The 72,089-nt window shown below is 35.3% G+C and overlaps 3 protein-coding genes, 1 long non-coding RNA gene, 1 other non-coding gene and 1 pseudogene across 9 annotated transcripts; 5 read left to right on the top strand and 1 right to left on the bottom strand.

Moving 5' to 3' along the window:
* Positions 1 to 3,762: 3,762 nt before the first annotated feature.
* LOC140872600 (heavy metal-associated isoprenylated plant protein 9) lies at positions 3,763 to 5,442 on the bottom strand. The gene is made up of 5 exons (XM_073275492.1): positions 5,304 to 5,442; positions 4,954 to 5,119; positions 4,686 to 4,849; positions 4,436 to 4,526; positions 3,763 to 4,307 (listed from the first exon to the last, which is right to left on the bottom strand). Exons 1-5 carry the CDS (start codon positions 5,322 to 5,324, stop codon positions 3,838 to 3,840), a joined length of 912 nt encoding a protein of 303 aa, XP_073131593.1. The 5' UTR covers positions 5,325 to 5,442; the 3' UTR covers positions 3,763 to 3,837.
* A 4,998-nt stretch (positions 5,443 to 10,440) lies between these two features.
* On the top strand, positions 10,441 to 10,525 carry TRNAM-CAU (transfer RNA methionine (anticodon CAU)). Its single transcript is given in 2 exon segments — positions 10,441 to 10,478; positions 10,490 to 10,525. It is a non-coding gene; the product is annotated as a tRNA-Met (tRNA).
* A 26,898-nt stretch (positions 10,526 to 37,423) lies between these two features.
* LOC140872619 (uncharacterized) lies at positions 37,424 to 39,631 on the top strand. The gene is made up of 7 exons (XM_073275508.1): positions 37,424 to 37,434; positions 37,546 to 37,560; positions 37,649 to 37,701; positions 37,837 to 37,884; positions 37,977 to 38,219; positions 38,942 to 39,008; positions 39,112 to 39,631. Exons 1-7 carry the CDS (start codon positions 37,424 to 37,426, stop codon positions 39,629 to 39,631), a joined length of 957 nt encoding a protein of 318 aa, XP_073131609.1.
* Positions 39,632 to 43,375: 3,744 nt separating this feature from the next.
* On the top strand, positions 43,376 to 47,095 carry LOC140872568 (uncharacterized; annotated as a pseudogene).
* Positions 47,096 to 60,564: 13,469 nt separating this feature from the next.
* Positions 60,565 to 61,410, top strand: LOC140872618 (secreted RxLR effector protein 161-like). The gene is made up of 2 exons (XM_073275507.1): positions 60,565 to 61,138; positions 61,331 to 61,410. Exons 1-2 carry the CDS (start codon positions 60,565 to 60,567, stop codon positions 61,408 to 61,410), a joined length of 654 nt encoding a protein of 217 aa, XP_073131608.1.
* Positions 61,411 to 65,170: 3,760 nt separating this feature from the next.
* Positions 65,171 to 68,439, top strand: LOC140872463 (uncharacterized). 5 transcript variants are annotated; one of them, XR_012147828.1, is made up of 4 exons: positions 65,171 to 65,599; positions 65,747 to 65,855; positions 66,618 to 66,698; positions 67,284 to 68,439. It is a non-coding gene; the product is annotated as an uncharacterized lncRNA (long non-coding RNA). The 5 variants fall into 5 exon arrangements; XR_012147831.1 differs by having other exon boundaries at positions 65,747 to 66,698; positions 67,284 to 67,677; positions 68,008 to 68,439; XR_012147829.1 differs by having other exon boundaries at positions 65,747 to 66,698; positions 67,284 to 68,056; positions 68,168 to 68,439.
* Positions 68,440 to 72,089: the final 3,650 nt, after the last annotated feature.

Below are 72,089 nucleotides of genomic sequence, written 5' to 3'. Positions count from 1 at the left end.
TAAGCTGCAAAATACTCAGCCTTATATTGTTCATATAGCATCCCTATCGGAATGTATATGGAGAAAGGACTTGTTGTCATTTTTTAAAGGGATTACTAAATGGCCTCGCCATTTTTAACAGACTGTATTGAACTCAGTAATCCGATTAAGACTATTTACCTTTAGTTTCCCTAAGGCCTTAGAAGGTAGAGTATGGTTACTCCTTTCTACTTCTTCAATGCGTTCTAGTAAATCATGTTCATGACTTACTAATTTCAACTGTTGCTTCTTCCTCTGTCTGTGAACAGAGTTCTCGAATCTGATTAAGGGATTGTCCCTTATCCAATTCTCTTGGTTTTTCATTTCGTAGAATTCTTATTGAATTCTCCAAGTCTTTTCTTTTGCCATGAACTCTATTCCTTTTTCAAGGCGTTTCCATGGTTTATGGTCCTCCAGGAATTCTAGACCAAGAATGAGTTGATCTATTTCTTTTCCTGGAATTCCCCAGATTTGAACTTCCAATTCTCCAATATTTATCACTCCTTGGTAAGTTCCTTTTTCCTGTTGTTCCAAATAGTAAATCGAGTTACAAGGGAACAAGTTCCGATGACTTGTAATTTCGAATACTATTTTCACTTCTTTCCATCCTTATGGAGATCTAAATTTTCCTATTATAGAAAACTCTTTTTCTTCTGGTGGAATTTCTTGAATAGGAGATTTGTCTCATCTCCTGCTTGTCATTCTGTCTCCTTGGAAAGATAACCTTCGGGGTTCTATTTTAAGGTCTCTGTATAGAACCGGTCTCTCTTGAATTTGAATGTTTGTTTCCTAAATTAAAGGAAACTCGATTCTTTCCGGATATATTGCTTGAGCAACTTTCCCAAAGATCTCTGAAATTTCAATGAACTCATTTCTAATAAATAATTTAGAATGGTGAATATTAGAAAGAGCATATGAAATTTGATACGTAATAGAATATGGCCTATTACCTTCCTTCATTAGTCTTTTTTCCTTGAAGTTTTGATGCAAAGTCAAGGCTCGACTAAAATCTCTATCAGCTAAATTATAGGCTATTCTTGGATAAATAACTCCCACAATTTTTCCTGCACATAAATTTCCCGAGATAGTTCCTAGAACCGCATCTTGTATATTCCCCATTCTTTTATCGCATACTACGATATCTATGGGTGAATCTATTTCCTCTTTAAAAGTAGCCTTGATCATAATCTGGATTGCTCCAATATGAATCCAAGACATTGTCTTTGCTACTTCTGCTTTTAATTTCTGTAATTCTTCTCGAATTTCTTCAAAGGGAATTAACTGCATTTCAATTTGATTACTGGTTAGTTCCATAGGGATCGCCATTTCCCTTCTGGATACCTTATAAATCAAATTATGTCTTCTTTGTCTTAGCTCTAGGTTTCCTAAGACTCTTTTAACTTGTCCTGCCGAAAATCCTTGGTACTTCTGTAATGTTGAATTTTTTCTCATAATCCTTTGGACCATATTAGAGATATCGTGGTTTGACTAAAGAACCCAGCCAAACTTTCATGTGTTTCATGGCGAAACACTTCCTCTTTACTCTGATTCTGATTCTGATTCATCTTCAGAAACTTCTCGACTAAACAATATCTCTTCTTCGTATATGCTTTCATCTGAGGGGATATCCTCAAATTGATATACTTGGACTAGATCTTGAAAGAAGACCGCATCATCCATATCTGGAGTTTCTTCAAAAAGTTTAACTCCTTTTTTATCGTTTTCTGGACAATTTGTAGATATATGTCCCCTTGCTCCACATGTCCAGCAGTTGCAATCCTTGAAACTTTCACTTGCTCTTGTATGAGTTCTTCTGAAAGTTCTTCTTGATGGTGTTCTTTCCCTGCTTTGTGATGAACCTGTTGCTGGGGATGTTCTTGTAGGTCCACTTCTTCTACCTGATCTATAGGATCTGGCCTTTTGTTTGGACCAAAATGTTCTTGGTTTCCAAGAACTTTTCATTCTTTTATTATAGGGATTATTTCTGAATTTCTTCCTTTTAAATCCCTGTGATCTGTTTCCAATGATCGTTGGAAGATCATTTTCTCTACAACACAAAGGTGTACGCTTATCTATACCCCTTATTTTCTTATAGTTCTTCTGTAATGCTGCCATATGGCACCATTCTGCTAATTTTCCTTTCAAAAAGGAGGCACGTCTTGCCAATGTATCAAGATTGCCTGGAACATATTCTTTAATCAGCATTTCTCTTCAGGGACTTGACATTTTTGCAAAAAATAGCTGAATAGCTATATTTTCCTCGACTCCCGAATTCCATCTGTATTTAGTGAATAACATAATGTATTCATCAACTAAGCAGATATCATGTAACTCGAGGCTATAAAGAGCTTGAGTATATCTTCTCTTTTTCTCTGTATCTTGATTATTGAAATAGTCTACCCCTATGAATTGTGCTTTAAATAGGGTGGCCATTCTTTCTCCAATCTCGCTGAGGGATTCTCCTGCTAAGATTGATTCCTTAGTTTCTGGCATAGTCATCTCCCATGCAATCTTAACAGATCCCATTAGACTCATTTCTAGAAGTTTAATGAATCCTTCTTTATTGAGATCTAATGTCCCTGCTGCTATTCTCATAGCTGACGTCCAATCATCTATAAGATCTTCTCTGTTTTTGAAGTCCAAAACATCAAGGTTTAACATAACCCCGTAAGGATGTATTGGATCTAAAACAGTTTTTCCGTAAGGAGTTTGATGGAGTGGGATTTTACTCCTTCTTGATCTGGTTCCTGCTGGATGTGAATTTTCTCCAACCTGGAACTCACTATGTGGTTCTTCTGTTTTAACCACATATCTTGGGGGATTCCCTATGGGTTGTTCACCCTCAGGAGAATTCATTTTTAGATCTACTATTTTGACGCAAAAGAATCCGCAAGATCTTGTAGATCCTCTAGATTTAATCTTTCTAAAGTAGTCATCAGATAGTGTTTTTCTCTGATACTGCTTTTATAAGATTAATCATCATTTCATAATTGGTTAAAGATTTTTGGACCATTTTGGTTTTACCTTTCTGATGTAACAAAGGTTCAGTACCAAATGAGAGTGGTAACATTCCTCCTGTATTTCCTTTTCTAGAACCCGAAGTGTGTTCTAGATTTATGATTTTATTTTGAAGATCTTTTAGGTTTCCAAGAATTTCTTCTTGTTTCTTAAGGATTTCTTCAATTTGCCGAGGTATTTCATACAGCTGATTGCTGTAATATTGTACCGTCTTTTGAATTTTTCTAAGATCTCCGGAGAGTTTAGAGGAATCTGGGATAATCTCTAAAAATTGAGAGTTAGAAATCATTTTTCTTTATCTCTTCAAAATTAAGAGCATTAATCACAACATGTTGTAAGTAATCTATTGTGAATAGATTAACTTGTTTATAGGATTTCATATGAATAAAATCCTCTTGATTCAAACCTTCGTTTGAAGTCATCTTTTTTTTTTAAAAAAAATCTTCTCCTCAACAAAGAAAAACATGAATTATCGAATAATATTATGTCTGAATAATTAACCTAAGGCTTTGATACCATTTTTACGGATAATTCTTTGTATCATGACTAAACACAAAATCTTCAGATTTTAGCATAAAGTCTTTAGATTTTAAGCATAAAAAAGCATAAATCCAGTACAAGAATTAAACAATTAAATATTCAAGTTTTGTGGTCCTAGGGAACTATTGCAAAAAATCTTATGGATAGGGAGTTAGGGCAAAGTCAAGTTTGGGTTTGGGAATTTATCTCCAATTTGCTCTTATATAATTCATTAATGCTGATAAAATATGAAAAATAAAAGTATAATGATTATCTTCCTTATTATACAATGCAGCATGCATTTGGATTCTCATCCGAAAAGAGCTGAGGAGCCGGAATTCTTTCAATCACATAAGATGGTTGGTAATTATAATAATACATCATTCTATGCATGGATTGCTCCTCCACATTACTAGTTTGGATATCTTCTCCGCCTTGCTCCGCCCCCACGCCGTCGTCCTTCTTCTCCTCTTGCGGCGGCTGGTCCTTATTCTCTCCGGGCTTCGGCGCTTCCCCATCAGCAGTGGCAGCTGGTTTCTCTTTCCCTTCCTCTTTTTTCTCCTCTTCTGGCTTCGATTTCTCCTCGTCCGGCTTCGGTTTCTCTTCCGGCGGCTTCTCCGGTTCCGGCTGGGGAACAATCTTGGCTTGCTTCTTGGTGTGCCGGTAGACGTAGTCGACGAGCCGATCGGCATCCATGGTGCCCGTTACCGTGACTTTGCTCGAGCTCAACTCTGTCTCAGCTGTTCTCACACCTATTTTTGACAAGTCAAACATATATATTTATTTCATGACCAAATTATACGAAATAAATTAAATTGCTGCGTTACTCATCACATTATAATGTAAAAAGATTATATTAGAATTATAATATATTGAGCACCTTTCATTTTGAGAATCCTTTTCTTGAGCTGCTCTGAACAGGCTTGGCAATGCATGTTCACAGTCAGTTCCACAGTATTCACTCCCGCAACCTATTATAATTTCATAGGAAAAAAAGTTAATACAACATTAGAATATTCGGCTCTTTAACAAAAAGTTATCAGCTACAATATCGTCGATGCTAACGACGTTACCCTTAAGTAATATGAATAGTGCAAGAAACTTAATTGAGACAACAATATAATTAATACCTGTGGAGCAACAACTTCTGGTACAGGTTCGCCTTCAGCGGGCGACAAAACTTTGGCCCTTCTCTTCGTTCTCTGGGAGAGCATGTTGCACACAGCTTGAGCCTCCACAACTCCCTTTATAGTTACTTCATTTTTAGCCATCTCAATCGTCACTTCCTCCACTCCTGAAAAACAAAAACAAAAAAAAAAAATCAATTCTGTTTTTAATTAAAAAATATATATTCTGAAGAAACCAAGAAAGGATGACGCAGGAGAGAAACTAGGAGACCTTTGATTTTCGAAATGTACCGCTGGATTTTCTTCGCGCATCCCTCGCAATGCAAATCGACGAACAAAACAACAGGGGATTGATCAGGTTTCGGCTCTTCCTTCTTCTCCTCTTTCTTCTCTTCCCCTGTTTTCTCTTCTTTCTTCTCCTCTGGACTAGTTTGTTCCTGCAAATCAAAAAAAGCTTTTTTTTTTTTAAAAAAAAAAAATGGACACAACACCACCCATTTGAAATCATATCATAAAATCCACATTCATCAGACTAATCACGTGGTATATATTAATACAGCTAAATTTACAGAAACTTTATTTCTGTAAAGCTAAGCAAGCATAATTATATCATGCAAAGACCTTTTTTTCTTCTTCGCCCATAGTTAATTTCCAACTATAAATTTAACCAACGAAGTGAGTTTTTACAAGAACTATGAAGATTTATGGGTAGAAAATGTGGAGGTGGGGGAGGTTTAATGGAGAGAATCAGCGAGCTTTTATATGGGCAAAATGTGTGAGATCATAAAGAATGGACGGCTTGGATTTTAATGCTTAATGGAGGGGGAGGGAGAGCACATGCAGGGCCACTAATTACATGTGGGACCTCTTTAATTAATAATTTAAAATTTGTGTTTTTTAATGTGATTAGTTTAATTTGTGGAGTTAGTTCCAAATGTTTAGGGTGGGTGGGCAACAACAAGCGTATGGGAGGGGGAATGTGAATTTCATTTTAATCTAAACTTTACTTCTTTTCAAGAAAGTTTGGTTTAGGTCACTCTTTTTTCAGAAGAAAAAAATTTCTAATTTTTATTTTATCTCTAGTTCCCCCCCCCCCCCCCCCCCTAATCTTGACATTTAATTAAAACGGTCGCAATTAGTTTGACGAAATTTAACTCTGAATCAGTGACCGAATTAATGCAACAACGTTGATGATTTGCTTATATATATGCAACAACTATGATTAAATAAACTTTCGTTAAATGTAACAAAGATTTACTTGAACAATCGATATTAGAGATGTCATTGTGGCCTCTATTTGACATCTTGGATCAAGACTTTTTAGATTTCAGACCCAAGATTGCATGTGTTTTGATAACATAGAAACTCACATGTTAGCTCTTCATTTTTTTCCACAGAGAAAGTTCATCGAGGATAATGATTTTTTTATTTTTTTTTTTGTATATAAGCTCATCTGTAAATCTCAACACGCTAGATGTTTAATGAAATATTTTATTTCTCCAAAAAAAAAAAAAATTTACAATCGAAATGTTGTTAGCTTCTTGTTTGCTTTTTTGAAAATCAAATTGTTGTTTGTAAGGGACCAATACGTACGATGGTTCTGGGAGCCCCATGATATTTGATACAATGTGGCTTTTGTTTGTACTAATCGTCACACATACATTATGGGCGAGTAACTATATCTGAATAACAATTTATCTGAATTGTTATATCGAGAAATCATTTATTGACATCATTATCAGTAATTTAACATATATCTAAAGTATCATCATCACATTCCGCTCATTAGTAATTTTATTTATAAATATGTACCGAACTCCATCTAAATGAACATATACATAACATGATCAATTGCTCGAATAAAGTATTTGAAATGATGAAGTAGTTAAGTGTTCGATCAATTGTTTAATTTTTTATACCAACAGTGTTTTGGGTGAGCCTATTGTCCACGATTTTAACTAATTTGCAAGCTATTGCGTTAACCTAAAATTTTTATTTCCATGTATCTATCAAAACAAAATCAAATGTTAATTATAGCCACATATCCCTTGTCGTGTAACAACTGATGTTAACATGTTTCGAGTACGAGATTCGTATAAACTCTCACCCACAAGAAAATAAAAATGAAAAATAAAATGCTATTATCTAATGATTTAAACACCCATAACTCAAGTCTCTTATGGCTTTTGTGATTCCCACGGCTGTGACGGTGCAATGTCATAAAAAAATGGTGACACATAACGGATACAGCGTCATCATGTACAAGGATTCTTCCCTTTCTAGCACCAATAACAGAGCCTGGGAATTAATATAGAGACTAAAATTAAAAACCCTCTATTTCTTGAAATCTATATTTGTTACATGTTACAGACAAACATGCAACTACCTTAAAAATATAGAATATAACTAGAAAGAATATCCTCTCACTGATCAGCCACTGCCAACAATGACTCAAATCTAGGCCATTAGCTTACCACCCAACTAGAAAGTGAGTTGTCCATTTTACCATATTCACCTTGCAACAAATTAAAGGACTACCATTTTTATTTAATTTTGATTAAAATACAGATTTTGCTACTCTTTTTCTTAAAAAATTTCATGAATCCTCGTGTCCAATATATATTTTATTATCTTAACAACACATTTTCATAGGCTATTTAATCGGATCCGTCGGTAGATGTATAATTTTATTTAATTTGTACTAATTTTATTCGTTTTTAACAAGGGAATGCCTATAAAGTGGTAATGAATGATTAACCATCTACATTATAATTAAGAAGTTGGTGTCACATGGGGTGTTTCATCTTCAAGTTTAGCAATCTGGAAAGTTTTTAATATCCTAATCTTTTTGTACTGTTTTTGAAATGGGAAAAATGACTTAATTAGATCGCTTCTATTAGTGCACACATGATCCTCTCTTAGGGCCATGAGTATTTTGAGCATTTCAAGAACCTATTGACTAGTTAAGTTCTTGGTTTTTACAAAGGAGGTAACTTTCTTGTTAAATTAATTGTCGAAATCAAAACTAGTTGAGTTTTTTGTTATATTAATTATCTCGGTGGCTCCTCTTATGCTACACAATTTGCTATAGGGTTCTAGTCTTATCCATGGCATACGGGGAATCATTTTCTTGGTATAGTATGCACGGAATTCATCAAGTACATGTGACACGAAAATTTAATGTTGTATTTAGATCGGTGGATTTGAAACTAGAGATTTCAAACCATTATAACAAATTTATCGGTTTGTTTGGCAAAATCCTCAAATTCAAACTAATTATTTTTTAGACTTGAAATCTAACCCAACCTAAAGTCAGTTTCAAATATTTCATTTCAGACACAATCTATAAATTCGAAATCCCTAATTTCAAATACATCCATCAAAATACAACATAAAAGATTTTTTAGTTCAGGTGAAAAAGTAGTGCTTGATACATAGACTAGCTATTAATTCCTAATGTGATGGTAATATTATTAATTCCAAAGTGGAGAAAGATGGTGGGAGCCTTACATCTGGTAATTCCAACCACCATAATTACCATACCAAACGATAAGAGAGAGTGAAAAAGAACAAAAAAAAAAAAAAGGTTGTGGTGTCCCATCTCTTTCATGACCACACTTTGGTAGCAAACTAAAAAGGTAAATATTTTCATGGTTCCTTGTGTAACTTATTCAATAGCAGAAAAGATTTCACACCACGAAAGTTGCCAAGTTAGTACCAAATGATGAGTAGATTAGCCCATTTCTCCTATCAGGTTTGGCGTGGAGATGACTCAGCATGGGACATTAATTTCACAATTCCATCACCAAAAAGAGCAAGATAGCATTGGCTCATTTACGCTTATAAATGCTACCTAAAATTGATTATAACAATATATATTAAAATTGCTACCTAAAATTGGTGATGAAGCAAATCAAAAAAAAATTCACCGTAGGTTCATCTTTGTAAATTTGGTTAATGATCGAATCTTGCTAATCTATGCTTAATTGGGAAAGGATCCAAAATTTTGGTCTATCTTTCAAAGGATGAGGTTTATTAATGTAGAAAAAATCATGTTTTATGCGTAAGTTTTTAATTTAAAGTAAATAATTATTATGTTGTTAATCATCCAAGTTTGATTAGAGAGAAGTTGTTAGGAAGGGGCTACCACAAAGGGGATTAGAAAGATCTAGACATAGTGCATGTGGCAAACAAAGGGATGATCAAAAGCTAAGCCACCCATTTTGCTTAACTGATTTTTTAAATTATATTTCTTTAAAAAAATACAAATTTTGCAAGGTTTTGGATTACTAATAATTGTAATTACCATGTGATATAAAAAGAGCTAATTTTCTCTCTTTTAAGACTTTTCAAACTGCCCAAAATCTTGAGGTACAGGTGATCTACTGAAAAATAAATGAATACAAATTTATTGATAAATGTTCATCTTCAAATGCACTTTTAGGATAATAACCCAAAGATAACATGAAATTTTTCAATATGACTATATTCCAAAATATAGAATTCCCAAGCATGAGAAGATGAGAAATACATTGGCTTTGGGTGACTAAAGGCAATTCTTTTCTCTGTCCGTGGAAGTTTTATTCAAGTTTATTTTTTTCACGTATATTAAAAAAACATTAGAAAAACAAGTTTATATAAAAACTTCCTATTTTAGTTTATTTATTGCATTAAAAAATAATTTTATATTTTTCAAAACTTAAGGATATGTTAGTAAAACAAAAAAAGTGCAATTAAATGTAAAAATATGACTACATATATTCGAAACAATCGGAAAAATGAACAAACTTGTATAATTGGAACGGAGGTGGCATAAACTTTTTTGTTTGGTTAACATTTAATGCGATGCGGGAAAAATGCACACATTTCTGACCAATTAATCAACCCTTTCAAGAGCAAAATATTGTAACATGCCGGTTCACATAATCCCATGACCATGTAGGAGAAAAGTGCCTTTTTGCGGAAAAGTTAAAGAATAAATTAAAGAATTTAGAGACAATATTAAAGTTGGTGGATTAATACTTTGCTTTATAGCTGGAAATTAAATTTTGGACAAGTTACATGTTGTGTTCCCTTTAAAAATAAATAAAATTATTGCATGACACTGAAAATTCAAACTAGTCCATTGAATGAAATCGAGATTGAAATGAATCATCTGCAAAATATGAATATGGAAGTTTTTCTCAACCAAGTTGTGAAAATATACATGTGTTTTGTGTATATTCCATAAACTAAACATTATATATATATATATATATATATATATATATATATATATATATATATATACCATTTATTAGAGTTAAACTCTATTTTACCGAATAACTTTGGAATCGTAGTGAAACTTTATAATAAATTTTCAAATGACGTCTAACCATGCAATTATGTATAACACATATTTCTTTACATTTTATTTTCTCTTTCTATCATTTCAACTAAAAAAATTAATAAATTTCATTTAAATTTAAAAACAATCCTATTCTTGCATTCTCTATTTTTTTTACGGGTACAAATATCGGATGAACGACGATCCACTAATAACATAATGATTTGGAAATATAAAGATTACAATATAACCGTGAAAGAGAAAGACAGTTGATCCTGCAAATTGTGTGAAATTTACCAGCTTGCTTTTTAGGGGACCATGTATTATTTTCGTAATATGGCAATTTTCTATTGCGGGAAAAAAATAGATTTGTGAATAATAAATAAATGAAATATATTTTATAAATAATACAATTGTAAATATAACAACAAAGGGGTGGTGGCGCAGTTGGCTAGCGCGTAGGTCTCATAGCTTCTGAGTAATCCTGAGGTCGAGAGTTCGAGCCTCTCTCACCCCATATTTTGGAAACATTTTCGCTAAGTTCTTCTGGTTTTTTTTTGGAAGGCTCTTTTTTTTAATTTTTTTTTTTATATTTGTCATACCAATATAAATAAATTATTTTACAATATTTTTATTAAAAATACTCATCGTCAAGAACGGTGCCTGTATTCGATGAGCCCTAAGGCGAAAAATAACAAAAATGGGTCATCTTGTTGTTGTAAATAACTAGAAAATTCAGTTGACAAATAACAAATACAATAAACAATACATACCATTGAAACGATTTATTACATCAATAACAATTCAACAAATATTTGAAATAATTACATAAATATGACTCGTTTAGTTATTTACTTATTTTAGATATGCAATATTTATCAAATTTGTACAATCTAATTGTCGAACTATTTCTTTGTCAATTAATAACATAGCTAGCTCATTTAATATATCCTATGAAATTGTTGATCGATAATAATTATCGATTAACTTCACTTTTGAGAAGCTTCTCTTTTTTTTATTTGTCAGATGCTCATTTGGTTATATATATGTATTTGATAATAAAACAATTAAGTTTCGAACATCAACTCCAAGCACAACTCAAATATTTTGATGTTAAATTGTTCAAACCGAACTTGAAGACTAGATCAAACTTGATTAATCATGAACAGAAAATATTTAAATTAATTTTTTTAAATTTAATATTGGGCTATGTCTTTTTAATGAGTTATCTTAAAATGGAATCTGTGTTACTCGAGATCATGCACTGGATAATTTAATAAGTCCATCCAGCGTCTCTGTCGCATATTCAACTCCACCTGAGTGAATAAATATTTCAGACTCTTATGATCCGTGAATATTTCAAACTTCTCGTCATAAAGATAATGCCTCCAAATCTTGAGTGCAAATACAATGGCGGCTAACTCGAGATCATGCACTAGATAATTCATCTCATGCGTCTTCAGCTATCGAGAAGCATAAGCTATAACATGTCCGCGCTGTGTCAAAACACATCCTAGTCCCTGACCAAAAGCATCAGCATAAACAATATAACCTCCTGGTCCAGAAGGTAAAGCTAGCACAGGTGCAGTAGTAATGAAACATCTAGAACTCTTTAAACTTAAATGTGGAAATTATTATTTTTTTTTTTGAAATAATCTATAAATAATACTATACATATACGCCCATACATATATGTATAAACATAAAAGAAATAATTTTACTACATAAAAATAACTTAATTAATTGCTGAAAATATCCTTATGCAAGAATTAAAAATACTAAGTTTGATAATTCAAAATTCCCATAATTAAAATAATAAAAAGATGAACTTGTTTAAAAAACTCAGCATAATAAAATAAATGTTTCTTTAACATCAACTAAAATCTACGACGGTCACGGGGTCCACTGCTCCGTGAACTCATACGTCCTCACCACCGGTAGGAGCTACATAAAGGTCATCTATCTCACCTGCACCATATAAGCGTAGTGAGCCTAGGGGCTCAACATGTCTAATCCTTTATAACAAGGTTAAAAATAATGCATCACATAATTACTAATACATATACATGTACATGAGCATGCATGGAAATATTTTCATCACATAATAAAACTGCTGAATCATAAACTGAATCATAACCATAATCATAAACATATTATTTCTTTATCATATATAACATAATTGAGCAATGCTTTTGAAACCTGAAGATGGTCCTATCCATAAGTGTGACGCTCATGTGTCGACTGATCAGTCTCATAAACCAACGTACGATGACGGTGATAAATCACCTCCTATGGTAGTAAACTACCGAATCATATGGTGGATAACCACCCCTATGGTAGTAAAACTACCGAATCATATGGTGGAAAACCACCCCTATGTCACACATACTTCAATTTCCACCAAAATATTTTATTGCTCATCATTTACATAATTATATACATAAGAAATTTCATGAATGCATGCACTGAAAATATGTCCGTAATATATATTTAATTTATTTTCATAATAAATATACTTATACTTAAAATATAAAATTTATGCATAAAATAATTAAATATATATTTCGGACTCATTTATTTTTCATGGGTTGGTCCAGACTGCTGGTCTCTCTACTAAACCCCTTAACTGACTTAAAGCCCATTAACTAACTTAAAGCCCATAATTAAATAAATAATTTTAAAAATTATAATTTTTACTAAAATAAAGTACTTAAATGTTATTGGGCTTAAATAAAAATATTTGGGCCCAATAACTAATTAATTCATAAAAATTCCTGGACTGGCCCAATAAAATCACTGACTGGCCTAAAAATTCCTATGGGCTCCCAAGCCCGTAAAAATCATTGGGCTAACTTAAATAAATTATTTAAGGCCCAAATAAAATTATTTGGAAGCCCAAATAATTTTCTAACTATTTAATTGGCCTAAAAACATCATAAATCATTAAATACTTAAAAATAAAAAATACCCGAGCCCGGCCCACCTAACCCGGACCCGGACCAACCTGACATGACCCATGACTCGAATAACATCAAACCCGACCCGGGAAGACCCTACCCAAGTACGTGCCCAGCTGCCCGAACCCCCAAGCCTAGCTCCTTCTCTCATGCAAATTCTGGCAGCCCCCGTTCCTTTCCTTCTTACTCCCTGCTCCGGCCGCCACCGGCCGGAGCGCCGCCACTTGGACCTCCCCAGGGTCCAGGAGGTCAACCCTGACCATGCCCTGCCCCGAGTCAAGCCCTACATGGCACGTTCATGACAGCTGAATCCAACCAAACCCCCAGCTCGCGAGCCTACTGTAGCAGGTCCCATTCTTTCAATCATCCCGCCTACTCCGGCCACCCTTGGCTGGAGCCACACCTACCTAACTTGGGCAACATCTGGGCGAATCGAACCTGCCCAGACTCAGCCTAAGTCGTGCCCCACAGGTGGAGAACGACATGTTCTTCCATGAAACCCTAATCTGTGCGCCACAAGCCACTCCAGCTAGCCCAGCTTCGTTTCTGCCTCTTCTTGGTTCGAACCACTCAGCCTACCAGACCCTAGAGACCCTCACACATGCCCCTACATGCCTGACCACCGGCTGGACCCTCCCATGGCAAGAAAAACGTGAATATGTCATGAGCCAAGCCAAAAAACAAGGGCAGTGAAATAAACTCCACAAGTTCTCGCATAAAATCAATCAAAGGCATATAAAAACATGATGATCTGACATAAAATCATGTAAATAGCTTATATGGTGAGAAAAGAAAAGATTAAACATGCCTTGTATTTAATTTACGAAGACTAATGCGTATTCGGACACCGGGACGATGAGACGGTGAAGAACTCTAATAAATCTTGAATGCACGGCTATGGAGGTTTCTAGAGGATGAAGAAGAATCTGATGGAGGAAGATGTTGAACAGGATGAAAGTGACGGCTTGGTAGTGGGTTGTGGGGTTGGGTAGGTTAGATAATAGGTTAAAAAATATATTATTAAATAATATAACATTATTCTATAAAAATAATATTTAAAAACCCTTAATAAATAATAATAATCTGATGGGAAAATGCTAAATCCCGAAATTAAAACTTAAGGGATTTTTAAATATTAAAAAAAGTCATTAAAATGACTTATTTTGGCTAAAATTCAACCCTTAAATAAATATATAATTAAATACTAAAATTTTCTTGACAAAATACCTTAAAATATTATTTTAAGGCTCATAAAACTCATAAAATATTTTTGGCTAAGAATTTTGGTATCTCGTCCGTCCACGGTCCCGTCTACGCGATCAAAACCAATAATTTCCTTAAAAATCTAAAAATTCTAAAATAGCGGGTTAAATGTTAAAATAAATTAAATCATGCATATAATTCACATAATAACACATAATTGTCATTTAACCCAAATATAAATTTTAAATAATTATTTTCCTTAATTATGCATGCAAATTTACGTATTAAAATTTTCGGATGTTACAATTCTCCCCCCCTTAAATTGAATTTCGTCCTCGAAATTAAAGTGCTTACTCGAATAACTCCGGGTAGCGAGTCCTCATGTCTGCCTCGGTCTCCCAAGTGGCTTCTTCCTCGGAATTATTCTGTCACTGGACTTTGACCATCGGTATGACCCGCGTCCTCAATCTCTGCTCATCTCTGGCTAATATACGAACAGGCCTCTCCTCAAATGCTAGGTCTGGTGCTAACTGCAAAGGCTCGTAATCCAACACATGCGTCGGATTAGAGATGTATCTCCGAAGCATGGATACATGGAAAACGTTGTGCACTACTGCAAGCCCTGGCGGTAGTGCTAAACGGTATGCCAAAGTGCCAACTCTCTCCAAGATCTCAAATGGCCCAATATATCTCGGATTCAACTTGCGTCTGCGACCAAATCTCATCACCCCTTTCATAGGTGATACTTTCAGAAACACATGATCACCTACTACAAACCCAAGATCTCGTCGTCGAGTATCAGCATAACTCTTTTGACGACTCTGAGCTGTTCTCATACGATCCCGTATCTGTGTCACAACATCGGCAGTCTGCTGTACAATCTCGGGACCAAATAAAATCCTCTCGCCAACCTCATCCCAATGCACTGGCGATCTACATCTCCTCCCGTAGAGAGCTGCATAAGGAGCCATACTTATAGACGACTGAAAACTGTTGTTATAGGTAAACTCCACTAATGGCAGTCTAGTCTCCCAAGAGCCCTGAAAATCAATGACACAAGCTCTCAGTAGATCCTCAAGAATCTGGATCACCCTCTCCGACTGACCATCTGTCTGGGGATGGAACACTGTACTGAATAATAGCCGAGTCCCCAAAGTTGTGTGCAAACTCTTCCAGAATGCAGACGTAAATCTCGGATCTCTGTCCGATACAATCGACACTGGTATGCCATGCAGTCTAACAATCTCCTTGATGTAAAGCTCTGCATACTGCGTCAATGATTAAGTAGTCCTCACCGGCAAGAAATGAGCTGACTTGGTGAGTCTATCCACGATCACCCAAATAGCTATACATCCTCTAGTACTCCTCGGAAGGCCAACTACAAAGTCCATCGTGATGTTCTCCCACTTCCACTCCGGAATGGGTAGAGGCTTAAGTAACCCTGCAGGACGCTGTGCTCTGCCTTGACCTGCTGACAAGTCAAGCACTCTGATACAAATCGGCCAATATCTCTCTTCATGCCGGGCCACCAATACAATGACTGCAAATCTCTATACATCTTCGTACTTCCGGGGTGAATGGAATACGGAGATGAGCCTCTGTCAAGATCTCAATCCTCAACTGATCAACGTTCGGTACCCACATACGACCACGGTACTGAACGATACCATCAACAACTGTATAAAGCAGCCCGCCCTTGGCTTCATCTCTCTGCCTCAATCGCTGCAACTCCTCATATGCAGGCTGTCCAACTTTGATACGATTCCGAAGATTCGGCTGTACCACTAACACTGCCAAACTCAGTGCCTGACCACTCGAGTACAACTCCAGCTCGAATCTCTGAATCTCCTCCTGAAGTGGCAACTGAACTGTCACACAAGATACCACTGAAGTCTTCCGACTCAACGCATCAGCCACTACATTAGCCTTACCCGGATGGTAGCTAATGTCACAGTCATAATCCTTAACTAATTCCAACAATCGCATACTAAACTTATTTTTCTCCCAATACAAGTTACAAAATTATTTCTCTTAATTAAACACGAATAAAATGAGCATCCTACTCTATCCAAACAAACAGCTAATTCATGCAATTTAAAATCATGAAGTAAATTCCCAAAAAAAAATTTCTTAAAAGAAGAAGTTTAGGAAATACCGGTGATTAAGGAGGTATCTGGGTCTGCCTCCTCAGCCTGCATGACGAACACCCGCCCAGTGGTGTTCTTCCTCTTCGGGCAGTTATATGAAACATACCCTGGCTCCTTGCAAACATAGCATACATTGGACCCCACTAAACACTTCCCGGTGTGCGGCTTCTGACACTGTGGGCAGATCGGAACTCCTCCAGTATTAGGGGCCCCGCCCCTCTGCTGCTGCTGTAGCTGACGCCCCTGAGGCCTCTGCTGCTGTCCCTGCTGATTCGGGCCCTTAGACGGCCCAGTATACGGCTTCTTCGCAGGAGGCTGCGAAGTCGCCCTCTGATACCCTGGCTGAAACTGCCTCTTACTCTGCTGCTCTCGCTGCATCTCTCGCCTCCCTTCCTCAGAACGTAATGCTCTGCTAACTGCCGCCTCATAAGTAGTGACATCCAACATGCGAACGTCATGTTTGATGTCAGCCCGCAAACCATCCACAAATTGCCTCAACTTATCCGGCGCACTGTCAGCAATAAGAGGCACGAAACGACACCCTCTCTCGAATTGGGTGATGTAATCAACCACAGACTTGTCTCCCTGGCGGAGACTCATAAACTCCCGGATCATGCGACTGCGCACATCCTCAGTGAAATACTTGGCATAGAACATGCGTTTGAACTCTATCCAAGTCAATGTAGGTAGATTCACACCTCGAACCGCACCTTCCCACCAAGAGGCTGCATCACCTCTCATCATATACACTGCACACTTCACCCTGTCAGCATCAGTGATCCCCATGTAGTCAAATATGGACTCCAGTGATCGAATCCACCCCTCAGCAATGAGTGGATCAGTGGTGCCGACAAACTCCTTAGGTCCCTTCTTCTGGAACCGCTCGGCAACATCCTCATCATGGGTGAGCCTAGGACGTGCCGCCTGCTGCTCCAACAGAGCAGTAATCCCAGCCATCATATTCGCATTGGCCTGCTCCAATGCTGCAAGCGGATTCTGCGGAGGTGGAGGTGGAGGTGGAGGTGGAGGTCCCCCTCGCCTATTCATCTGTCTCAGAGGCATTCTGCACCACCACATATTTCTTTACGTAAATCGCAATGCATAACTTAAGGGTTCTAAAACTTTTCTAACATGAAAATCTTAAATCATTACATATGCTCCTTATAATTCATAAGAAAACATTTAAAACTTACAGACCGGTAGTAGGATTTCTGAGCTTCACGTGGCAGTAGGACACCCTCCAAGAACCGCGCTCTGATACCAAATGAAACATCTAGAACTCTTTAAACTTAAATGTGGAAATTATTATTATTTTTTTTTGAAATAATCTATAAATAATACTATACATATACGCCCATACATATATGTATAAACATAAAAGAAATAATTTTACTACATAAAAATAACTTAATTAATTGCTGAAAATATCCTTATGCAAGAATTAAAAATACTAAGTTTGATAATTCAAAATTCCCATAATTAAAATAATAAAAAGATGAACTTGTTTAAAAAACAAGCATAATAAAATAAATGTTTCTTTAACATCAACTAAAATCTGCGACGGTCACGGGGTCCACTGCTCCGTGAACTCATACGTCCTCACCACCGGTAGGAGCTACATAAAGGTCATCTGTCTCACCTGCACCATATAAGCGTAGTGAGCCTAGGGGCTCAACATGTCTAATCCTTTATAACAAGGTTAAAAATAATGCATCACATAATTACTAATACATATACTTGTACATGAGCATGCATGGAAATATTTTCATCACATAATAAAACTGCTGAATCATAAACTGAATCATAACCATAATCATAAACATATTATTTTTTTTTTATCATATATAACATAATTGAGCAATGCTTTTGAAACCTGAAGATGGTCCTATCCATAAGTGTGACGCTCATGTGTCGACTGATCAGTCTCATAAACCAACGTACGATGGCGGTGATAAATCACCTCCTATGGTAGTAAACTACCGAATCATATGGTGGATAACCACCCCTATGGTAGTAAAACTACCGAATCATATGGTGGAAAACCACCCCTATGTCACACATACTTCAATTTCCACCAAAATATTTTATTGCTCATCATTTACATAATTATATACATAAGAAATTTCATGAATGCATGCACTGAAAATATGTCCGTAATATATATTTAATTTATTTTCATAATAAATATACTTATACTTAAAATATAAAATTTATGCATAAAATAATTAAATATATATTTCGGACTCATTTATTTTTCATGGGTTGGTCCAGACTGCTGGTCTCTCTACTAAACCCCTTAACTGACTTAAAGCCCATTAACTAACTTAAAGCCCATAATTAAATAAATAATTTTAAAAATTATAATTTTTACTAAAATAAAGTACTTAAATGTTATTGGGCTTAAATAAAAATATTTGGGCCCAATAACTAATTAATTCATAAAAATTCCTGGACTGGCCCAATAAAATCACTGACTGGCCTAAAAATTCCTATGGGCTCCCAAGCCCGTAAAAATCATTGGGCTAACTTAAATAAATTATTTAAGGCCCAAATAAAATTATTTGGAAGCCCAAATAATTTTCTAACTATTTAATTGGCCTAAAAACATCATAAATCATTAAATACTTAAAAATAAAAAATACCCGAGCCCGGCCCACCTAACCCGGACCCGGACCAACCTGACATGACCCATGACTCGAATAACATCAAACCCGACCCGGGAAGACCCTACCCAAGTACGTGCCCAGCTGCCCGAACCCCCAAGCCTAGCTCCTTCTCTCATGCAAATTCTGGCAGCCCCCGTTCCTCTCCTTCTTACTCCCTAGCGGCCGGAGCGCCGCCACCTGGACCTCCCCAGGGTCCAGGAGGTCAACCCTGACCAGGCCCTGCCCCGAGTCAAGCCCTACATGGCACGTTCATGACAGCTAAATCCAACCAAACCCCCAGCTCGCGAGCCTACTGTAGCAGGTCCCATTCTTTCAATCATCCCGCCTACTCCGGCCACCCTTGGCCGGAGCCACGCCTACCTAACTTGGGCAACATCTGGGCAAATCGAACCTGCCCAGACTCAGCCTAAGTCGTGCCCCACAGGTGGAGAACGACATGTTCTTCCATGAAACCCTAACCTGTGCGCAACAAGCCACTCCAGCTAGCCCAGCTTCGTTTCTGCCTCTTCTTGGTTCGAACCACTCAGCCTACCAGACCCTAGAGACCCTCACACATGCCCCTACACGCCAGACCACCGGCTGGACCCTCCTATGGCAAGAAAAACGTGAATATGTCATGAGCCAAGCCAAAAAACAAGGGCAGTGAAATAAACTCCACAAGTTCTCGCATAAAATCAATCAAAGGCATATAAAAACATGATGATCTGACATAAAATCATGTAAATAGCTTATATGGTGAGAAAAGAAAAGATTAAACATGCCTTGTATTTAATTTACGAAGACTAATGCGTATTCGGACACCGGGACGATGAGACGGTGAAGAACTCTAATAAATCTTGAATGCACGGCTATGGAGGTTTCTGGAGGATGAAGAAGAATCTGATGGAGGAAGATGTTGAACAGGATGAAAGTGACGGCTTGGTAGTGGGTTGTGGGGTTGGGTAGGTTAGATAATAGGTTAAAAAATATATTATTAAATAATATAACATTATTCTATAAAACTAATATTTAAAAACCCTTAATAAATAATAATAATCTGATGGGAAAATGCTAAATCCCGAAATTAAAACTTAGGGGATTTTTAAATATTAAAAAAAGTCATTAAAATGACTTATTTTGGCTAAAATTCAACCCTTAAATAAATATATAATTAAATACTAAAATTTTCTTGACAAAATACCTTAAAATATTATTTTAAGGCTCATAAAACTCATAAAATATTTTTGGCTAAGAATTTTGGTATCTCGTCCGTCCACGGTCCCGTCTACGCGATCAAAACCAATAATTTCCTTAAAAATCTAAAAATTCTAAAATAGCGGGTTAAATGTTAAAATAAATTAAATCATACATATAATTCACATAATAATACATAATTGTCATTTAACCCAAATATAAATTTTAAATAATTATTTTCCTTAATTATGCATGCAAATTTACGTATTAAAATTTTCGGATGTTACAAGTAAGACATCTACGCAGCTCGTGAAATGATTCCTCATAATCCGAGGACCATGTGAAGGTAACATATTTCCATATAAGCTGTGTCAAAGGCCTGACTAACTATGCAAAGTTCTCGATGAACCGACGATAATAACCCGCTAGACCCAGGAAACTCCGAATCTCAGCAACCGTCGTCGGACGAGATCAGTTTAGCTCTGCCTCAATCTTTCTTGGATCCACAGATATTCTTTCACTAGAAATCACATGACCGAGAAACACTACCCGATCAAGGCAAAATTCACACTTGCTCAATTTCGCATAAAGCTGCTTATCTCGTAACGTCTGTAAAATAATCCTCAGATGTTGTGCATGCTCTTCCCTATCGTGGAAATAGACGAGAATATCATCAATGAAGACGATGACAAATCAATCAAGATATTCTCTAAATACTTGATTAATCAGATTCATAAAGACTGTCGGTGCATTCGTCAATCCGAATGGCATCATCAGAAATTCATAATGCATGTATCTGGTTCTGAAAGCAGTCGTAGCAATACCTGAGTCTCGTACCCGTATCTGGGGGTATCCAGATCTCATATCTATCTTCGAATAGACAGAATTACCCTGTAATTGATCAAATAGATAATCAATTCATGGCAAATGATACTTATTCTTGATGGTGACACGATTCAACTTCCTGTAATCAATAATAATCGCATCGATCCATCCTTTTTCTTGACGAACAAAGCAGGTGCTCCCCACGGAGAAACACTCGGACGAATATATCCCTTATCAAGCAGATCCTGCAACTGTTGTTTCAATTCTTTCATCTCTGACGGTGCCAGACGATAAAGTGCTCGGGATATAGGTGTTGTTCCTGGTACTAGATCAATACCAAATTCAACCTCTCGAACCGGAGGAAAACAAGGAATCTCATCAGGGAATACATCAGGAAATTTACTGACTACTGTAACTAATCAAACCCAGACTACTAGTGGACATATCAACTGCATAAATGAGGTAACCCTCCCCACCTGACTCTAAGACATGACATGTCATCAGAGCCGATACAAGTGACATCGGAGGTCGTGCTCCCTCACCATAAAAGTACCAGTTTTCACCCTCATCTGGATGAAACTGTACCAGACGCTGATAAAAATTCACAGTAGCGTGATACAAAGTCAGCATATCTATTCCCAAAATACAATCAAAATATGCCATATCTGAAAAATATTTGCACTTTAAAATCCTAAATGCGCAAAATTACTCAAAACTAGGCTAAATCCCAAGTACTAATCCCAAAATATATGCATGCTCTGATACCACAAATGTAGTGATCCTGCATTGAATCACCTACTAACTGGCAACTATGACATGCATTAATCTTAATTAATAACAAAAGCAATTAACAGAGTAAAACTTGCGGAAACACAACCCATAATCTACATTACAAACTTAAGACAATAGTTCAAAGCTTATTCTCAGTAGTGATACAACCATATCGAAATAACTTAAAGTAAACATTATACAGATATATCGAATCTTGTTGTATAAAATATTCCCCTGAAGGCTCCTGCTCCTAGTCCTGTCTCGAACTCCCAGCTTTGTCCATCCTGCGACCTGCCCCATGGAATGGGGTGTCCAAGATAATAACTAGGATATGAGCGCTAACGTTCAGTACGTAAACATGAGTAAAACACATGCATATGATGCATGCAACCGTGATTACTAGTAACAGGTCATCTGATAAGTCATGCTCAGTACAGGCGCCACATGAGTGCTGCAACCTCGTGGATAAACCTCTGGGTACAACCATACTCGTCTAGTACACCGGAGTAATCAGACATACATGTCTCCGCCGTCGCGGTACTCCCAGTGACATACAATATACTAGTATAGAGTTGAGCGGCTCTATAATCAGGATATAACAAGGTACAGGCTCAACGTGTATGTGCACATGACATATTAATATGGAAAACAGTAAAACATACATCATGCCACATAATAATGCCAAGTAAATGCAACATATAAACATGTATACTCGCTGGCAATCTTAGTCAATGTGTACGTACATAACACCGAGGTCTGAACTAAGCTGGAAAAAGACAACCCCTAGATGTCCTAGGTCAAAGCCCGACCTGGCCTGGTCTCAAGCCCGACCCGACCTGGCCTCTTGGTCCAACCCCAAGCTCTTCCTTCCCGAGCACCCGAGCTACTCCTTCCCAAACTCCCGAGCTACTCCTTCCCGAGCAGAAATATGAAGTGAGATGGAAGTTGTGTGAAAATATCTGAACCCTCAGCTCCTATTTATATAGGTTGAACTGGGACAGGTGTCATCCAAAATTCATGAGACCTTGACATCTGGAAGGACACTAAGCATCTCATCACTTGAGTTCTTGACACCTCGCCTAACAGCTCGGGCTTATACATGCACTGATTCTGTGTATTCCCGACCTGAACACAATGTGATCTTCCCATGACCGAACACTACCTTGGCCTTGCACAACACTTTCTTGAACTCCTAGACCCGACCCGAGCTACACACTCCCTAGGTCGAGCCCCTCCATTAGTGTTCACCCCATGGATGACCCGAGCCACCAAGGGAGGACCCGAGCTCAAGCCAAGCTCCATACCCGAGCCAAACACATACACATGATCGAGCCCTAGCTTCATGCCCGAGCTCTTGATGCTCAACCATGACCGACCCAAGCGACTCATGACCCATCCGAGCCAATCATGACCTGTAGCGACCCGACCCGGATCCACTACCTAATCAGAGTTAAGAGCATAATTAAGCATGCATTAAATAAATTGTTGCGAAAGACTTAAATAAAAACAAACCGGCAGAATATAATTGGTTAATTAAATCAATAAACAACCCAATCGAATTACAAATAATCATATGGGTATAAATCTACAATAAATCCTGTTGTCTTTAAGGTCACTGGCTGCTCCAAGCTCCTGGTGCTCAACCCTGCACCTGCACCTGCCCCGTCGAATAGGGTGTCCAGATACACATACAATACTGGACGTGAGCTCTAAGCTCAATATGAAAGCACGAATAAACATACAAATATGATACATGCAAATGACAGGGTATCCATATCAGGGATAACTGTATACAAACTGCTCAGACTGGCGCCTGAGATATGAGCTCGTCACATCGTGGTAGCTAACCACTGTGTGCGACCACTCACTCCCGAATCTCAGACGTGGACCACGGAGTTCTCTAGGTACCAGTACCTAAGGGTACTCGATATCAAACTTCCAAACATGGTTGAGCAACCCTAACTGGCTCACACCAAAAGATGTACAGATGTACATATGCACAAGATGATATGTACATGCCACATAACAATAATAACATGCAAACACATAAATGCAACATATAAGCATGCATATCTGCAGGCAATCTCAGTCAGTACTTACGTACCTTACTACAAGCAGTCCTAGCAGTCCCACTCTAGGTTCCAAGCCTATCATCAATTCTACAATGCAAATACCCATGCATCATTCATTAAGCTCTAACCTTAACTAAGCTATTGCATACTCCTAAATAATTTAAGGAGACCATAGCTATACCTGCGTCCATCGTCAGCCCGCTGATGGCGACTATCCCGCAACTAGGGGCACACCCCTGCTGCAGCTCCACGGCCTCGAGCACGGCTCTACTACACGAGCATTGCTCCGCTACTATGTCTGACACTGTCTGACTATGCTAATATATATTCCTTACTCTAAATTTAAAATAAGAGTACCCAAGACCCTAAAATAGAACCACGTGGGCGAAGGAGAGGAAATTGGTGCGGCTATCAAATGAGCCTCTCGGCCCCTTTATATAGGCGAGGGTTCGGACCGTCTGAACCTCACTTCGGACCGTCCGATCCTTGCATGCGTGACAAGTGTCCCTGCCAGCACTTCGGACCGTCCGATCCTTCACTTCGGATCGTCCGAAGTCACCTCCGTGACGTCACCGATGACATAATAAATTGGGACAGCTGGACGCACACGAACGGATCGTTCGAACTCCTCGGGGCCTCCGATCCTTGGCTCCGTTTACGTTCGGATCCTCCGAACTCAGTTCGGGGTCGTTCGATCCTCCCGAACCTTTCCCACCATTTTGTGTGTCCTGGATTCATTTTCGGACTCCGTTAATCCCTTGGAAATTTCCTTAATCATGTTTTACTTAATATAAACATGATCGTATGATTAAGTACTCATTAATCATTAATTTTGGATACGGGATACTACATGACCGACCCGAGCCCATGGTCAAATCCATCAAACCCTAGCTCATTCTCATATCATATGTTCTTGATCTTGACTTGTGCTCTTGATGATAAATATCTTTTTATTAATTCCAGATTAAGCCTCTGATTTGTTTAATTAGTAACTCTTAATCATATTTAACATATTATTATCTTAAAATGGAATCTGAGTTACTACACCAACAATAATATCTTTCTTATTTGTCATGCCTTGATTGAAAGAGAAACAAAAGAAAGTTGGATGTGGTTTGCAGTTGTTGGACACTGATATAGGCATTGGAGATGGACATTGATGGATTTATGTCAGAAAAACAAAAATACCTGATTCTTGCATTTGAAAGTTTGTTTCCTGCTGCTAAGAATCGCTTTTGTGTTAGACATTTGCACACTAACATGAAAAGATATGGTTTCACGGGTATGTCTATTAGAAATTCACTTTGGGCAGCAGCCAAAGCAACAACTATTGCAGAATTTTGTCAAAGGATGGATGAGATGAAACAAATTGATGTAAAAGCGTACGAGTGGTTGACCAAGAAACCCGAGGAACAGTGGTCCAAGTTTCATTTAACCACAACCCCCAAATGTGATGCACTTTTAAATAATATGTGCGAGTGCTTTAACAGTTTTATCTTTGAGGACTGAGAAAAGTCAATCATTCCAATGTTCGAAGCTATAAGAAATTTTTTTATGGTTAGATTTCAACTTAACAGAGATAAGGCTGAGAAATGGGACAACAACATTTGTCCAAACATTAAAAATGTTTTGGCACAAACTTGCAATGACGCAACACAACAACATAGTTCGGTACAAGCTGATCATACGCATTTCCAAGTCAACAGACCATCTGATCAACACACAGTCGAATTCGCTGGAAAATCGTGCAGTTGTAGAAAATGGGACTTGACTAGCATCCCTTGCCAGCATGTGGTGTGTGCAATTTGGTACAAGTATCAAGATCCAATTGATTACGTGCATTCCTATTATATGATCGAGACATATAAGAAATGCTACGAAAAATATATTTTTCCCATTATTGTTCCTGATCTGTGGCCTGAATGTTCACTGTCTCCACTACTTCCGTTGTTTAAAGAGAAAGTGGGTAGGCCTGCTAAATTGAGAAGGGGGAAAAGAGATGAACCTCATATATAGTTCAAGCAAAACACATCTGCGTGGAACAAGAAGAAATAATAGATGCAAGAAGTGCGGAGAATTTGGCCATAACCAGAGGACATGCAATGAACCCAGGGAGTTTGTGAAAGAGCATCCGACACAACAAAGCCAAACATCACCTGATCATGTTGATTTATCCCAAATTAAAAGGAAAAAATTGCAGGTACATTAGTTATAATCATTTGTATAATCTTTTGTATGATCAAATCGAAAGGAAAAAATTGCAGATACTAAACTGATCATGATGATAAATAGATGATGATAAACTAAACAAGATGATGCATAGATGATAGAAAATGGTGATGCCGCTGAGTGGTTTCTGTTTCTGGTGAATTAATATTTAATCTTGTTATGAAATCTTTAGTCTTCTTTTACTTATTGTTATGCTTTACATAGATGAGAAGGTCGGTTGCACAAGTTGGTGGGAAAAATGGAACATGACTTGGATCGACTGGAGTAGGAGGGCGCTCGAACACTTTAAATATATATAAGTTAATGAAATTTAATTGATATATACATTTAAATTTATAACATTTAATTGATATGTATTACTCTGATTATTTTTTTCAATGTCACTCAGGCCACTTATATACAAAATCCTGTTCGTGAGATGGGGAAAAACTTTGTGACTGTTTCTAGACTCAGAGCATCGTTAGAAAATCAAAGAAAGAAAAGTCACTCAAGCCAACTAAGGCAACGAAAATGCGAGGGTTGTTTCAAAGACTAAATCAGTCACATGTGCTTCAGAATCTTCGATTGGGAAAGATTGAACTTGGTAGTCAATGAATTTTGAGTATATGTAATTCAGCGGTGTTTTGGGATAATTTTCTCTGCGAATTTCGGTAGACGTTTTATTGTGAGCTGCGAATTTCAGTATTGTTTTGAGAAAGATTGAACTTTGTGTTTTGTTTCCCTTTGTGATGCAATGGTGTTTTGAGACTTTGCGATCTCCGTGATATCTCATTTGTGTAAGACTTTCCAATTAAGTTGTTAAGTGAATGTCATTCGGTTGTTCATTTTCTCCAGATTCATTATAGCTATATATAAGAGAGAAGGAAATTATTTTTATATGTTGATTTTATTTTACCTTCATTAAAATTTTGAAAATAAGATTTATCAAAATATTACTCCACGGATCCATGATATATACAAAAGGATACATTAATTTACAATTTTAGAGTAATTCTTAAAGCTGAATATGCCAAAGAAGAAATATATATCATATCAAATTATCATTAGAAACAATGCATGAGCACATATGTTCATCTCAATACACATCACAATTAAATATTAATACATAACAAGTCTACCAATTTGAAATTCAAACCATTTGATTATATCATACATAAATTCAAAGTAATACATAACATGAACACATATGTTTATCTCAATATATCCATCAACCTTCATTATAGAAGGGGAAAACAACTACTTTGCGTCGTCTCTAACGCGGAGAGATTTCAATTGTTTTGCCAACTCCAAATGTACATCTATCAGTTTAGCTATAGCATCTCATATTGATCGGGTATGCTAGAACTCGATGCGGCAGTTGAGCTTGATCCGGCAGTTGAGCATGATCCAAAAGTTGAGCTCGAAGGTCTCTGCTCGGCACCGGTGAAGGTAGTAGCTTGTTTCTCTTTGCACGCAGTAAATGCCTTTATTGCTTCCTTACTAGTTTTATAGGACTTGTGTACAGCTCCACTAAATTTGTCTAACTTGCATATATGTTTCTACCTAACTGCTATAAACGTCAGGGTTCCATCCAACAAACACAACATATGTCTTGCCCTAGAGTTGCACAATATTCCAAACTTATTTAATATACAAAATACAATAAATAATCAAAAACACAAATTGAAATAAAATGAATCACCATGTTTAGCACTGAAATCAAGCTTAAAATCTTCAAATTATCTCAAAACGGAAGTCACGAACCTATTTATTTGATATCAATATCTTAACAATAATATATATACCAACGTGCAAATGAGAACCAAAAAAACTTTGACAGCCGGAAAAACTACCAGATTGAACGTAACAATGGATTCACTAAAACAAACATAAATAATATGCAGTTGTCTCACAATTTAAGAATAAGATAAGAAATCACATTGGAAAGAAAAATGTGAACAAAATTATTTCTTCAAAAAAAATTATATCTTTTTTAATCAAATGTAAAATACATCAACACTTGTCAATGTGTGCTCCTGGTGTCGTCACTGCTCGCGATGGTCACAAATAATTCAGAACATTAAGCTCCATAAAATTCGAAGAATCTCACATAAGTGCACCAACAAAAACAAATCGGTACTTTCCAATAATTCACTTACAGTGGTTGAATGAAGTCGTCCCAGCTCCCCGCGCCGCCCTAGTTCGCAACCGAAGGTAAGTCGATGGCTTGAAGAGAAATCGGAAAGATTGGATTTGGGAATTAGGGCTGACATATGTAGTGTTTGGATGTCTAAAAAATAGAATTTGCAATTGAATTTGGATTTGAAATTGGATTTGGATTTTAAAATCCATGGAATTGAAATTTCATTTTGTATTTGACAAAAAGTTAAAATATATTTTGAAATTTGAAAATATAAATTTTGGATAAATGATATTTTATAAAAAATTATAAAAAAAAACTTAAAATTTATAAGTAAAGTATATGAATTTATTATTAAAAATAATTTTATTGCTTTATAAACTCAAATCCCGTGAAATTCGACCAATTTTGTCAAGATTTCACTTAACTAATTGAAATCCTATGAAATTCCACCAAATACCAATCCCATTTTGAAATCCCAAGTTGCCAAACAATAAAACGGTATTTTCAATTCCAAATCCTACCAAATCCCGTCCAATTCCCGTGATCCAAACACAGTAAGAGTTGGCTTTTAATTGGGATTTCAGACTCACGTGACAAGCACATGTTTATTCCGTTACTTATAATAGACGGAGTTGACACAAAAGATATATGTGAAACGCATATTAAAAATGAGGGACGAATTCAGCCACATAAATTCTTTTTAGGGATATAATTAGGACACGGTTGAAACAATGAAGATATTTTAATGAATTATCCCGCCAAAAACAATTCAATGGATTAGAGGTCCTTGCGTCTTAATTTTTTGTATTTGAAATCCATCTCCCAAATTGTCATTTAAATTTTAAATAACAAAAACTTGTAGAGAAGGTCTTTAACTTGCAAGATTGATTCTACACGGCCTCATGCAGTTAATTTGTAAGATAGATATTTTTTCATTTTGATGCAGGAAAAAATCAAAAATATTTATTTTTATATTAAATTTTATTTTTCATTATAGATAAATATAAGTTGGATATTACGAAAAAGATTAGACATTCTCATCAAAGTCGAATTCTTTCTAAATGTCATTTCAAAGTTCAACTATCCATAATTGGAAGGAAGGTTGGTTCGTTGATACATGATGATATGTAACAAAGTAGGATTCCAAGTGATTTGTGAATGAGCATTTCAAGGTTGGTAATTGGTTGGTGAATCATTTGGCTGGAACCGGAGGAGCTCTTTATTATATTGAAAACACACATGTTAGTTAAAATTTTGATTAAATCATGTATAATTATTAAAAATCAATTTAATATTTGTCAATATTAAATTGCGTCATATATTATGTGATATCTTTATATACTAAACTCTGGATCGCATCAGTTATAAAATAAGTCAATGACTCAAAATATGAACAATGTAAAATATTTTGATTGTTCAATTTCAATTGTGTAAAAATGTTTTTAAAAGGATGGTTGAACTGGTATAATAGGTAAGCGTTTGATCAACGGTCAATTGTTCGATTCGTTTATCCAAAAAATTTTAGGTGATTACACATAATTTGCCCAATGTGATTTACCACACTAACACGATTTGCAGACTATTTTGTTTTCTCGAGAGGTTCACTAAATTCGTTTAAAAGGATAACGGTTGTTTATTACAAAAATAGGTAAATAAAAAAATATATCTATTATTCTATTACCTATATAAATATACCAGTTTATTTGTGTATTTACATTTTTCTCCTCCTTCATTTCACTACCCTTCTTAAGTCATTAATAATTACGCTCTTCTTTAGGATAAACTGTAATTAATAATAGATAATTAATTACTTATTATATTATACTTACTAAGTAATAATAACCACCTTTAAATAAATTAAATTAAATGCTGACTACACTTATTATTGCTCACATGTGGCGTACATTAAAGAAAAGAAATAAAATAAAACGTTGACTAGGGTAACATGTGGTGGCGCACATTTGTGTCCATTCCTTTTTCTATATTAGGAGTTTACTAAACTCATATTTAATTGATTTTTTTTTAGCCCACTTTGTTTATGAGTTAAGTTGAACTCTTTTATTTTTAAAACTAGTATACCTATATCTATTATTCTATTACCTATATAAATATACCAGTTTATTTGTGTTTTTACATTTTTCTCCTCCTTCATTTCACTACAGTTCTTAAGTCATTAATAATTACGCTCTTCTTTAGGATAAATGGTAATTAATAACGGATAATTAATTACTTATTATATTATACTTACTAAGTAATAATAATCACTTTTAAATAAATTAAATTAAATGCTGACTACACTTATTATTACTCACATGTGCGTACATTAAAGAAAAAAATAAAATAAAATGTTGACTAGGGTAACATGTGGTGGCGCACATTTGTGTCCCTTCCTTTTCCTATATTAGGAGTTTACTAAACTCATATTTAATTGATTTTTTTCTTTAGCCCACTTTGTTTATGAGTTAAGTTGAACTCTTTTATTTTTAAAACTAGTATACCTATATCTATTATTCTATTACCTATATAAATATACCAGTTTATTTGTGTATTTACATTTTTCTCATCCTTCATTTCACTACCGTTCTTAAGTCATTAATAATTACGTTCTTCTTTAGGATAAACGGTAATTAATAATGGATAATTAATTACTTATTATATTATACTTACTAAGTAATAATAATCACCTTTAAATAAATTAAATTAAATGCTGACTACACTTATTATTACTCACATGTGGCGTACATTAAAGAAAAGAAATAAAATAAAATGTTGACTAGGGTAACATGTGGCGGCGCACATTTGTGTCCCTTCCTTTTCCTATATTAGGAGTTTACTAAACTCATATTTAATTGATTTTTTTCTTTAGCCCACTTTGTTTATGAGTTAAGTTGAACTCTTTTATTTTTAAAACTAGTATTTCACCCGTGCCATGCACAAAAATTAGTGTTTGAAAATTTATAAAATTATTGATATGATATAATGAATATATTTAAATTTTAAATATCATTGTAAAAATTGTCATATCAAAAATGTTTGTCTCATTTAAGATAATTCCTAAATGGAGATATCAATCTTATGTGGATAGATTGACTTCTTTATCTTAATTGTATGAAACTCTTACTTAAATATAATAAAAAAAATATCTATAAAAATTATATATTATTTTTGTATCAACATTTTCAAAAATTAATAGTTTTCAAAAAATTCAAGTTTTTTTGTCATTGTCGATGAATAAATTTGACTAAGGGTGAGCAAATTTCGGTTAAACCGAATTAACCATTCGGTTCGGTTAATTCGAAAATTCGGTTTATGTTAGAAAATTTCGGTTAATTCGGTTCGGTTTTTAGTTTTCTTAAAAAATTTTGGTTAATTCGGTTAATCGAATTGTAAATAATTAAATTTTGAATTTTTTTATTAGGCCTTATATATAATTTATAATATATTTTTAATGTGTTTATATTTAATATTTTAATTATTTTTTCTTATTTTAGTTTTTTAATCTTAATATATTTTAATAATGATAAAAATATCATATTTAAATTATTAATTTTATAAAAAATTTAATTTTTTAATTTTTTTAAAAAAAATTGGTTAATTTTTAATTAGGTTCTGTTAAATCGATTTTAGCATAAATTCGGTTCGGTTTGGTTCGGTTAACCAAAACACAATTCGATTAATTCGATTTGGTTTTTGACCGAATTAATCGAATGCTCTCCCCTAAGTACACCAAATATTTACAACGACACTCTTAAAAAAATTAAAAAAATGTAACATTATAAAAACAATTATATTTATTTAATATAATAAATAGTAATGACTAAATATAAAAAAGCAATACAAAAACAGAAAATTATGATCGAAATTAAATTAAATAATATAATTAACATAGATATTTAATTATAGTTTATATTTTTAGTTAGTCGAGCCATAATATCGGTTATGTTTGCGAAAAATTATATTATCATACATATATATGAACACGCAAAAATTTAGTGAAATTAAATATTAATGATAACATTCCAACAAATTTTAAATTTTGAACTGAAAATTGATATATCATCATTTATAGATTTTTAAAATTTTTACATAATCGCCCCACGTTTAATCATTGTAGCCATGAGAATATCATGTCCCTGAGGCATCACCAGAACATAACAATTTTTTTGCGAATATAAACATGCTTGACATCTCTGAAAGATATCGTTCACAAATAGATAACACCGAAAAACATTTTCATATTTTCAAATAATAGCCACACAAAACGTTATCGGGCAATCGACGAAAGAAACATGCCTAAGAAATTTCATCTTGCTGTTCTCAAAACCAGGCACATCTTGTTGGAACACGTTTTCAGATCATAGATCCGATACCCGATGCAGCGGAAGTTTAAAAATTTTTATATGAAACGATTCCATATCATGGGTATCAAATCCTAACGATTAAATTATGCAAGTAAAATAATAATAACAATTAATATTTTACCTCTTCAAGCTATGGCTTGATTATGGACTCCAACAGATTAAATCTGCATATTGTAAATCCCAGGAACTGATGACTTGCTCGATCAACTCTTGAATTAGGTCCACGAACAGAAAACTGAAACCCTCTAATTGATTGCACTAGAAATCAATCAGATGTTTATCGAAGAGATTAAACAGATTTGATCTGTCAATTCAGAATGTAATTTTTCATAAAAATCACAGACTGAATTCTCTCAAAAAGGGGAGAAGAAATTTCGAAAATTCCTTCCTTTTATTTTATGTAATTTTCGAAAAATACAAGCTTGGAATCAATTAAATTTTCAAAAATCACATGCATATATATATATATATATAATTTCTAGACTGGATTAAGTTATATGTCTATTAGGACACTAACTTCTTAGGGCCCATGATCCATAACTTAAGCCCAAAAATCCAAGCCTGTTATTATAGAAATTAATATTAAATTCATCATGACTCCGATTGATAAACTGATTTCACTAATATGCGCAAAAACCATTTCTGCACCTTTTAAAGTCAAGATAATTTTTCTGAATCCGAATTCAGTGATTTGCAAAAATGCTCATCCCTGTGTCATTTTAGAAAATTTCACTCACTTTAGTTTTGAAGTCCAACTTCTCTTTCATTAAATTTAAATCTTTAAATTTAACTATCTCAACGGGGATTAGTAATCCATTACTTGTGTAACCCTCAATGGTTCAGGGATACAGCTAGCCGTGGGCTCACAACTCCTTGTGACTCGGAACAACAATTTTTGACTTACCCATCGAATCATGGTAAGAGCGTCTAGCAACATCTCTCCATGATTCCTTAGATATCACTGATAGTGCCTGCAAGAACCAGTAGATTTTGGTTAGCGTACAGTACGGTCCCTTCATCCAAATATCCCGATCGAATCAACAACCATTGGTACATCGAGAGTCGTTCGAGATTCGATAACTATGCAATGCATCTTGAAGATCAAATAGTGACATCGCATGTGCTACTAGGAAACCAAGTAACCTAAAGCACATCATGTACTCTGACCAGAGATTTGTCACATGAAAATCTCCTCAGATCGCATAGGATATCCACACTCGCAAGCGTGTGGTAAATCCTTGACAACAAAGCATTGACTCCTATATGTGTCATAACTGTACCCAATCCCGACACCTGATGACCCCAATAGAGTCGGTAAACGAGTCAAAGTACAGTACTAGCATATAGAGTCTCCATGATGTTTCAAGTAATAAGGACTAATGATGTGCAACCAAAACCGCGGACTTATCCACTCAAATAATAATAACCACTTGGAAAGTCCGAATAGGGTAGTTCGATCATTCATCATATGAATATCCATTTGCATGCTTTGAACATCTCTATGTTCCAAACCAATGAAACATGGTACTTGGCATCGCAAATGCTAGTCTCGATCTCGAGCGATCCTTATCCTTATTTGCGGACGGCTCAATTGACTAGGAACTGTTTAGAATATACAGTGACTATAAGATGTGTTTCATAATAGTGATCTCTCTTTATTCACTATCTCATCTTACTTACATTATAGTATATTCAAGGTCTTTATCAAAACAACAATAGTATATCACAATATAACATTATGAAAAAAGATAAAGAAAATGTCATTAATGAATGTAAATTATATTAAACAAAGATTGTTTACAATAAGAGACTCTCAAAGCCTTTAGCCACAACTTGGCTAGCGGGGCATCAACTCTTTCACATCTCACATTGGATTGTCTTCTTTCCCACTTCCATACGCCCTGTAATGAAACACACATTAACAACAGTAACGACGAAATAATTAACATCAAGAAACTAAAATAACTTTGAAGGACTCACTTGTAGCACATGGGTTGAGGGCATCGGTCATCTTTGCACTTGTATATTTTTGCATTGGCATATCCAAACTTGATGGTAATATTACGTACGTTCCAATTCTTTTTTTTAAAGAAAAGGCAGAAATCATTCTAAATTTAAAAAAATTTGATTTATACATGAACACATCAACCAAAGAGATTTTCACAACATCTATAAACTCACAAATTAAAGGAATGACTTGTATACCTGGACACCAAAGATATATTTCACAACTGTTGACTTCACGTGAGCCATATGAAAATCGTGCTGAAGCAGTGAAATAACAATTTGGGATCAGTAAGTAGGCTAATTGAAAGATGTAACTTCAATCATACTGTGTGCATAGAGATGTTCAAAGTACAATACACAAGCTAACCTATGTTTATTGTAGCCTGGCATGAAATAACCTCAGGCGAGAGAGGATGGAGCGTCGTCACATCCAACTTGCATAAATCCTGCTCCATCAATCTGTTCTTAGACATTTTTGCAAGCATTGAATTTTCAACAAATGGCAAGATGCAAAATTTTGTGCAGAGATCTAGGGAATGAAACACTAAAAAAGCTCACAATTGCGGTTTATTTCAACCTACTTTAAGGGAATTACCCTAATAGAAGATCTAACAACCCATGATTTATCATGTCAACCCTATAATATTAAGAGTAATGCTACATGTACAATGAATTTTGTACAACAAATTTTACAACACAATGCAAAAATTAAATATATCAAAATCTCACTATACATTAAATTCAAAATCTCGCGATAAAACAAAAAATCTCATGATATAATTGTTGTACATATTGTTGTACACGATATTTGTTTTACCTTTAGCATTATCCTAATATTAATTATACATATGTGTTCAGATGTAGACCCTTTGATAATGATTTGGGTATTACCTACAGGGTAGGATCTCATTAAACACAATTACCTGAAACAAAGAGTGACATTAGCTACTAATGTAAAGAGCTAAATACTTTAACAAACCTTAACCCATAGTAAAGAAAATCCGCCAACAACATGAAGAAAAAACTACATTATTAACATGAAGAAAGAACTACATAATTCAAGAACCCATCAACAAATTTCAATACAATTACATAACCCTACCCGTTTACGTGTGCACACAAAAACTCTCTATGCCGAAAAAAGAATTTTTTAGAGATGTAACCAATCTATGGAATATATTTATGTATAGTTACGTACGCTAATATGGCAAAGATTTTATAAGATTTTGTATATATCTTAAACCCTCCGAATCTTTACAGTTTAATTACATACTTAAAATAAATATATATTTGAACTTGTGCCCTTACCTTTAGTTGATCTGTCGTCTGTTGGTTCGAAAGTTATGCAACAATTAATTTTGAACCTTATTTATACATCAAGTGTCTTAAAATCAATATTGAAAATGTTTTGTGTGTTTGTAAAGTTTTAGAATTAGAATTTTTAATTGTGCAGAAAAATCACCATTGTTTTTTGAATAGTAGTGAAATTTTCAATTTTTTTTGGAAAGCACGTATTACAAAATGATATATATGTATATAATTTTATGCAAATCTGTCAAAATTTTATATATATATATATATATAATTATATTTAACATTTCTCGTATTTTAAGCGTGATATTTTTTGAATAAAGGATGATTCTTAAAATTTTTGGAAAGCAAATCATGAATAAAATGCTGAAATCATGAAATTATTTGTAAATGTTCCGGTCTAAATTTAAATGGTTATATAATATCCTTAAATATCATATTAAATATTCTAATCTTGGTAATCCAAATATGATACATTTTGTATATAAATATAGGCATAAATATATGGTAAATTAGCAACATTTTGATATATATATATATATATATATATATATATATATATATATATATATAACATTTATCGAGTATTTTGAATGTTTATTAGTTTATATTTTTAATTTTAAAGGTTCACGTTAATTGAATAAAGGATGATTTTTAAATTTTTTGGAAAGCAAATCATGTATATGTAACATTTATCGGGTATTACGAAATGATCTATATGTATATATATTAAATATTAATATATGTAAATATTACATATATATATATATATATATAGCTAATCGTGATTTTTTCATGAATATTAAAAGTGGGGTAAATTATGATGATTTTTAAATATTATAATCTTAAAAATAATTTCGGCGATCCAAATATGAAGTAATTGATTTCATTAATTAAATAAATATAATTTTTCTTAAAAGAAATTTTATTTTTTTTTGTGGCCACAAAACTTCCGTTACATCATGTTAAATAAATCTTTTAATTTCGGCAATAATTTTGGTAATGCAAATATGATGTAATTGATTTAATAATTGAAGAAATAATTTTGGCTATGCAAATATGGCCACAAAACTTACCTTATTTCCATTTTTAGGAAAACAATTGACATTTTTAGAAACTTAGTTTTGGCGGGATTTTATTAAAAATGGCAAAAACTCAACTTTTTATATAATATAGATATAGATATAGATTGAGGTACCCGAGCTATTCATAAATTATTCTCAAATTTAATATATATTAATATATAAAAATAAAACGTTGACTACGGTAACATGTGGTGGCGCACATTTGTGTCCCTTCCTTTTCCTAAATTAGGAGTTTATTAAATTCATATTTAATTGATTTTTTTTCTTTAGCCCACTTTGTTTATGAGTTAAGTTGAACTCTTTTATTTTTAAAATTGAGATACCCGAGCTATTCATAAATTATTCTCAAATTTAATATATATTAATATATAAAAAAATTAAATTTTTTTTGCCACTCGGGCTGTATTTGGCTCCGCCCTTGGTTTCTCTCCTCGTCCTCTGTTCGTTACTCCTTGTGCTCGATTTCTCCCATTTTATTTTATGTCAATGTCAATTCGGTATTGCTTGGTGATTCACTGTTAAGTAATCAAGCACTTTGCTCTTCGGGTTTCACCGGGTGTTACTTAGATAATAATTCACTGTTAATTAATCGATTCTTTTATTTCTAGGTACTTTGCTCTTGGGTTTTTGCCGGGTGTTTCTTACTCGTATTTTTTTAATAGTGTCTTGGTTTTACATTTTTCCTCTCTTCATTCCCTCTTGTTTTGGCAGAAAATTTCTTCATGGTTCATCGAGCTCTGACAATGCACCAATTACTCCAACAGGTCAGCTTCTCGGCTTCGTGTTTGTTCTTACTCAAAATATCTGCTTTTTATTTTGTTTCTTGGTATCGATGAACCACTTTTATTACTTTTACTTTTCTTTCCGATGCTTTCATATTTATGGTGTGCAAATAGTAGGTTGTGCTGCCGAGAGTTCTACTATTGGTCTGGGATGCTTGCGCCAATGTATGTGTTCATTTTGTTTTCTTAATATTGATTGATTCACTTGGTTTTTAATACCATGATTTATGTTGAATCACTATTTTCTTTTCCTCAAGTTATCCAGGAAGACATCGATCACTTGCATGTTTCCCCAATGGAACCAGCATGTCAATATTGTGGCGCGCGGAGGTTTCCACACGAATCTCAATATCTTTTGTTTTTCCAATACGGTGATGTTGGTTGGCAGCAACACATTCTGAAATCTGGAGTTAATTATAGTCCAACTACTTATGGCACTGGATCGACTTCTACTGTTGGATTTCTTTCTTTTTCTGAGGTCATTAGTGGTGAAAACCAAGGTCAGTGTTATATGAAATTTAATTTTGAGATAGGAAATATTTAAAATACAGTCAGATATTGAGTTTTGGTTTTTCCCAAAAAAAAACCTTATTAAGTTAATCAAATCGCAATTACATGTGAATGTGTATATTCATTTACTTATATCATATCATACAGTGAAAAATTCAGTATTTTATTTTTAGTAAATAATTAAAATCATTAATTTTTTAATAAATAATTATTTTATTTTATTTCTTTTAGTTCATATTATAATATTAGATTTAATTTACTTTAACTAACTTTTTTTATTAACAAAACCGTGAATGATATTATTTAAAACTAATATTGAATGTTTTTATTTAAAGAATTTGGACTTCAAGTTTTAATATTTTATGATGATATATGGTAGAATTGCATATATTATGTATTTTGGAAAACATTATCTACTAATGTACTGATTTTTAAAGATTCGTGTATATTATATTTTACTATTAATTAATGTATATTCTATATTTTTTTAAAGTTTAAATAATTTTTTAAGTTATTTTAAAAATCCGCATCGCCACATGAAATTGTTCCCAGGATTTACATTTTTAATAATAGATTTATCCTTAATTTATTTTGACCGTATCTAACGAGAAATTATTTAACCACCAGTTAGATTTTCAAATAATTGATTTGAGTTGGCTTGTTTTAATTAAATCTTTTTCCGAAAAATTAATTTGATATCTCTTGATTGCAGCTGTTCGTGGAAATAATGAACGAATGGTGTCTTGCAAGGCGAATTATTACTTAGGATACAATAAGAGGTAATGACACATCCGTTCTGTTATATGGTGGTAGGCTATTACAACAGTTCGTTGTTGTTGATATGTACATCAAATTGGAAACAACGCGGCTCGACTACTACAGAAGAAATCATACGGAGATCAGATCAGAGATATATAAAGGAATAGTTGACAGTGTTCTTGGTGGAGAGACCCGTGATAGCAAGATCGGTCACCGTATTTTCCTCCCCACATCGTTCATTGGAGGCCTCAGAGATATGCGAAAAAGATATTTAGATGCAATTGCCTTGGTTAAAGTGTTTGGAAAACCAGACTTATTCCTTACAATCACTTGCAACCCCGAATCTAAAGAAATTAAAGACAATTTGTATCAGGTTCAAGTTGCCCATGATCGGCTAAACCTTGTTTCTCGAGTATTTCGGTCGAAGTTGGTTGATCTAAAAGATCAAATTCTAAAAAAATGTATTTTTGGCTGCGTTGCTGCTTATGTTTATGTTATTGAGTTCCAGAACGAAGTCTGCCACATTGTCCTATGCTTATTATCTTATCCTCTAATTGCAAGATTAGCTCGCCTGTTATGTTTGATTCATATGTTGTTGCTGAGATACCGGATGAGGATTATTTTCCAAAGTTATTTCGTTTAGTGTCAAGGCATATGATGCATGGCCCGTGTGGCGTGCTAGACAAAAAATGTCCTTGTATGAAAAATGGACGATGCAAAAGCCATTATCCTCATCTTTCTTCGGAACAATCACCACAAGGTCGAGATGGATATCCAATATACAGAAGAATCTAGGAAAAATGGTCGAGTTTTTGAAGTTCTCCATCGCACATTGAATTCACAATGGATTGTTCCATATAATCCCTATTTGTTGTACATGTATGATTGTCATATAAACGTTGAGATTTGTTCCAGCCTAACAACGGTAACATACCTTTACAAGTATATTTATAAGGGTCATGACAAGATATATGTTCATGTTTCTCCCCAAGATTCTGCAGCATCCATCGATGAGATCAAGTTATATCAAGATGCTCGGTGGATATCAGCCCCAGAGGAAATGTGGAGAATTTATGTTTGATTTGAATGAAATCTCGCATCCAGTCATAAATTTACTGCCTCATTTATGTAACAAACAATGCGTTAATTTCTGGAATCATCAAGATTTACAAACCATGTTGGACTCTGAAAACATTGGGATCTCACAGGGCTATATCAGTTGGCATCAACCAACACTACAGTTGTTTTTTCAACACCCCTTGCACCCACACAGATGCTCTGAATTCATGGTAACTATATGTTGAGACCACTACGCAACTTATTTCAAAAATAATTTTGATCCTTGTTCTAATGACACGCACCATGATCACCTACTAATCAAAAGGTTAAGCATATATTTAACTTAAATCAGATAAATAACAGCAAAAAATATTAAATATATAAAATTCCAAGATAAATAAATCTTAATACAACCAAATCGAATATATACCAAATAAAATCTTAATCTAGAATCCCTCTTATGACCCTTGCTACCAAGCACTGGTCACCTGATCAACCACTGAACTCGCTCCTGGTCCACCTGAAAAACCTGCCGCATCGGTTCAGTGGGTGCCACTCGGTACCCGATCGTATAATAACAACAACCCTAGGACTGAGCGACCCTAGAACAATTGGCTATCTCAAAAGGATAACAGTCTCAATATTGTATGCAAATTCTGCATATAAATCATGAACAGTATATCATGCATATCATGACAGATAATAATGCAACACATAAACATGTATATTCAGTCGGCTATCTCAGTCTGTACTTATGTACCTTAATTACTAGGCAAGCTACACCAGCTCTAAGATCCAAGCCTATAGTCCACACTACAATGCAAAGTATTCATGCATTATAACCTTATTCTAAAAGTCTTAACTACTCTATAGCATACTCCCTTTTTACTACAAAGAGCCAAAGCTATACCTGTGTCCGTCGTCAGCCCGATGATGACAACTGCCCCATAACTTCACCTCCCCACAGCACCTCCGGGATGCCTCGCCAACCTCCGGACCAAGCCTAAAAAGGCCGGAAACACTCCAAAACACCTATAAAGCCTAAGAACCGAGAGAGGAGAGCTGGATGGTGTGAATCAAAATGAGGCATCGGATGGCCTATTTATAGGCGGAGTTCAGACAGTCCGATTGGGGACTTCGGACGGTCCAAACCTTGCATGCGAGACACGTCACTGCATGTACTCTTCAGATGGTCCGATCCTGCCTTCAGATGCTCCAAACTGCTAGGTGTCCGTTCAACCTTGACACCTCATTAGCTGCATGGCCTAACTGAGTTCGGACGATCTGATCTCACCGTAGCCTCCGAACCTTAGTCATGCCTCCGAAGTGTTTCGGATCCTCCGATCCTTGGTTCAGACACTCCGAACCTACCTTGGTCAATTTCCAAAAATTGATAACTTAAATCCCAATTAGGCCCTTAATTCATGCTTAACAATTTTTACTTAATTAATCTTGTAAAAATGAAATCGGGATACTACACTTTTTTATACAAATATTAATACACGGGTCAGATATGGAAAAGAAACACAACAAACTGCATACAATTTGGTTGAGAAAGATGCTCGTTCAAACACAATGTCTAACCATTGACGAAGTTGTTAAAAAACAACAACTTTGACAGAGGTTCGAAACACTTTCACTCTGCAAGTCTTATTGATTTTAATCTACCTTTTCCAGTTCTAGATTACCAAAATTTATTCAACCTTCTTAATGATCGCCAATAAATACAATAGAAATGGGAAAAAAATGATAATTCAATATGATATCCTTTTTTTCTTTCATATAGAATAAATATTTCCATTGAAAGGGACTATCAAGGGGATTGAAAATGGATCGTCACCTTAATACGGAGCATGTGATCATTGCCTCAAAGCAGGAACAAGAATGACTAACAATCTTGCTTGTCTAAACTGCATAAAAATCAAGATTGTACCAAGGTAATACTATGTGTTCGAATTTCAGAGTACTGCCACATATTTTTTTTCTAACATTGATGCATGAAACTAACAAATAAAATCAATCTTGCAGGTATACCGATTATTATTTTTGTTAGATGATGGCACAAATATTGCTAGGATCACCATATTTGACGAAGTGGTAGAGGAATTAGTTGGATATCCCATTGAAGAATACATCAAAATTCATAATCAAGTAAGAAATAATTTTGGCATACATGATATTGCTCAAAAATAAAAATTTCTCGATTCAATCTAAACTTTTGTTTTTCTCACGCTGCTTACAACTTCCAAGAAATACGGGAATAATAAATTCACTTGACAAATTGTTGGAAGATGAATACAACATCTTGTTTAAATTACATCATTCCGTAGACACACGTGTCACCATATGTTCAATAGAAGCTGATGGTGTTGACAAAATTGGCCACAATTTGAATAAAGACACCAAATCCAAAAAAAACAAAGATTGACGAAGAAAAGCATGGTTCAAACCCAATCAATCATCATAAAAGAGAAGAAGACAACTTCCTCTGCCAAAAATCGAACAAAGACAACAAAAGAAAAATGAAGCAAATAGAGATTCAAGACAATGAGATATTAAGAGATTATACAAAAAGAAAAAGATCACATGATGCAATGATAACAAAGCTCTATTAAATAAGTATCTATTATCATTATTTATTGAATATCAATCAAACTATTTGTTTTACCTCATTTATTAACTTGTGCATCGATTTAAATTCACAAACTTTAATTTATGTCTATCCTTGTTAAAATGCATTATTACAAGTAATGTTCTAAAAAGCGCTAGGCGGTAGTCGGGCAGCGACCCACCGCCTAGCGTCTAGCCGACTAGGCGGTTTTTTTAAGCCTAAAAAAATTAAAATTTTGGAATATTTATGAGTTCCAGTATGGAAAATAATTTTTATTTCTTATGTTTTTTCAGTTTTTGTGTAAAATTCTTTCAAAAAATTAAAATATCTACTTTAAAGGTTTTTTTATTAATTAAAAAAATTAATTTTTTTTTAATTTTTATTAATGGGTAAACAGACTAGGCAGTAGATGGCCTAGGCGGTGCCCAGGCCGCTTAGGCGGCCAATTAATCGGGTGCCGCCCAGAGCACCACTCCGACATTAGTCGAGGCGGCGGGCCGCAGCCTAGACGGGCCTAAACGGGCATTTTTAGAACACTTATTACAAGTCACTAACAAATCCCTTATATCAAACAAACATATATATATCAGTGACTAAATACTCTTATACTCGTGTTAACGATAAATATATTTCACGTCCAAACAAACGCACCCTTTGCTAGTATAAAGTAAAAGGCTAGTCAATCTTCCGATTCCGTTGGTGCACTGTTGCCCAAGAAACCGAGGCAGCTCCCGCGTTTGGTGAAAATGAAATCCAGTTTTCTTGTTCCACAAGCCCCTCCCCTGGGTTTAAATATGCAGGCTTTCCTTTCACACACCCATTTCCTAATTTCTTCCCAATCAAGCCTCATGAATACCCTCAAATCCACCTCCCTCTCCAAGCTTCCAGCTCTCAAGTTCCTCCTTGCTCCTCAATCGCCGATCGGCTCACGTGCTATCTCCACCGCGCCTCCGCCGCTTCTCAGGCAGTCTTCCACTCGCATTTCTCCTTGTTATCTTCCCGCTCCCTTCTCGGCACCCGTTCGCCACATCGGTTACTCCCGCGACCCCCACACTAGGTATTTTTACTCACTTCTCCTTCTTCTTTACTGTTCATTTTACTATTTTATCAGCATTTGACGTTCATACTGTCGCTGCATTGCTCATAATTTCAGTTCGCTTTTCCGTTATCATCACTAGGTTATATATATATATTTTTTTTTGGTTGTTGATCGCCAAAAATAAAAGAGAATGACATGTTCGATGTTAATAAATTCATCATCGAGTGGATCGAGGAATTAATATAGTGTATGAATCAATTGCATCCCGTATTTATCATAATATGCATTGAAATCTTGTCGAATCCATTGATAATGCAATACTTATACTGCTTTGTGACCAACCGACCATGTGACTTATAGTTTTATGTTTGATCAAGTTATGAGATTAAACCGCCAGTAAATTGGGGGATTCGGATTGTCCCTGAGAAGAAAGCATTTGTTATTGAGCGATTCGGGAAGTATGTGAAAACATTGACTCCTGGAATCCATTTGTTGATTCCACTGGTTGACAAGATTGCTTACGTGCATTCCCTGAAAGAAGAAGCGATTCCCATTCCTGATCAGTCCGCCATTACCAAGGACAATGTTAGCATTCAAATTGGTGGGGTTCTCTATGTTAAGGTACCAATATCTATCTGCATGTGATTTCATGGGGTTTATTTTGGATTGGAAATGATCTTCTGAAGAGAATATGTTGCTTTTTCTTCCTCTGAAGGTAGTGGACCCTCAGTTGGCATCATATGGAGTTGAGAATCCATTGTATGCTGTGATTCAACTCGCTCAGACAACCATGAGGAGTGAGCTTGGTAAGATAACTCTTGACAAAACTTTTGAGGAAAGGGATACTCTTAACGTTAAAATTGTGGTGAGTATTTGATACTGGGCTTTTAGTTATTGATTCTTGCGATAGCATGATTAGTTTGCCATTGTTCTTGCATTTAACATGATTAGTATGTGTTGCTCTTGCAGGCAACGGGATTGAAGTGTTTATACTTTACTGTAGTAGATACTGGCTTACTATGCAATTTATCACTTCAGTATTCGGCTCTAGTATTTTTCCAAACGAAAAAGGATGTCGGGAGATGTTTGTTAAATATACTCTTTAACATGTACTTGGTTTGTGTCTTATTCTAAGATAAGTATTTACAAAATATTTTGGTTGGAGGGGGGTGATAATGATGCTAGAAAGACAAGTGTTATGTAAAATATGAAGCAAGGCAAGGTAGTGTTCGAATCAGAGTAGATTAATCTGCATGTCATTATGTCTGAAGGTAGTCGATGTAAACTCGGTTATCTTAAAGTTCATGACAGACTTTCTTCTTGCATTTGATAGTAATATGAGGCATGCTTGTACTTGACAGTTTTGTGCTGTGTATATAACAACTTTAAAAGAAAAGTGTGTAGACTGGAAATTGTGAAGGGAGTGCATGCCTTCTGGTCGTTGGTATTCACTATAAGGATAAGTATATTAAGTATGTGTGCATTACTAACAAGAAAATAATATATATAATTAGTTTGTGTGTTTTTTGGTGGCCTTTCATCTTGTCATACAAAATGTTTTCATGTTACTTGAGAGTCAGCTACTCCCCACCTCTTCAAATACTTTAAGAGTGTTTTAAAAATATGTTTGGCGTAGATTGCTATCAATGAAGCTGCACAAGATTGGGGTCTAAAGTGCCTTCGTTATGAAATAAGTGAGTACTGTTTTTTTTCCTCTTTAAGAAGAATTCTTTGGCTGCTTGCTCTAGCAAAAAATTTTCATGGATTCCTGCTGCAACATGTTCAAATCTTGGATTACTCTTCCGATTTCAGGGGATATATCTCCTCCACCTGGAGTAAAGGCTGCAATGGAGATGCAGGCAGAAGCAGAGCGCAAAAAGAGAGCTCAAGTTTTGGAGTCTGAAGGTAATAGGTTTTACTTTCTTCTCTTGACATGCTAACTTTCATGTTTCATAGTTGAGGAAAGATAACGGACTGTTTATATATAAACAGGAGAAAGGCAGGCGAACATTAATATTGCTGATGGAAAGAAGAATGCAGTGATCCTTGCATCAGAAGCTGCAAAGCTGGACCAAGTTAACAGAGCTCTAGGTTGGTTACCATGTGTGGCTTGCTCGAGCTTTTGCCCAACTGTTCAAGAGCATTGAATAATTAGCATCCAAATGAATGATGCATACCATTCAGCCATTATATGTTACTTACTGAGGAGAGTACTCGTCTGCTACCAATGTTAAAGTTTAAACACTAACATTGGTCACCATTTTTAATTTGTATATATTTTGGTGAATGTTAATGGATTACAGTGCATGACATTATAAATGTTGCCAGTATGTTTGACATATATACCATGTGGATCCCTTGATTTACTGTCATCTTGAATTTATGCGATGATAGGAGAAGCAGAAGCTATTGTTGCTAGATCACAAGCAACTGCAAAAGGGATTGATATGGTGTCAGAGTCACTTGAAAGAGCTGGGGGTGTCGAGGTCAGATTTTCATCTTCTTTAATCTCTGTAATCTACCAGTTTAATCATGTATATGATAATTCTCGTAGCTCTTGAAGTTGATTATTTTTTCTTCTAATTTCTGACGTTCTTAAACTCCTAATTTTCACTTAATGAAGATGTTAAAAAAATGTCTGTTCCCCGTTGCTATTTTTGTGTGTGGGGCATGTTTAAAAAATATTCGTTAATTCTTTTTGCTAAAATTAGTTTTATGTACTCCAATAAAGCTTTTGGCATGAGCCGTTTGATATTCATTGAGGATGATCATGCATTGAACTTGCAGGCAGCAAGTTTAAAAATCGCTGAGCAATATGTTCAGGCCTTCAGTCAGATTGCAAAAGAGGTAAGGCACATTCAATCTCAGGTCATGTTATTATAAGGTTACGCGTTGCATTAGTGTCCAATAAACATTACTGTTTTGAACAATTTCCTATTTTCATCGATCGATATCCAGGGAACGACTATTTTACTTCCCTCGAGTTCTTCCAATCCTGCCAGTATGATGGCTCAAGCCCTCACTGTGTACAAGAACCTGATCGGCAACAAATCGCCCAGTGGGCTTCCCCGAGAACCCTGACATAATGGACCATACTAAAAGTGATGCTCCGTCTTGGACCGTTTGATAGTCATATCCGTGCGGGCGACCCTTTTTTTTCATTGCAGAGGCCGAAGAAGGATAAAAATGGAAGATAATGAGATAATGCCATTTGCCAACTCTATTCGAAAAACAGTTCTTTTTAGCGTTCTTTTTATATGATGATGAGCTTTGTCCCGATATTTTGTTACTAAGAGAAATTATGATAATTGAAAACTGCGTAGAAAGTAGATTCTTTCTGAGAGAGATCTTTCATTGCCTACGTCCTTGAGACCCAAATGGACGAAAACAATTTAATAGTTGTATTTCTTACCTCTTTCTCAAATTTCCAAATATGCTCCTTAGGATTTCGATCACTTGTCCAAAAAAATATTATTCAACAATTATTTTTTAAATTATATTTCTTAAAAAAATACAAATTTTGCAAGGTTTTGGATTACTAATAATTGTATAATTACCATGTGATATAAAAAGAACTAATTTTCTCTCTTCTAAGGCTTTTCAAACTGCCCAAAAACTTGAGGTAAATGTATTAATTTTTACGTGGCCACGTAGGATCCAATAAAATAAATGGATAAATGTTTATTGATAAATGTTCATTTTCAAATGCATTTTTAGGTTAATAACCCAATATAACATGAAATTTTTCAGTATGATCATATTCCAAAATATAGAATTCCCAAGCATGAGAAGATGATAAATACATTGGCTATGGGTGACTAAAGGCACTTGTTTTCTCTGTCTAGTGGGAGTCTTATTCAAGTTTGTTTTTTCACGTAAATTAAAAAAATATTAAAAAAACAAGTTTATGATTATATATTTGAGACAATGGAAAAAAATAAACAAACTTGTATAATTGAAACGAGGTGGCATAAACTTTTTTGTTGGTTAACATTTAATGCGATGCCGCAAAAATGCACACATTTCTGACCAATTAATCAACCCTTTCAAGAGCTAAATGTAACATGCCAGTTCACATAATCCCATGACCATGTAGGAGAAAAGTGCCATTTTGCGGAAAAAGCTAAAGAATAAAAATTAGGAAATTAAAGAATTTAGAGACCATATTAAAGTTGGTGGATTAATACTTGCTTTATAGCTAGAAATTAAATTTTGGACAAGATACATGTTGTGTTCCCTTTAAAAATAAATAAATTATTGCATGACACTGAAAATTCAAACTAGTCCATTGAATGAAATCGAGATTGAACTGAATCATCTGCAAAATAAGAATATGGAAGTTTGTCTCAACCAAGTTGTGAAAATGCATGTGTTATATATATATATATATATATATATAGAGTTTTGTTATGGTGAGCAACCACCGTGAGCACTTCTGTGAGCACCTATCCACGTGACATTCACCTATTGGATGCATAACATGCCACATCAGCGGTGCTCACAGAATTGCTCACAGTGGGTGTTCACCATAGCAAAAATGTATATATATATATATATATATATATATATATATATATATATATATATATATATATACTATTTATTACAGTTAAACTCTATATTACCGAATAATTTGGAATCGTAGTGAAACTTTATAATAATTTTTCAAATGACGTCTGACCATGCAATTATATATAACACATTCACAAATAACAAATACAATAAACAATATATAACATTGGAACGATATATTACATCGATAACAATTCAACAAATATTTGAAATAATTACATAAATATTACTCATTTAGCTATTTTAGATATTAAATATTAATCAAATTTATACAATCCAATTGTCGAACTATTTCTTTGTCAATCAATAACATAGCTAACTCATTTAATATATCCTATGAAATTGTTGATCGATAATAATTATTGATTAACTTTAATTTTGAGAAGCTTCTCTTTGTTAGATAGCTAGCTCATTTGGTATATATGTATTTGATAATAAAAAAAATTTAGTTTTGTTAAACAATAAAACATATCAATTTCTCTTTTTTAATTATTTTGTTAAATATCATCTTTCGACCATCAACTCCATAAGCTCATCACCATTTAATGTTTGAATGTTCATCATGACTTAATAATTGTTGAATTTCATACAAGACTTCATCAAGCTAGTTAAAGTTTCACTATTTGACTTTTTCAAATTCAACAAAAACCCAAAAATATGTTAATGTTAAATTGTTCAAACCGAACTTAAAGAGTAGATCAAACTTTATTAATCATAAACAGAAAATATTTAAATTGATCTTTTTTAAAAAAAATTAATATTGGAATATGTTTTTTTAATGAGTTACCAAGTCAACACATACAAATATATATATATATATATATATATATATAAATATATATATTAGTTGATGGGAGATTCGAGTTTCGATGAGAACTGGGACGTACCTTTCAAGAGGCCGAAGAGACGGTGGTCTAGAGTCCCCCCAAGGAAGGGGCCTATATTTTTAAAAAAATTATATTAATTCGATGAGAACTGGGCTGTACCTTTCAAGAGGCCGAAGAGACGGTGGTCTAGAGTCCCCCCAAGGAAGGGGCCTATATTTTTAAAAAAATTATATTGAGGGGACTCTAGACCACCGTCTCTTCGGCCTCTTGAAAGGTCCGGCCCAGTTCTCATCGAAATTCGAATCTCCCATCAACTAATTGTTTGTTAAAGTCTTTCCAACAAAATTTTTCTACAAATGCCATACAAAAATGATATGTATATTACATACAAAATTACTATACATGATATACATCAGGCACAGACAAAAGTATTCAAAACTAAAAATTATATTACAATTTACAAGGCACTTCATGCTTTAGTCAATTTTCTTTTCACAATTTAAGATAACCCATAATATTTATAAGATAACCCAATATACACATACATCCCAACAATGAGAAGGACGAACTCGATTAAAGGCTTCGATCGGGTTTGTCCTTAAAACTCGATTGCCTTTCCTAAAGTGGATCATCGGTTTATTCGCTAGGTGGGATCTCTCGAATCCCTATCATTGATAACTTGATAATTGTTAGGTGTATCTTGCAACAAAACATTGTTTCAGAATCGATATTACGCTCCATATGGATAAGTATTTATAAAACATTTCAAGTATTTATCCAAACAGAGCAATAGTGGGTTTGTCAAAAACCAGTTGATCTGATAGGATGAAGAGCTACGTTCAAACACTACAAAAAAAATCCGAAAATAAACCGTGGCAAATTTGGCGACAATTTTTTTAAACCGTGGTAATTTGCCACGGTTAAATAAACCGTGACAATACATTTGTCACGGTTAACTTCAACCGTCGCAATGTGCCACGGTTAAACTAAAATCGTAGCAATATATTGCCACGGTTAAACTAAAACCATGGCAACAATATTGCTACGGCTTGCTTTAACCGTGGAAAATTTGCCACGATGAACATAAACCGTTTCCATTTGCCACGGTTTGAACAAACCATGGCAATAGTTTTGCCATGGTTTTAGTTTAACCGTGGAAAATTGCATTCCACGCGTTAAATAAAATGACATTATATTTGTCACGGTTTAAATCAACTGTGGCAATATTGCCACGGTTAAATAATCAAAAAAATATTGCCACGATTTTATGCAATCGTGACACAATTAATGAATTCATTTAATATAAAATTATATTTTGCCACGGTTTCCTAAACCGTGGCAATATTGCCACGGTTGTTAAAAAACCGTGGCAACAAATTATATTTAACTCTCCCCGACCCCCCCCCCCCCCTCCTTTCTTCTTCTTCTTCTTCTTCTTCCTCCCTCCATTTCAAATCGGCCGAAACCCTAGGTGCCGGCCTCTATCCCCTCCTCTTTCTGTCGATCTATCCCTCTAAATAATATGATATTTGAGATCTACGTGTTATAGGGATCATTTTATTGAAGTTTTTTCATTTTCTCGGTCCCGCCGCTGCCGCTGCCTGCCCTCACGCCGCGCCGCCACCACTGTTTCTTCTGGTAAATCGTGTTATTTTTGAATTTTTTTTGTATTAGCTTGTGTTGGGTGAATTATCAATTAAACGGGTCTTTTTTTGTGTTTGTTAGGTGTTTTTTAGCCCCGCCGCCGGTCATCTTCCTCCGCCGTCATCTCAAGTATTTTATTAAATTTAATTTACAAAATTTAATTATAATTATTTGATGCTAATTTGAATTAATTGTTTAATTTGAAATTTGGATAATTTGTGTGTATTTTGGTTTAATATCTGAATTTTTTTCTATCTAGATAAATTTATTTTTCAAATTTTTGATTGTATATATGAATTATATTATTTTATTAATATTAAAAAATTATTATTCATTAATAACAATATATAAATAAACATTTTTAATATAAAAACCACGGTTTAAATAAACCGTGGAAAATTGTTGCTATGGTTGTGCTTTATTGTCACACTTTGCTTTCCGTGGCAAATTATTGCCACGGTTTAAGAAAAAGCTTGGCAAAATATTGCAAAGCTTTTACATTGCCACGGTGTTGTAAAAATCGTGACAAACTTTGCCACGGTTGATTTTAATTGTGGCAAACGTTTGCCATGATGCCTAAATCGTGGAAAATTCGATTTTGTCACGGTTGTCACACTAGAACCGTGGCAAACGTCGTTTTTTTTTTGTAGTGAAATTTCTCGGTGAAGCAATCCTATAGCTTCGGTGATGTGTGCAAATAGGATATTTTCACTTGATATATATGTCATTATTACCTTGAAACTGTTGGACTTTAAATTAGGATAATTGGGCTTTCATTATGTGAATGAAAATTGATTGGACTTTCATTATGTGAATGAAAAAAAATTGGTTAAGCTATTGGGCTTGTTAAAGTGGATGTTTAAGAGTGGAATATGAGTATCCCACATTGAAAAATTAACTTGGCATGAGTGTGCTTATATTGTGAATCATTTTATGAAGGTGTAATAATGATTGGTCAAGAGGCTCTCTCTCGCGCGCGCCTGCGCAGGAGGGGTGAAAATCAAGGGCCCGATTTGCACTGGAAAAGGCTTGACTTGTGTGCAAGCGTATGAGCGCGACCTGGGTGCGTCGAATGTCGGACTGATCAAGGCAAAATCTCCTACCCAGTGTTGGCCACGCTTGACTTGTGTGCAAGCGTATGAGCGCGACCTGGGTGCGTCGAATGTCAGACTGATCAAGGCAAAATCTCCTACCCAGTGTTGGCCACGTTTGTTGGGGCTTCATCTGCCAGCCTTTGGCCTTCCATCTGCCCAGCCTGTGACTGTCCGCCTAGACAGTGTGCCCCTATAAATAGAGGCAATATGTAGTCCTTCAGAACACACAAGTCTTACAACCCTCACGTTTTCTGCACTCTGCTTTTGTTGTTGTTCGAGCTCTCCTCCTTCTGCGTAGTCGTGATACTGTTCAGGTAAACTCTCGGTTTTCCAGTGTAGTTCCTTCGTGCTAGGTTTCTACAAGGTTTCTCAGTTGTATCCTGGGAGACAGACGTCCGTGTAATCCTCGAAGCGCACTCAGGAGGGGACGAATCTGTTTTAAGGAAACTGTACTAGTTACAGGCCTCGGTTTGCTTAACTGTTTCCTTACTCATTCTGTTTATACTTTACATTATTTACATACTCAATATACTACTGAATTGTTATACGATCTTACTTCGTTCTTATTATATTGTTTCTGTTATATTCGCATTTTGAGTTTACATATTTTGAGTAACAAACTTAAAACAGATTTTTTGTACTCATTACGTGATTTGTTTCAGAAATGGATTCTGCTTCAAGTGAGACTACTCCGGTTGCCCCTATTGTCATGGTTCCAAACCGTGTCGTTCCTCCTATTGCCCCACGTGGTGCTGTCGTTCCTGTTCCTAACAGTCACGGAGAAAAGCCTGAGAAGTTCAATGTTGCGAACTTCAAGAGGTGGCAGCAAAAAATTCTCTTCTACTTGACGACGTTGAACCTGGCCAGATTCCTATCGGAGGATGCTCCTAAGCTCAATGAGGGTGAGGGAGATGTTGAATCCGTCAGTGCTTTGGAGGCATGGAATCATTCTGATTTTCTATGCCGAAATTACGTACTGAACGGATTGGCAGATTCGCTCTACAATGTGTATTGCGAAAAGAAAGCGGCCATAGAGCTGTGGGAATCCCTTGACAGAAAGTACAAAACCGAGGATGCGGGGGCCAAGAAGTTTCTTGTAGGCCGCTTTCTGGATTTTAAGATGGTGGATTCCAAGCCAGTTATCAGCCAAGTTCAGGAGATCCAAGTGATTCTTCACGAGATTCACTCTGAGGGGATGACGTTGAGCGAATCCTTCCAAGTGGCGGCCATTGTTGAGAAGCTGCCACCGGCATGGAAGGATTTCAAGAACTACTTGAAACACAAGCGAAAGGAGATAAATGTTGAAGAACTCATTGTTCGACTTTGTATCAAGGAAGACAACAAGAGCTCTGAAAGACGACTGTTTTCTCCGGTTGCTGCTAAAGCAAATGTTTTCTCCGGTACCCAACGCCTGCTGAAAACTACCCCATAAACGTGAGGTAAATCGCGGGTCTCTATCACTTACTATGCTCACTGGAACCCCATTCAATCGCACTATCTCCTGGACACATAAGTGTGTCATGTGATCATAAGAATATTCTCGGTTGTAAGGAATGAAATGTGCTGATTTCGTCAAACGGTCAACAACGACCCAGATAGCATCATACTGACGTGAAGTCATAGGCAAGTGGGTGACAAAATCCATAGTCACATTCTCCCTCTTCCATTCGGGAATCTCAAGATTCTGCAGTAATCCACCTGGTCGTCGGTGTTCAGCCTTGACCTATTAACAAACCAAACATCTTGAAACAAACTGATATACACTCCGCTTCATCCCTTTCCACCAGAATCTGGTTCACAAGTCCTTATACATTTTCATGATTCCAGGATGAACTGACAATCGACTCCTGTGAGTTTGAGAAAAAATATCATTCCTGAGATGCGCAACATCAGGCACAACCACTCGATTCGATAAGCACAATAAACCATCTGCCTAATAATGGAATCCAAATGTATTAACCCCATTGGCTAGACGTGCCAAACGCTGAGTCTTAACATCAGATATCTGAGCTTCCCTGATCCGGGAATACAATGATGGCTCAGATAATATAGTATACAAACGAATTCTATTTCTTCCTTTCTTGTGCTTGAGTGTAAAACTCAGTGAACAGCACTCCTGAATCATATGAGATATTTCACTAGTCTGAAGTGCAAAAAGTCTCGCCTGCCTACTCAAGACATCAACAGTAAGATTAGCAGAACCTGGATGATACTTGATTTCACAATCATAATCCTTCAAGAGATTCATCCAGCGTCTCTGTCGCATATTCAACTCCGCCTGAGTGAATAAATATTTCAGACTCTTGTGATCCGTGAATATCTTAAATTTCTCGCCATAAAGATAATGTCTCCAAATCTTGAGCGCAAATACAATGGAGGCTAACTCGAGATCATGCACTGGATAATTATTCTCATGTGTCTTCAATTGTCAAGAAGTATAGGCAATAACATGTCCATGCTGTGTCAGAACACATCCTAACCCCTGACCAGAGGCATCAGTATAGACAACATAACCTCCCAATCCAGAAGGTAGAGCGAGCACATGTGCAGTAGTAAGACGTCTACGCAGCTCGTGAAATGACTCCTCAAAATCCGAGGACCAAATGAAGGTAACATCTTTCCGTGTAAGCTGTGTCAAAGGCCTGGCCAACTATGCAAAACTTTCGATGAACCGACGATAATAACCAGCTAGACCCAAGAAACTTCGAATCTAAGCAAACGTCGTCGGACGAGACCAGTTCAGCACTGCCTCTATCTTACTTGGATCTACAGATATTTCTTCACTAGAAATCACATGACCAAGAAAAACTACCCGATCAAGCCAGAATTCACACTTTCTCAATTTCTCATACAGCTGCTTCTCTCGTAACATCTGCAAAACAATCCTCAGATGTTGTGCATGCTCATCCTTGTCATGAGAATAGACAAGAATATCATCAATGAAGACGATGACAAATCTATCCAGATATTCTCGAAATACCTTATTCATCAGATTCATAAAGACTGTCGGTGCATTCGTCAAACCGAATGGCATCACCAAAAATTCATAATGCCCGTATTTGGTCCTAAAAGCAGTCGTAGAAATATCTGATTCTCGTACCCGCGTCTGGTGGTATCCTGATCTCAGATCTATCTTGGAGTAGACAGAAGTACCCTGTAGTTGATCGAACAGATAATCAATTCGTGGCAAAGGATACTTATTCTTGATGGTGACACGATTCAACTGCATGTAATCAATACATAATCGCATCGATCTATCCTTCTTCTTGACGAACAAAACAGGTGCTCCCCATGGAGAAACACTCGGACGAATATATCTCTTATCAAGCAGATCCTACAAGTGCTGTTTCAATTCCCTCATCTCTGACGCTGCCAGATGATAAGGTTCTCGGGATATAGGCGTCGTTCCTGGTACTAGATCAATACCAAATTCAACCTCTCGAACCGGAGGAAAATCAGGAATCTCATCAGGAAATACATCAGGAAACTCGCTGACAACCGGTAACTGATCGATACCCGGACTACTCGTGGACATATAAACTGCATAAATGAGGTAGCCCTCCCCACCTGACTCTAAGACATGACATGCCTTCAGAGCCGATACAAGTGGCATCGGAGGTTGCGCACCCTCACCATAAAAGTACCAGCTATTACCCTCATCCGGATGAAACTGTACCAGACGCTGATAACAATCCACAGTAGCGTGATGCAAAGTCAGCATATCTATTCCCAAAATACAATCAAAATCTGCCATCGCTAAAATCATCAAATTAGCAAACAACACATGACCCTCAAACTCTAGAAGGCAACTCATCACTAGACGCTTAGTTACCACCTCCTGCTCCAGCGGAGTAGATACAACTAAATCCATATCTAATGATACATAAGGTAATCTATGTCTCTTAACAAAGCGACTAGAAATAAAGAAATGCGATGCTCCAGTATCAATTAAGACAAGTGCAGGAATATCACATAACAAAAAGGTACCTGCCAACATGCGATCGCTTCCCTCAATAGCCTGCTCCTGAGACAGAGCAAACACCTGCCCTTGAGTTTGTGGATGGTAACCAGAAGAACTCTGTGGTGCTGGCTGCTGACGTGGAAAAGTAAAAGCTTGGGATCCAACCTGTGATCCCGATCCACTAGCAGAACTCATACGCTGAGGACAATCTCTCCGTAGATGTCCCTGCTCACCACAAATATAACAAGCACCAGTAGCCTTCCGACACGAAGCTGCAGGATGTTCCCACCACAGTGGCTGCAAAACTCCTCCTTTTTCTTCTTCTTCCCAAAACGGAATGTACCTCGTGAGCCACGAGAACCAGACAAAGTAGTAGTAGTAGAAGAATACATAGGTCCAATTTGCACAACAGATTGAGCCCTAGGCCCAAGAGATCCACTAGGCTGTCCTGGTATCATCAACTGTGCCCGCCTATTGCTGTTCTCCACTTGACGGCAACGGTTCACCAAAGTATCATAAGATGTCGGATCATCACAGATGACAACTTGTGAATAGATATCTTGATTCAAATCTTGCAGAAAGATATCATACTTGGACGCATCACTGTCATTGATATAAGGACTAAAAGGTAGCAGATCAAGAAATCGTTGCTGATATTGATCAATAGTCATTGATCCTTGCCTCAGAGTCAGCAACTCCATAGATCGTGCTTGACGAACAGCTGGAGGAAAATACAGTTTCTGAAACTGTTGACAGAAATCCCCCCAAGTCACATGTCCTCTCTCAGTACGTTTTTGAGTAGCTTTGGGATCCCACCATAAGCGTGCTCGATCTTTTAGAACAAATTTTAGAACTTTCAGTTTCTGCTCTTCAGTGCAATCGAAAGCTTGAAACGCACTCTTGAGTTTAGACATCCAACCTCTCGCTTGTTCAGGATTCTCGCCTCCCACCAAGGGTTTCGGTCCTACTTTCATGAACTTATTGATAGAGTAGCGACGTCTACCCTCATGAGGACGATATCGATCATCATGATGGCGATGATGACGATGATGACCACCTCCCTGGCCAACACTACCGTGACTCTCGTCGGCCATATCCTGAAAAGAATTGCACATTAAAATCTCAACTGCGCAATAATTACTCAAAACTAGACTAATTACCAAAATCTATGCATGCTCTGATACTAAAAATGTAGTGACCCTGCATGGAATTACCTACTAACTGATAACTAATATCATGCATTAAACTTAATACAGCAAAATACTTAACAGAGTAAAACGTGCGGAAACATAATCCATAAATTACATATCAGCTTAGTAAAATATATCCAGGCTTAATAATGTAGTGATACAACCTTATCGAAAAACTTAAAAGTAAACATTATATAGCTATATCGAATCCTGCTGTATAATTAACTCCTCAAGGCTCCTGCTCCCTAGTCCTGCCTTGAACTACCAGCTCCGTCCATCCTGCGACCTGCCCCGTGGAATAGGGTGTCCAAGATAACAACTAGGACGTGAGCGCTAACGCCCAGTACATAAACATGAGTAAATATATGTATATAATGCATGCAACATGATGACTTGTAAAGGGTCATCTGAAAATTCATGCTCAGTACCGGCGCCACATGAGTGTTGCCACCGCGCGGATCAACCTCTGGGTGCAACCACACTCGTCTAGTACACTAGAGTAGTCAGACATACATGTCCCCGCCGTCGCGGTACTCTCAGTGATAGACTATCGAGTATAGAGCTGAGCGGCTCTATAATCAGGTATATCAAGGTATAGGCTCAACGTGTATATGCATATGACATATGAATATGGAAAAAGGTAAATCATATATCATGTCATATAATAATTCCAAATAAATGCAACATATAAACATGTATACTCGATGGCAATCTCAGTCAATGTGTACGTACCTCTAGGCTAGTTCAAGTAAAGTAGGATCCTAGATTCCAAGCCTATATTCAAAAGTTCACAGTATCACTACACAAGTTCTATAAGCCTTAACTAAGATAATAATTACTCCCAAAAATTAAATAGATTCCCGGACCATACCTTCGTTCGTAGTAAGCCCTTTGATGTCGCTGACTCTGGATGACTATAACAACTTCTTTGTTATTCCAGAATCTCACTATTATCGATAGGACCCTCAAGTGTATAACTCGCACTATATAACTGAAGAAGGAAACTCGGGAATTCGTAATCAGAAATAAATCTGAAGACCCCTATTTATAGGAAATTTTCTGGTCCAGTTCGGACCCTCCGAACTCGGGTTCGGATCGTCCGATCCAACTCACTGCCTGCATGCAAGACACGTCGAGTTCGGACCATCCAATCGCCACTTCGGGCCGTCCGAAGTGTCCAATGCTTGACACTTGTCAAAAATCTCGGCTGAGTAATCCTGCCTACTTGGCATAGGTGAAGTTCGGGCCGTCCGATCCTAGTTCGGATCGTCCGAACTTGCCTTAACTCCGAAGTCAACAAGCCATATTTGGAGCCCCCGAGTTGCTGAGTTCGGATCGTCCGAAGTCCTCTTCGGACCGTCCGAACTGGCTCAAATATTGACAATCCAATTCTTGATTCTGAAGTCCGATTTAGTCCTGGAATTGATTAATTACTAACCCTTAATTATGTTTAACATATCATTATCTTAAAATAGAATCTGGGTTACTACAGTGTTTGTGTCAGATAAAGTTGTTTTGTCTAAGAGTGGAATGTTTGTAGGAAAAGGCTATGTAAGCAATGGTTTGTTCAAACTCAATGTAATGGCTATTAAGCCCGTGATCAATAAAATGAAATCTTCTGCTTACTTGCTTGAGTCTTCCAACTTGTGGCATAGTAGACTAGGACATGTTAATTATGATATGATTCGTAGATTAATTAACTTGAAAAACATTCCTATATTCAAAATTGATACACAACACAAATGCAAAACTTGTGTTGAGGCAAAACTAACAAGATCATCTTTTTCAAACAGTTGAAAGGAAAAGTGAACCCCTTGATTTAATACACTCTGATCTATATGATTTAAAAGGAGTACAAACACGTGGTGAAAACAAATACTTCATTACTTTTATTGAAGATAGCACAAAATATTATTATGTGTATCTTCTTAAAAGTAAAGATGAAGCTACTGAAAAGTTTGTCCACTACAAAAGTGAAGTTGAAACCAACTTAGCAAGAAAATTAAGGTGCTAAGAAGTAATTATGGAGGAGAGTATGAATTACCATGTGCTGAGTTTTGTGCTCAACATGGTATCAGACACGAAAGAACTGCACCTTACTCTCCTCAGCAAAATGGTGTCGCAGAGCGAAAGAATCGCACTTTGAAAGAAATGATGAATGCACTGTTACTAAGTTCTGGTTTATCACAGAACATGTGGGGGGAAGCTGTTCTGATAGCTAATTACCTTTTAAATAAGATACCCCGAAAGAAGCAAGATAAAAGTCCACATGAATTATGGAAAGGAAGAATATCTTCATACCAATATTTGCGAGTGTGGGGGTATCTTGCCAAGGTAGCCGTACCTACTCCGAAAAAGGTAAAAATTGGACCAAAAACTGTTGATTGCATTTTCATAGGATATGCACACAACACTAGCGCTTATCGATTCCTTGTGTATGAATCTCAAATTCCTGACATTCATAATAATACGATAATGGAATCAAGAAATGCTTCGTTCTTTGAACATGTGTTCACTTGCAAATCTAAGGAAGAACCAAGTTAATCCAAAAGATTACATGAGACAATGGAAACAGAACAAGAGGTTAACTAAGAGGTTGAACCTAGACGTAGCCAAAAAGCTAGAACTGAGAAATCATTTGGTTCGGATTTCATCACTTTTATGATGGAAAGTGAACCTCAAAACTTCAAGGAAGCTGTAAATTCATCTGAATAACCTCAATGTAAAGAGGCTATAAATTCTGAAATAGAATCCATTTTGCAAAATCATACGTGGGAACTAGTAGACTTTCCTCCGGGAAGCAAACCACTAGGTTATAAATGGATTTTTAAATAGAAAATGAAATCAGATGGAACAATAGATAAGCATAAAGCCAGATTGGTAATCAAGGGTTACGGTCAACGTGAAGGGCTTGATTACTTTGACACTTATTCTCCAGTAACGAGAATAACTTCAATTCGAGTGATGCTTGCAATTGCCGCCTTGCGGAATCTTGAAATATACCAAATGGATGTAAAGACTGCTTTTTTAAATGGAGATTTAGAAGAAGAAATTTACATGGAGCAACCTAAGGGATTTTCTGCACCTGGGCAAGAAAATAAAGTTTGTAAATTGGTGAAGTCTTTGTATGGCTTAAAGCAAGCACCAAAACAATGGCACGAAAAATTTGACAAAGCCATGCTAGAAAGTGGATTTAAAGTAAATGAGTGTGACAAATGTGTATACGTAAAGAACACTGAAAGTGGCTACGTCATTTTGTGTCTTTACGTAGATGACATCCTTATCATCGAAAGCAATGATAAGATGATCAAATCCATTAAGAAACTACTGAACTCAAAATTCGACATGAAGGATTTGAGATTAGCCGATGTCATCCTTGGAATTAAAATCCATAGAACATCAGAAGGGATGGTTCTAAGTCAATAACATTATGTGGAAAAAATACTTGAGAAATTCAATAAGGATGACTCTGCATTGGCTAGAACCCGGATAGATACGAGTCAACATTTATCGAAGAATCAGTGTGAGAGTATCTCCCAACTAGAATACTCTCGAGTCATTGGTAGTATGATGTACTTAATGAGTTGTACACGACCAGACATAGCCTATGCAGTAAGCAAATTGAGCAGATTCACGAGTAATCCAGCAGATAAACACTGGAAAGCAATTATAAGATTGCTAAAGTATTTAAGATACACTCGTGACCATAGGCTGCACTATACCAAACATCCTGCTGTTATTGAAGGATACAGTGATGAAAACTGGATATCTGATATGAAATACTCAAAATCTACAAGTGGATTTGTATTCACTTTAGGAGGTGCAGCAATTACTTGGAAATCTTCTAAACAAACTGTAATAGCCAGATCCACGATGGAATCTGAGTTTATTGCACTTGATAAGTGTGCTGAAGAAGCTGAATGGTTGCGTCTATTTTTAGAAGATGTTCCAGGATGGGTGAAACCTGCACCGGCTATTTGCATTCATTGTGATAGCCAATCTGCAATCGGAAGGGCACAAAGCAAGATGTATAATGGAAATTCTAGACATATACGTCGTAGACACAACACCATTAGACAACTACTCTCAACTGGAGTTATCTCTATTGACTATGTAAATTCAAAGGATAATATAGCGGATCCGTTAACCAAAGGTTTAAATAGAGAGTTAGTTGAAAAATATTCAAAAGGAATATGACTGAAGCCAATGGAATAAATCGGTGCGAAGGAAAACCCAACCTATGCTGACTGGAGATCCCAAGAACTAGGTTCAATGGGAAAACTAATCGCACTGGTTTGGTAGATCACTGTGGGGGTTATCCCTAGTCTATTCCTATTGCAAACAGTGAATGTTGAGGATAAGCACAGAGATTTTAATGATTCTGATGGAATTCAACATAGAATCACCTATGTGAGAGAGAAGTGAGGCCGCTTTGAAGGAATTGCAAGGCTCAATTCTAGACCCTCTTACTGAACCAGGCGTGTGTTCATGGCCAAAACGAACACAATCATGAGAACTGAATTGTATCAGAGAGAGTCTTGTGTGAAGTATACCTTAATTTACACAAATGGATGTACAGTTCAAAGACATCGCGTCTACTGTCAACCAGTGAATTATTATACTTTTACAAGGGAAGGTTCAAAGGGTAATACCTACCTATCCTATGCAAGATTCAACTGTTGAACTTTATCACGACTATCTTTGTTTATCTTTAAATTTCCATTCATGTGGGGGATTGTTGGACTTTAAATTAGGATAATTGGGCTTTCATTATGTGAATAAAAATTGATTGGGCTTTCATTATATGAATGAAAAAAATTGGTTAAGCTATTTGGTGCTTCATCTGCCAGCCTTTGGCCTTCCATCTGCCCAGCCTGTGACTGTCGGCCTAGACAGTGTGCCCCTATAAATAGAGGCAGTATGTAGCCCTTCAAAACACACAAGTCTTACAACCCTCACGTTTTCTGCTTCTACACTCTGCTTTCGTTGCTGTTCGAGCTCTCCTCCTTCTGCGTAGTCGTGATACTGTTTAGGTATACTCTCGGTTTGCTAGTGTAGTTCCTTCGTGCTAGGTTTCTACAAGGTTTCTCCATTGTATCCTGGGAGACAGATGTCCGTGTAATCCTCGAAGCACACTCAGAAGTGGACGAATCTGTTTTAAGGAAACTGTACTAGTTACAGGCCTCGGTTTGCTTAACTGTTTCCTTACTCATTCTGTTTATACTTTACAGTATTTACATACTCAATATACTATTGAATTGTTATACGATCTTACTTCGTTCTTACTATATTATTTCTGTTATATTCGCGTTTTGAGTTTACATATTTTGAGTAACAGAAACAACATCTAAATCAGATTTATCCGTTCTCCAAATTCAGTAGCTTTGTTTTATTAATTAATTTTGATAATTGAGATTTACAGAGATTATTGTCTGTTTATGACGTAGATTTTATTTAAATAACATGTTTCCAATTTAATTAAACGAAATTCAGTAATAGAATAATTAATTGATAAAAATAATTTATTTACTATAATTTTCTCTCATTTCTAGCTAGTGCGTTTAAGGCCCCGTTTGGTATCAAAATTCAGGCCAGAAACGCACTTTTTTTATAAAAAAAAATATATATATATACTTTTTCCGTTAATAAGGTGTTTAGATGACCAAAAAGTGCTTAAAAAACATTTTTTTAAAGTCAAAATTAGAGTTTTTAAAGTGCTCTAAAAGCCTTAACTAAGTTATTGCATACTTCTAAATATTTTTAGGAATCAAAAGCTATACCTTCGTCCATCGTCAGCCCTTTGTTGTTGCTTGCCTCAAAACTAGGACACAGCTCCGCTACAACGTCTGGATCGCTATGCCACTTCCGGATCCCCAAAAAGACGCCTAGAATGCTCTAGATCTAAGTTGGAAGACCAAGAAATCGAGATAAGAGAGGTGAATGGTGCGACTAAAAATGAATCTCGGCCCTCCTATTTATAGACGGAGTTCGGGCCGTCCGAACCACGCTTCGAAGCGTCTGAACACGATCGGACCGTTCGATCTTGACTTCGGGTCGTCCGAACTCGATAATGCGTCATTGCTTATGTCAGCAAAATGACGTCATCCATGACGTCTGTCGGCAGAACGATCGGAGCGTCCGAACCCTCTTCGGGCCGTCCGAACTTCGACATCGGAGCCTCCGAACTCGACAACAGAACCTCCGAACTCGACAACCCTCTAACCAATATCGAACGTTCTGAATCCATTTTTGAACCTTGTTAACCAATATGGAACTTCCTTAATCATGTTTCATTTAATCTAACATTATCGTTCTATTAATCACTCATTAATCGTTAATTCTGGATACGGGTTACTACATTGTTGATGTCATATATCAAGAATTTTTAGGAGTATCAAACAATGATGCTAATCTAGTAGCAAAAGCCATAGAACAAAATAGAACAATTTTTATTTTGGATAATATAAAATTATGCAATTTATGTTATTTAGAAGAATTTATCTGTGATTACGAAATAAATTATTATCAGTTAATAGATGCTGATAAAAAAAACATTATAAATTAAGTATTTTTAATAAAATACCTAATATACCAATAAATAGTAAAGATGATTTTTTAACTAGCCCTTATGCCAAAACCTTAGGAGGAGCTATTAAATTTATCAAAGATATAATAAAAAAAAAGTGTCACGAAGTAACAATAAATAAAAGAATATCCAAATCTTACAAACAAAACAATAAACTTTGTTGTGACAAAATGAAATTCACAGTAAAAGAATATGGATGTAAAACAACATGTCACACAAACATTTAAAACGACAGAAACAGAATAAATCAAATAAACCTTATAAATCTTTTAATAAGAAATTTATTCTCTATAAGAAAAATAAATTTAAAAGGAATTTCTTCATAAAACCTTATAGAAGAAAATTTTATAAAAAAATTGATAATAAAAAACCAACTTGCCCAAAAGGTAAAAGAAAGAATTGCACATGTTGGTTGTGCAATGAAGAAGGTCGTTATGCAAATGAATGCCCAAAACGAAATGAAAAGAAAAACAAAGTTAAACTGTTAGAAGAACTATACACTCTTGGATTTTATCTCGTTGAAACAATTGAATGTTCATCAAAAGATGAAAATATTTACTACCTTGATGAATCAAGTGAATCAGATTCTGAATCCGACTCCACACTTGATAATTACGGAATTAATAATGCTTAAAGTTAAGACAAGAGCATTTTCGAAAAAAACATGTCTAGGTACTAAACTCAAACTTTTGTTTGGCTTGGGTACCTATTTCCAAGTTGCCCTTTATTATATTTATATATACCACCTCCCAAGCTCCATCGATTTCACCACACTAGCACATTATATATACATCTCATATTCTATAAATTTCAATCAATGGATCAAAGAAAGACATGCTTGCACGCCAGGCGGCGACGGCGTACATTGGTTGTCAGCTTTTCGGCCAAGTTGTCGGACGACGTTTGCTGCAAGGCGTTCCGAGACTACTGCGTCTGTGCGCTGAAGTATTCGGCCGACCCCTTCTCGGAGATCAGGGAATCCATAGATAGAGAATGTGGGGAACGAGGACTTGAAGCAAATGGAGGAGTTGATTTACTGTTATATTGCTCTGAATTCTGCTGAGCTTCACGATCTTATACAACATGTTTTCCTTAGTTTATGCTAGCTGTTGTATATACCCACGACAATATTGATTCTCCATGTCTTTTATTAGATATTGTATGTGTGTAAGAGGTCATCCATGGATTAATTGCTTCAACCACATAAATATTTCTCCAAATTAAATAACTTGATCATATGATCACTCTCACTAATCAAGTTATTCTAAAAAAATTTTGTAATAATATTTCTTTATTCCACAATTAATCTACTCTCATGAGATGGACAATAGAATTCTCTAGCTAAGACGTCGCTAGTAGAATTTCTGCATATTACTTTGCTAATTTTTACTTTAGAGATCATTATTGTCGAAGTAATACATAGTTATTTACTGCGGTTATAAAACTGACGAAATAAAATGTACTTTAGACTTCATCGATTAAAAAGAACGGGCTTCACTTAAAATTTTAAGTAACTTTTTACTTAATTTGATGAAGTAAAATGGTGAAAATAATTTTTAAAATTTACATGTTGTGAAGTAATAGGTTGATCCGTTTAAAATTCTCTATTTTCATTTTTGTATCCCCCTTTCTCTCGATCCTCTTTCTCTCAATCTCCAAGTGCAAATCCATTTAGGCTTCCCCATTCTCTCCCTGCAGATCGATGTCTGCCGACTGCCATCACTTCTGCCTGGTCTAGGGCTTCTGTGTGTATGGTGCATCGGGGTTTCTGAATATTTTGAAGGCAGCGGCGTTGGCCTTGCCAGTCCCGAGCCCAGGAATCCCTTGTAGTTCCCGTGGTTGAAGCAGTGCCATCTTCCTAACCCCCTTTCGATTTCAATTCCCTGAATCTGCGAGAATGGGAAGAGGCTCGTCGGAGACGAAATTGGTTCAGGAACTGATTCTAAATGCCGCCAGATCCGCCCGCCCTCAGCTTCTTGGTGTTGTTCGTCGGGCTCAGGCATCTCGACCGTCGGGCACAGGCATCTCGTAAGAATACCATCCATTCCACTTTATCATATTTATAATTCTTTTTTAATAGAATGTTTTCTTGATTTGATACAATTTTTTTATCTATATGAACTAATATCGCTTTTTGGTTCCTTGTAAATACTCATTTTTGCATCTGAACAACAGGTTTATGGAGAGGTCTGACCTGCCAGCCTTCGAATTTATAATATTCGTCATTCCAACGGAGAATGCAGATGATATGTTTGAGGAAATTGTGAAATTCTTGTTTTGATGAGTATATTTAATTCTTTTTTCTTGGAATTAAGCTACACGTTTTCATTTGAGTAGATTGTGATCATTCGTATCTCTTATCTCTTAGAATATTTACAATGGGTTCCTTAATTTCTATTAACCGAACATGAAGCTATTTCGAGCTTAGTCCAGTTTTTTTCCCTAAATTTATGGCCACGGTGATGGGCTTCTTTCTCTGTCCCATGCTTTTCTTTTTCTTTTTTGAGGGTTTTTTTTCATATCAGTTGAAGATCTGTCGGTTTTGTGTTCTTGGGATGCATTACTTTCTTCTGGTTTTGTTGTGTCTAACGTCTGGGATATGCAGGTTACTTAAGATGATTTTATTATAATTATTTTCATAGTATCCTTTTAATAAAGATGATCGTTGTTAAGTTGTTTATAGACTGCACTGGCTTGCGAAGTCGATGTTTTGCTATCGCTAATATGATTTTGGTGCGTCTAACCTAGCTTTTGTTTTAATCATTTTTTTTGCGTTTCGACAATGAACATTTGAAGTACTCGAGACATTCAGCTTGAGAGTTCTATACTTTTGAAATCATAGAATGTCATCTTTCTTGGATGAGAATGCTTGAAACAAACATTAACTAACATTTTTGTTTGGATGAGAATCTTCTCCAGAATGCCTCCCAGGTCTTGTATGAATATTTACTCTGATGAAGGAAATAATATATTTGTTATATCAGTTGCTTTATATTTTCGAACTGTTGCAATCACTTGAATTTGACTTCAAAGTTTTGTTGGCCAGGAGTCCTTTTGTTCTTTCGTATATGAGATGGGCTGGCGCCAAAACTTGAACACAAGTGGTTTTCCTGGTCCTGAAGAAGAGGTAACGTTTTGTTTCCACTTAATCGCAAGGGTGCAATAGTTTTCAAGCTTAAGTCAAAAAATTTTTAAACAAACTTGATATTTATTTTGCTTCCAGATGAGGGGAAAAGAATTAAAGAAAAAGGTGGAATATTTCATGTTTAATTTAGTCAGCATATGAACATGCAGATAAAATAGATTTTATATATTGTTAAGTGATATAATTTTATATCAGTGGGTACTTGCATGTATCTGGTATCTGTAGTGTATGTGCTAAACTATTTAGATAGTCTGACTTCAGTATGTATATTTAAAATGACAATTACCTTTTCAATACACTGATTCTTTATCATAACTACTTGTTGTGCCTCAATCTAAAGCTTATTTTTAAATGTAAATACTTGACTGTGCCTCATTCTAACAACTAGTTTAACTGGCCTGTCAGAGTTCCTTTTTTCAACTTAAACTGTCATGCAAACACAGTCTGTAATTTGTTTCTCAGGCATAAAATGGCGGTCTCCCTAGCTGATTGCGAATTCTTAACAGAATAGCATCTTAAATCTTTAATTCTTGAATCTTTGTGACATCTTTGTGAAATCCTCTGCAGTTCAAGATGACACAAGATTATTTTAAACCAGCAGAAGGTGGCATCCTCGTAGACGTTTGCTACGAAAGTGGTTTGTTTTCTAGGAAGTTTGCCAAATCAGGCGCCTATTCAAAAGTTATTGCTCTCGGTTTTTTAAAAAAATTGCTTCGCCAATGTTATGATTCATAAAAGAGGAAAATTCTATCTTGAGCTCGTGAGTTTTCTTTCTTATATAGATATTTCATATGCATTATGCAGAAGAAAATAAAATGCATCAATTATTTTTGGTCCTATAATTTGCTGCAATCTTGCCCTTGTGAGAACTGACATTTCCAGGCTTCCCTATTCGTCTGGTTCAATTGACGATGTTCATGCTGGTGCAGCCTTGCATTGTTGGCCATCTCCTTCCAATGCAGTAAGTTTTCTTGCCAGTTTGTTTGAGTCCAAAAACATAAAACGGTGATCTATTGACTCATATACTCGAATGAAAAAAATATATAAGAAGCAATATAATCTTTATATTTGAAGAGGAAAAGAGCACATGTCAATTGTGTCATATTTCCCTCTTGATTTTCTATTCCATGCTACACATCACTTGTGTGTTTTTTTTTCTTTTTTCTCTTGTATACTTGTCATAATTTATTTCTTTTGCTGGTAAAAATATTTTATAATATATGATCAAAGTAGATCTAAATTGTTAAATTTTGATAACTGTTTCCATATGTTTTGTTGGAATTTATGTCAGGTAGCTGATATAAATAGAGTTTTGCGGAGTAGTGGTGTATTCGTCGGAAGTACATTCCTTCGATTCAGTTCATCAACTTCTTCTTTCTTAAGATGCTTACTTGTTATCTGAAGATGATGATATTCCTATTGACATTGAGCTATCTTTTTTTACATTTCAGTTTGCAAGATCCATCAAGAACCAATATTACAGTCAAGATCAATTTTATGAAGTTAGAAGTGAATGGAGTGAACTCGTCTACTCCTACTTAGGCGCCTAAATGTGTCATGCACTTTGGGATAATACTTTGTTTTGTCTCTATGGATACACTTTTAGTTTTGTGAAAATACTTGTGGATACATTCATATTTTCGGGTTATTTTGGTGGATATACTTGTGGATTTATTGATGTTTGTTGTTTTGGGATAGATAATTTATGAATCTTATTAGTTTATTTTAAGTTTCAAAAATATATTTATATTGTTGTATTATTGTATCTAAATTTTAATATAGTGGAACATATGTTTTTACTTCACTAAAATAAAATGGTGAAGTTAAATAAATAATTTACTTCACCATAAATCCGTAGCAACAAAGTCGTTTGAATTAATTACTTCACCACAATACAAAACTTGTGAAGTTAAAAAGAACATTTACTTCATTAGTCAATGTAAATGCTGCAGTCATATGTCTTCTATTACTTCAAAAATTTCATTAATTGACGAAGTACAAACATATCTTTTACTTCGAGAATTTATGAAATTAACGAAGTAAACAACTTTATTTTATTTCGCTAATTAATGAAAATGCCGAAGTAAAAGATATGTTTTTACTTCGGCATCGGCCCAATCCTGAACTGTTTTGGCTCCATGAACCGACCAAAGACTTCGACAATTTCAGAGCTACGACTTCGGTTATAACGCGAAGTAAAACAATACCTATTACTTCACGTGACACTACTTCGATAATTATCTATCTACGACTTTAGTTAATAACCGAAGTAAATGAAGGAAATTCTACTAGTGGACACTTTGGATTATTCAACATATCCAAGTTTCTTTTCTCGTCACTTAATGACCCAAAAGGACAACCCCAAACATGTATATGTCACAAACTTGGTTTTTCAAAACAATTCAAATTGTGTCTTTGGAATGGCCTTAATTAGTTTGAAGTTTGAACTCATTTTAATATATACACAGTTAGGGAATATATATATTAGTGTAGCAGCGACACACATCAGCAACACGTTGGAAAATGACTAAAATTACAAACAAAACAATGATATAGCATATATTAATTAAGATTGAAATTTAACTACAAAGATAACCAAGATTGCAAAGAGATGCAATTTTCCCATAATCGTGCCTCCTAGAAGAAAAGTCTATTCGGAACCATGATGTATTGATGTGGAGGAAATTGCAACAATTACCCCTGTGAAATTATCAATGAGCTGATACTCCCTTGTGTAACAAATTTGAGCATTTCAATCCCGTCTTAATTTTTTTTGGAGCATGTAAATCCCTCCTTTTTTCAATTGTGAATGCACGCTCCTGGATGTGAAAGTATTTGATGTATTTAGCAAATACAATTTCGAAAAAGCACTTTATTTTTGTCACCAATTTTCAATATCAAATGTCCTTTGTATTGAATTTAAAAATTAATTTAAGGCACAATGAAATATTTTGTTCTTCTATTTAATTTTATAGGTAAAATAGATTACATAATATTCTCTTTTAATATTTTTAGGTAAAATAGATTACATAATAATATTCTCTTTTAATATTTTTAATAGAAAATATTTTTTTATGAAACGTATGTTTTTAATCATTTTTTTTAGATTTTTTAAGAATCATGTTTTGATAATATCCACACTTTTATGGGTAAAACATATCAAATATATATTATATATTCTTTTTAATAATTATTAATTGTAATTTAACTAAAAAAACATTCATTTGGTGTCAGTTACTGCATAAGGTGTATTTTAAGATTGTATTTTTTTAAAAAAAAATTCACATTTGTTTACATGTAGTTAATAATAATAATAATAATAATCAGGAAAACATAGAGAGATCGCATTATCATGGGATATTACAAATCAATATAGGATATTACAAAATCATATATAGGATATTACCAAATAGTTTGATTATCAGTTCTAAAAAAAATCGCTCGAAAACGCCTAAACGCCAACACACGACTAAAACGGCTAAAGAGCTGAAATAGAACTTTTTAATCAAATATTTGAACCTGTGATTTAACCTATTGATTTAACCCATAATAGCTTGATTTATGCTTTATGAATCCATAAATTACAACATAAGAACCAAGTTATAAATAATTATATTGTCAAATCATGATTTAGTACAAAATAGCTTAGCCTGTCATTCAGGCTAGATTCACAAAATTTATAAAAATTAAATAACAAAACAAAATTTTTTAAAGGGAACAAGAAAACTTACAAAGAAAACCTGTAGTACTATTATTTCTTCAAGAACACTTCTTTACAAAAGAAGAAATGAAAACGTAGCTAGAAACTTATTCAAGTCCTGCAATTACTAAAAAGACTCAACCTATAAATAGAAAAAAATCTGGACATCAAACCCCGGACTTCAAAGCCAAAAATACATAGTGCAATACATAGTGCAAAACAACTTTATTAAAGTGGAGACATAATAATACTACTTTATCAAAGTAGACATAGAAATTTTTGGAATGCTTGGAGAATTTCCGTGACCACCAAAGCAAAAAACTTTAACTTGTAGTGGAATTATGACAAGGAGCTTTTGGCATCTTCTTCCTTGATTTTTACATCATATCTTTGGAAAGATTTTGCTGAATGCAAATTGGTGTATTTGGATATTTCCTCATACAAAGCTGAAATTTAGCATTGTGTTGTCGAAGCAATTTTTTGGTGTCATTAACAATCCTCTTCCTTTGTAAATATGAGTAGTTTTCTTCAAAGATTTTTTGTCGCTTATTGTGACCTTCAATAACAATTTGATCAAAGTTCTTTTTCCACTGAATATAGCAAAAACATCTGGGACAAATCTTCTCATGTTGTTCTTCCATCAACTTTTTTAATATTGTCCTTCAAAGATTCTTTTAAAGTATTGAATACTTTTTCAATAGAAAATTCCGTAATATCCTCTTGAGGATCTTGAGCATCTTGCATCATTTGTTTATGAAATTTGATATCACTAGAGTATGATGCCATTGAAGTGTCAGATTTTGAATCTGAATAAGAGAAATTTTTACATATGTCTTTCTTCATTTCTTCTATAAATAACTCAATCATTTCTTCCTGAGAATATATTTCAGAATATTTTTGGGTAATGATTTTGAAAGGACTAGGAGTCTCTTTTTCTTTTCTGTCTTGCTTATAAGCTTTGATTTTGTCCTCTATAGACTTTATGGTTTCATCACCATATATTTTACCAGTTTTTGGGTCATTTCTCATCATTTTTTCCCAAAATTTTGTTAGGCTGATGCGCCATAAAAAAGGAATACCTCTATTGATATAACCAGATTGGGGTTTCCATTTCCAAATCCAAGGGATTCCAAATTCAATAAAAAAATAAACAAGAATTTTTTCCCTCTATGACATGAACAGAGGATTTTTAAACTTGAGGAGAACAATTTATCCATTCTTCCATTAATCCTTTAAGGATATCAGGCAAAATTTTTGCAGAGGTACCAAATTCCACCAATCGAAAACCTAGGAATTGGATAATGAAAAGCATTTTCACAAACTTTTAAAAACCAGGAATGCTTTCTCTTCTTATTTTCATAAAATAAAGTTTTTTGAAAACTTTCAATATAATCCCAATAGTTATATTTGAAATTTGTTTTATGATTTGGAGAATAAAATTCTTTTTCAACTAATGGAGAAATTTCCCATTCTTCGATAGATATAATCTTTTTGATAATAAATTTAGAGAAATTATAAATCCCTTGTGTCTGGGTATTACCTGAAAATGAGTGATTTCCACTGTTTGTGTAGAAAGAAGTAGATTTCATAAAATCCTCTTGGCTTATAAGATCCAGTCACATATGATGTGTTAGATAAATACCTTTCCATAATATTCCAAGGATTTTCCATCC

This window comes from Henckelia pumila, unplaced genomic scaffold, assembly GCF_033568475.1.
Source record: "Henckelia pumila isolate YLH828 unplaced genomic scaffold, ASM3356847v2 CTG_466, whole genome shotgun sequence".
In the NCBI taxonomy this organism is placed as follows: Eukaryota; Viridiplantae; Streptophyta; class Magnoliopsida; order Lamiales; family Gesneriaceae; genus Henckelia; species Henckelia pumila.
This window is presented reverse-complemented; position numbering and strand designations above follow the sequence as displayed.

Excerpts from the sequence above, each read along its gene's own strand:
- LOC140872619 (XM_073275508.1), top strand. Across the intron at positions 38,220-38,941 it reads CATTAGTGGTGAAAACCAAG|CTGTTCGTGGAAATAATGAA; the intron begins GTCAGTGTTATA and ends TCTTGATTGCAG. Across the intron at positions 39,009-39,111 it reads TACTTAGGATACAATAAGAG|AAGAAATCATACGGAGATCA; the intron begins GTAATGACACAT and ends CGACTACTACAG.
- LOC140872600 (XM_073275492.1), bottom strand. The coding sequence starts at position 5,324 with ATGGGCGAAGAAGAAAAAAAG. Across the intron at positions 5,120-5,303 it reads TGGGCGAAGAAGAAAAAAAG|GAACAAACTAGTCCAGAGGA; the intron begins GTCTTTGCATGA and ends TTTGATTTGCAG. Across the intron at positions 4,850-4,953 it reads GTACATTTCGAAAATCAAAG|GAGTGGAGGAAGTGACGATT; the intron begins GTCTCCTAGTTT and ends TTTGTTTTTCAG.
- LOC140872618 (XM_073275507.1), top strand. The coding sequence starts at position 60,565 with ATGAGTTGTACACGACCAGACATAGCCTATGCAGTAAGCAAATTGAGC. Across the intron at positions 61,139-61,330 it reads AGCGGATCCGTTAACCAAAG|TGAATGTTGAGGATAAGCAC; the intron begins GTTTAAATAGAG and ends TATTGCAAACAG.